Source organism: Lactuca serriola, chromosome 6 (genome assembly GCF_051521515.1).
Source record: "Lactuca serriola cultivar US96UC23 chromosome 6, Lser_US96UC23_V15, whole genome shotgun sequence".
Classification (NCBI taxonomy): Eukaryota; Viridiplantae; Streptophyta; class Magnoliopsida; order Asterales; family Asteraceae; genus Lactuca; species Lactuca serriola.
The window spans coordinates 160032400-160104488 of NC_136413.1; the positions used below are offsets into that span (position 1 = coordinate 160032400).

At 39.6% G+C, this 72089-nt stretch overlaps 1 protein-coding gene across 1 annotated transcript; it reads left to right on the forward strand.

Moving 5' to 3' along the window:
- Window positions 1-28278: 28278 nt before the first annotated feature.
- On the forward strand, window positions 28279-29070 carry LOC145060324 (uncharacterized). The gene has a single exon (XM_079008013.1). The coding sequence runs from the start codon at window positions 28279-28281 to the stop codon at window positions 29068-29070; it is 792 nt and encodes a 263-aa protein (XP_078864139.1).
- The last annotated feature ends 43019 nt before the right edge of the window (window positions 29071-72089 follow it).

The following is a 72089-nucleotide window of genomic DNA, read 5'->3' on the forward strand; positions in this document are numbered from 1 at the left end:
ACCTTATGACACTTAGATTTTATGGTGTATGTGTTCCTATCCATGTGAATTTTGCATACCATAATCGCAAGACAAGGTTAGTGACAAATCCAAACTCATATGGACTGAACTTGTTCAATCTTAATTTCTTCCCACCTGGCAGCTCAATGGCCTATCATTGTTTCCAAGTTGTTATGAAAACAACTGAGCACTCATAGAACTCACATGCATAGTCATCTTTAACTGGAATGAGCATAGAAACAAGAATATGTCAACACGATATGTTACAAACCTCGAGTCGTGTGCTAGTGATTAATAATAGGTTTTATTCTTGATTAGTTCTCGAAACTTTTTCAAGATCTTTAAGACTCCCACTGTCCTCTTGACATATAAGATTTTCTTGTCATGAACCATTCCTTGACAAAACAAATATTCAAGAGTTAGTGCAGATTCTTATCTAGATAAACACTTCACATAATTGGTCTTAGTTGGTCTTTGTCCTTACCAAGACATCACAAATTACCAATTTCAAATGTACAAGAGCAAAAACATTTTACTCAACATTTGATTAGTGTTTTAAACCTTTTTAAGATTATGTCACTCAAGGTATAATCTTGGAGTATGACTCCAAGACTTGTTTTGGAACGAAGTATGACTCATCTTCTTGATTTAACCATTTCAATATTTCACGATTCCTCTTCTTAGCCATACAAATCCACTAAGATATCCTTAGAGGATCAATTGTTATATGGTTTTCCATAATCATTAAGATGATCATAAAACACGATACTAAAGTACTCTCCTATCTTTTCAGATTGGAAAAACTTTTATCTTTCTGCCTAATTTGATTCTTCTTATTCGCTTTGCTATACATTGAAACTTTTCCAATGATTCAGAATTACACTTACTCTTGTAAGTATAACAATAATTACTAAACTTTTAGTAAATCATGACGAATTGTCTTATCGATCTTTGTGGTGGACCTGACCAACGCACAACCAAGTGTACCCGATCCCCTAGTCCTTCACTTGACTCACATATACATGTGAACAAGGAATTAGTCTTAATTTCCCAAACACGAAGTTCTCATTCATCACACAATACAAGTTGCATGATTCAAAGTTTTTATCCAACTGAAACTTGGGTGATGAGAATCTTTCCTTATTTTGTAAATTTTGACACTACAACATCCTATGGTGCACATACAACCCTAAATGCTTTGGATCTATGTTTTCTATAATTATACATGCAATATTGTTTCCAAAGCATTAAGCCTACAACTAGCATACAATTGACATAAACAACATAAAAGACTAGTTCGGAGTTTACCTCTTTATGTAGCTTATAGAACTTGTTGTATTTGGCTTTTAAGAACTTAGCACCCCAAGTGTGATGCCTCAAACGGTTCACAACACACCTAGGACAAAGGAGAACTTGAGAGAGATGTTGATAGCTCCAAAATCGGCCCTAATGAACTCCAAGAACTCTAATGTGCTATTTTGGGTGCTAAGGGAGTCCTTTTATAGTGTGGCAAAGTCTAGGGTTACATCCATGCAAACCCCAATGCCCATGACCTTTCATATTACTTAGGCTCCATGGGTTAAACCTCCATGGACTACCATATTGCTTTAGCCCATCCTAAGTAACAATTGGCCCACACTATAAGAATCATTGATTTACCAAATCAATCCCCATATATTTAATTACTCCCTTTTGATCACATAATTAATTCCAAATTAATTGTTGATCAATATTAATTAAATAATATGATTTCATATTAATATATCAGAACTTATAATATAATAATAAATCATAAGTAACCTCTTACTCAAGCATCCATCCTATCAAATTGTCCTGGTGATATGCAACCTGAAATGGACCATGCTACTCTCGGGTCAAGTACATATGAATTATAGTTATGGGCTTAGACACATAATCCAACAAGTACTTGGTGGCAGTGATACATTGAGAGTAACTGGGTATAGTGATGCCAACTTTCAAACGGATAGAGACAACTTCCGTTCTCAATCTGGTTGGGTGTTTACCTTAAATGGAGGAGCGGTTACTTGGAAAAGTTCAAAGCAAGAGATAGTGGTTGATTCTACCTTCGAATCTGAGTACATAGAGGCAAGCGAAACATCAAAGGAGGAAATTTGGTTGAAGAACTTCATCGGAGACCTTGGAGCTGTTCCAACCATCAAGGAGTCAATGTAAATTTTCTGTGATAATGAAGGAGCGGTGGTCTTGACAAAAAAAACCAATAAATCATGACAGATCAAGACATATGCACAAAAATACCATTTCATCATACATAGAGTAGAAGAAGGTCACCTCGTAATGAAGAGGGTATCAACTAAAGAGAATCTTACATATCCACTCACAAAGGGTCTGAGTAGCGCTAAAACACGTTCAACATGCTAGGAGCATTGGTCTGAAAGATGATATTAGTTTTAGTAGTTAAATAGTTAGTTAAAACTTGTAACAAAGTAAATGCAATTGACTTTTGATGATTAAATAATAGAGAATTATTTATGAGTTTGTTTGCTACCTTTTGTCAATTGTTTATTATTGTATTTCATTTTGCATGTTTTACTTCCCGAATAATTCGATTATTCAAACTCCACAATCAATCATACTTTTGGAAATAAATAGTGAATTAAGATTGTCATGAACTAGATTGTAGATTGCCTAAAGAGTTTTAGACATAGCAATTGTATTGTTGCAATGTTCATGAGTACTTTGAAATTGAGATCTAAGTATTGGATTAACTCACGCCCAGAGAATTACTTCATGAAATTTATCACGAGTAATTCTAAGACGATAATATCTTATAATCTTGAAACGGAGATATATGAGTTGTGGTTTACAAGTTAGTTGTGCATTGATGATATGTAAAAGCATCAGTAACTTGATGTTATAAAACGTATTGTTGTGCATGATTTGATGAGTAAATGGTGCAAGCATATAAGTCATAGTTTATTCGTTCCTTTTGTCTTAATGGGAAAAGCGGTATCTTTGCACCCCTCGGTGATTTGGTGTTGACTTATAGTGTCGGGCCCGGCCATGATTAAATTAATGTGTTCGATTAGAAGTTTATGTCATTACAAATCAGAAATCGGGAAACAAAGTATTGGACAATGAGATTGATTATGTTCCATGTCTCATGTTCGAATGATATCTTAAAGAATAGAGGATTATATGATCACTTATCTTAGGACTAGTAACTGACTGGGTCAGAGTTCGACAGCGGCTTTTGGAAGCTATAATTTGTTGATCGATTCAGAAGGCATACTGACAATTATAGTTATTAGACTTATCCAAGTGGTAAATTGTTGGATTAGGTGTCTTAGACCATAACAATAATTGGTATATACTTGAATTGATGGTAGCACAATCCTTTTGGGTTGTCTCAAACTTAGCAATCAGATACGATCACTTTTTAGAGAGAGAAATTTATTATGTGATTAATAAATTTAAATAAATGATTTATTAATATATTACAAGCCTCGGAGCCATGACACGCCATGGCGAAACCATGAAGAGCTTTTTAGAACCTTTCTTCCAACAGATCAACAAGAAGGTATCATTGTTATTTGCTACAATAACAATCAAGGTATGTAATCCTTCACCCTAATTTGGTATTTTTCGAAAATAGTCTAGTATTCTTAGGGTTTCTTTTTGATGTTCTTAGTTATAGGTTATGTAGAGAAAACATAGATCTTCATTAGGGTTACATGCACGCCTAAGAGTTTAAGTTTGTTTGGTTTGCATAAAATTCATCATAACCTTTGTTACAAAAAACATAATGAAAAAAAATTCAGCTCAAACAGAGTTTGTATGTGAAAGTTAGTTAAGTTATTTTTTTATATTTTTCACCGAGTAGCTTACTTTGGATGTAAGTATGACTTCCCGGCCTTCAAATTTGAAGTGTGATATATCTATGGATTACCATTGTTACAAAGAACACAATAAAAATCAACTAAAACCGACTTTACATGAAAAAGTTAAGAAAATTTTTACATTTTCGTAGGTTACCAAGATTTTCTCATGTTAGGTCGATTTTCTCATGTCCATATTAATGAAATCGACATCGTTTTGGAAAAAAAATGGGACAAAAATCGTAGGCAACCTGCGAAATTGTGGCTATTTGGAAAATTTTCTTATTTTAAGCTATTTTTTGAAAAAAAAAAAGAAAAAGGATTAGCTATTATGATATTTTCTTTTTAATAAATTGATATAATTTTCTTTCGTCATTGTTATTTTATCTTTGCTTTGTAAAGAGTAGTTTGGTCAACTGATTTAATTTTCTTCAATCTTTGCCTCGTGAAGGATAATGTTCTTTTCTTTCTTATTTGTTTCCCAAAGGTTAATTTGGATTGATATAATTGTGTGTCATCGTTGTTACTTTGTAGCTGCTGATGCACGGACAAATATATTAATTCAGTTTAAAGTTTGAAAACGATGTTTTTGGGTTTCCTTTTTCTAATTTACTGGCCCACCGTTCATTTCCTTTTTCCCAGTCCACCTACTTGTATCATTTATGTGTGCATTGCCTCTTGTTTCGTCTCATCGCTAAATACCTTCCTGCTGTTTGATGGTTGAATGAAATACTCTTAGGGTTTAGGGTTCTTAGGATTGTTGGAATCTTACAGACTCAGGAAGAATTGGAATCTAATTTATATTTTTTTATGTTTAATTCAATATTGAAAAGATATTGAAAACCATAATAAGATGAAATTTCCATCAACCGGGAAAATATCATTTAATCATAATGAGTAAAGAACTAAATTCTAATTCATAAAGAAAATGCAAAAGATTTATATATATATATATATATATATATATATATATATATATATATATATATATATATATATATATATTAAATTACATATGAAATTTTATTTGCAAAAGACTAAACTACACAAATGTTCCATGTGGTTTGCTTAAAGTTGTCACTTTGGTCTAAAAAGGTTTGGACTAGTATCAGTGGTCCAAAAGTTTGATTTTTTTACGAATTTGGTCCAATTTGCTTTGAATTTTTTTTATAATTACGATTTTGCCCTTATTTATTTTTTATAAATTTATAATTATCATAATTAACAATTAAACAAAAATAAAATAAAAACCTAAACTATACCCCCACATCCTTTTAATCTCCAATCTCTCCCTCTACTATTCACTAAAACCACCGGTGCCACCACTGGAAACAGGTGCTACTATCGGAAATTCGTACCACCACTGTCAGCCGATGTCATCGTCAACGCCACCACCATCGTCTTCGTCGACCACCACCGCCATCACCCACAACTTAAAAGTGTCTCCTTGACACGTGATAAACGAAACCTATAAATCTACTTTCACATATCTATTTTTAGCATGTGTGATATTTTTCTATGATTTCTATGATTTTTCTTTAACATGTCAACTTCAATTCAAAATTTGAAAATACAAAATTCAATCATAATAAAATTTTCGAAATATATTGTAAAGTATTATGTTTATTTTATTTAGCAAATTAATTCGGAGTTACTTACAATCGACAATACATTGGATTTTTTTTTAAAATTATTATTTTTTTCATCTATAATAATTTTAGACATATTAACCATGATTTTCAGAAGTTATAACCTAATTATTGATATTTAGAATGTTTCAAAATTAATCTATTATAAAAAAACTATGTAGTGGCACATCCGCACATGTAGGTAATGACCAGGAAAATGTAAGGCGTAACGTCTAGAAATAAAGTTAAGATATTTTTTACTTAACTTTATTTTATTATCTATATTTATTGATTAATTGACGATAAAGTGGTTGTAGGTGTTTTGACGCGGATAATTGAAGATGGAATATTTTCAACGTACAATTCAAGGTATGTGGTAAATTATGTATATTGCCATTTATTGCTTTAGACCATAATTTCATTAATTACGAGTAAAAACGAATTAGGTCATTTACCAATTCTAACCATCAAAGGACTTCTAGCTAGGGATGAATAGTTTTTTCAAAATCCCGATCCCGTATCGGTACCGAACCATACCGAATTTAAAAATATAGGACGGTATTTGGTCTTCAAAATACATGAAATTCGAGAATCGGTACCTCCGGTACCGGTACTAGTACCAAAAACCGGTACCATTCCCGGTACCGGTATCAATATCGGTGATGTTAATTCGGTTCGGTACTCGGGATTGATTTTTGATCAACTTCGGTTTTCGGGAAATCGGGAACGATACGGGTCAGTACCAGTTCCATCCCACGCTCATCCCTACTTCTAGCCCAGCTGTACCGGATGTTGTCCTTCCTCCTAGAGGTTGAGGGTTCAAGTCTTATTGGAGACATAAGTGGTATTAAGAATAGTTTTAGAAGTAGTGTAGATTTGTCATTCTAAAAAAAGCCATTCTAACCGAAAGTGTAAAAGATGAAAATTAGGCTTCTTGAGTAATATTTTAATGAACAAAGTTATTTTTTTTGGAAATCGCAATATATATATATATATATATATATATATATATATATATATATATATATATATATATATATATATGGGCTTAGGGAATATGTGGCTGTTATGTACCTAATATTAGGTATAAAACCATCAATAACTACATAGTTTTAACAAAATGCAATCAAATCTCTCTATCATCTTTCTTATATTCACTATTAGAGTAGATGATAGGCTTTATACATATTTTTATGGAGTTTTAAATATTTTATTTTACACCACAAACCATGTATAAAAATACATTATCAACTACCTATAAATCTTTATATTCAAATTTAATATAGAAAATTATAGTGAAAGATTAAAATTGTTTGTTAAAAACCCAATAAACTTCTTCTCATAACACATCAAAAAGGACCATGCAAGTATATATATGGTAGGTGTCAAAGAAAGCGATAAAGCCTACTAAAGGTCTAATAAAAACAACACGTTCGAAATATATAGATGCTGGAGATAAATTGTAACACCCGGATTCCCAGGTATGATGTTTTGTTCTTTTATTTTTGGGTGTTGAGGGGAGACTCGGCGAGTTGGCATCTAGACTCGCCGAGTATGGTCGCGGATTTGTACGCAAGTTCACAGCTGGACTCGGCAAGTTCACAGCTGGACTTGGAGAGTCCACGTTGTTTAATGAAACCCTAATTTTCAGGGTTTGAGACCTATTTAAAGGGTCTTAGGGTCGTCATTTGCGGCCACCAACCCCCAGAGAGAAACCCTAAAGAGATCTAGAGCGTTTGTGAGGAAGGAGAGGCCAATCTTGAACTTTTGTGGGTGATTTGCAAGAAGGAAGTGTTCAAGGCAAGAGGAGGCTGAAGGAGGTGCGATTTTGGTGGTTTTTGAGCTCATAGAGATTGTATTGAGGTATTATTCTCAGACCTTCTTCAGTTTTTGGTGCTGATTCTTAGTGTTAGGGTTTTCTAACCCTTTTAGAGGTTGATTAAGTGGTGTATTTGGTCCCTTCTCGAGTTGTGTTCTGGATCTGGACCCAAAGAGGTCCAGAGACCTTAACCCTTGGAGCTTTATGAGTAATTTTGGGAGTCATGAGCTTGGAATGTCATTTTTGGGGCTAAATCACCATTTTGGACCATTTAGATGTTATATGTGTGTCAAGGTCCGAACTTTACGTAATTATCATGCTTGGGGAGGCCAGATTTATGATTGTATGGAACAGATCTGACCTCAGAAGTTGTTTTCAGTTTGTGCATGGCATGAACTCGCCCGAGTCCGAAGAACAGACTCGGCGAGTAGTATGAAGGTTGCCCGTTAATCACTCGGTGAGTGGACTTGTCGAGTTGGGGGAATGACTCGGTGAGTCAGGGAGAGTCAGGGGTCTGAGTTCAAGTTGGAACTCGCCGAGTTGTTCTTGAGACTCGGCGAGTTGAGTCGGGGTGGCCCCGCGATTCATGCCAGGTGGAACTCGTCAAGTCAAGGGGAGTACTCGACTTTCCAAAAGAGGATCTAAGAGAGTCAGTGGACACGTGCAGACTCGCCGAGTCGCCCTAGTGCACTCAACGAGTCGGGTCAAGTTTGACCGTTGACCTTGCTGACTTTTAGGGTTGAGTACAGTTGTATTTATGAGAGTATTACTATATGTGATTAGGCGGAGGCTAGATCACACTTCTTACGAGTCAGATATTTACCGAGACATCGAGGTGAGTCTTCTCACTATACGTTACCTAGAATGGTACTATGTGATGACCAGAGGGTCTTATGTGTTACGTATCAGATTATGTGCTATGTGATATTTGTATGTTGTATGATGATATAGACCGGACCGGAGGGTCCAACGAGCTGTGACCGGACCAGAGGGTCCAACAAGCTACGGGACTGGAGGCTCCCGCTGAGACACATCGACCGGAGGGTCGTATTATAGCCTCGAGTGGCGTATGTGCTATATGTGGTATTTTGGGGAACTCACTAAGCATTTATGCTTACAGTTGTTGTGTTATGTGTTTCAGGTACTAGTGATGAGCGCGGGAAGGTGCCGGCATGATTCGTACACACACGCACTAGAGTTTTTGCTAAGATTCTTGGGAGATGTTTTGTGACAATAACATTTGATACAATGTGTTGACATTATTTTATGAATGAATGAATGTTTTAAAAATGAAAAATTATTTTGGAAATTTACGTTGTTACAAGTTGGTATCAGAACCTTGGTTTGAGGGATTCAGATGCATCTTCGGACGTATCTGAACTCAAACTGAGGATTTGAGGAAAAATCTTGATAATGAAGTAAAACTTTTGAAAAGAGTAAAAAGAGTTTTGAGACAAACAGAGCAGATCCGTGTGTACGATCAGCCAACGCCCGAACGGTGAATCCCCAAAAGTACCCTTACATTATGTGTTATGAGATATGTTATGTTGTGCATGCTAGAGTAGGCTAGGTATACATATTAGGACTAGAGTGACCTGATTTGCGATGCCTTAGCCTAGGAGATTTCTGTTGCTGAGATGCTCTGAGAGTAGATTACTTGTAATCCAAGATCCAAAGAGGAGGACTTGGAGTGAATACTGATGCGGTGTGGTCAGTAGTATTGGGCCCGTACTACTGGAGACACCGGATCAGTGGGCATTCCAAGTAAGAATCTTTTGGACAACAGAGGATAAGTAGGATTGCGTCATCGAGTATGTGTATGCTCGATCGAGTTTCTGATAATTTTTGTTGTATTTCAGAAGCATCATGGTTGGGACTCGACACACACCTGAGAGCAGTGGTGTCAGCGATGAGGAGATCCGTCGATTGATTCATGAGGAGGTTGCTGCTGCCATCCGGGCTGAGATTCCTGAGATGTTTGGGGACATCAAGACCACGTTGATTAAGACTTTTGATGAGCGGTACGCAACATTGACTGAGGCTGTTGCAGCTGCAGCTACTGCTGCTGTTGCTGCTGCCAGACCTCAGGGAGGTGACTCGATGTTGTTCCGGGAGTTCAGCAACACGAAGCCACCAGAGTTCGACGGGAAGCAGGACCCGATTGCCGCTATGAGGTGGATCTCTGACATCGAGGGATGTTTCTATACGTGTTCTTGTCCAGAGCACTTGAGGGTTCGGTTCGCCTTGAACCAGCTCCGCCTGGGAGCGAAGGGTTGGTGGAAGTTCGTGACGGCGAACTTCACTTTAGCTGAGATTTCCGAGGTGACCTGGGAGAGGTTCACCGCTAAGTTCAGAGAGGAGTATGTTCCCCCGATGGAGAGGGAATGGTTGATCCAGGAGTTCTTGACCCTCAAGCAGGGTACCGATTCTGTGGCAGTCATCACCAGGAAGTTTCATGAGAGGGCGATGTTTTGCCCTGAGCAGGTGTCGTTTGAGCAGCCTCATATGAGCCATTATCTGAGTGTGCTGAGGAGAGATATTCGGGAGTTCATGGCGAATTCGACTTACCGGACATTTGCTGAGCTCCAAGCAAATGCCCGGAAGAAGGAGATCGAGTCGGAGACTCAGGACAGGGAGGAGGCCGAGTCTCAGAGGATGGATCGGCGGCCGGCTCAGTCTCAGCCGACAGCCAAGCGGGCTAGACCTGCTGATTCGAGATCTGGGGGCGCGAAGGGCCGCACTTGTGGGAAGTGCGGTAAGAGTCACGAAGGGTCATGCAGGGCTGGGGTGTGCTACAAGTGAGGGAAGGAGGGGCATATCGCGAGGGATTGCCCCAAGGGATTTTCGGTTTGCTTTCATTGCAACCAGACCGGCCATCGGAAGGCCGAGTGCCCGCAGCTTCTTAAGGGATCTGCGCCTGCTGCTAGGGCTACCGAGGTTTGGCCGGTGAAGGCCGAGGCCCCGAAGGCTCGTGGGAGAGCATTTCAGTTGACCATGGAGGAGGTCCGCGCGGCGTCCGATGTTGTGGCTAGTATGTATTCTCTTTTCATCTTTTATTCGAGTTGAGTTTTTATGCTTATATGATGTTATGCATGGGTACTTTTCTTGTGAGTTCTGTGCCTGCGTTGGTATTATTTGACTCAGGTGCGAGTCGGTCGTTTGTTTTCGTAGCATTTAGTCAGCATATTAGTGTCCGTCGAGAGGCGTTGGATCGACCTCTGCGAGTTTCCATAGCTGATGAGCGAGTAGTGTATGCTTTGGATGTGATTCGAGGATGTGTCCTTGAGATCTTCGATGTGGAGTTCCCGATAGATCTGGTTCCGATCGCGATGGGGGACGTGTGTGTTATAGTGGGTATAGATTGGATGAGCCGATATGGAGCTGTGATAGACTGCGAGCATCAATTGGTGACGATTCGAGACCATAGTGGGGGAGTTCTTACGGTGTACGACGAGGGTACACGTATGGGGTCAGCATTTTGTTCGGCCGCCAGAGCGAGACAGAGTCTACAGCAGGGCTGTAGGGGATTTGTGGCATATGTGATGGATGCGAGGGTTGATTCAAAGAGACCGAAGTCGGTTAATAAGGTTCCGATACTGCGTGAGTTCCTGGATGTGTTTCCAGAGGAGTTGTCGGGTGTGCCTCTGGAGAGGCAGGTAGAGGTCGGTATTGAATTGGTTCCGGGAGCTGTGCCTATCGCCAAGGCGCCTTATCGCCTTGTGCCTCCGGAGATGCAGGAGTTATCCTCGCAGCTCCAGGAGCTGCTGGGGAAGGGATTTATTAGGCCGAGCAGTTCGCCATGGGGGGCTCCTATTCTTTTTGTCAAGAAGAAGGATGGTTCGCATCGGACGTGCATTGATTATCGTGAGTTGAATAAGCTAACGGTTAAGAACCGTTACCCTTTGCCAAGGATCGATAATTTGTTCGATCAATTATAGGGAGCATCTTGGTTCTCCAAGATCGATTTGAGGTCTAGTTATCATCACGTGAGGGTGCGGGAGGAGGACGTCCAGAAGACAGCATTCCGGACTCGTTATGGGCATTACGAGTTCATGGTAATGCCTTTCGGACTCACCAACGCACCGGCGGTGTTCATGGATCTCATGAACAGGGTGTGCAGACCGATGTTGGATCGCTCAGTGATCATGCTCATCGACGACAAATTGATGTATTCGAGATCCCGAGAGCAGCATGAGGAGCATTTGAGGGAGATCCTTGGAGTTCTGAGATCGGAGAGGCTTGATGCCAAGTTCTCCAAGTGTAAGTTCTGGCTACGAGAGGTTCAGTTTCTAGGGCACCTCGTTAACCAGAATAGGATATTGGTCGATCCGGCCAAGATCGAGGCGGTCATGAGGTGGGAGGTGCCGAGATCACCCACCGAGATCAGGAGTTTTCCGGGTTTGTCCGGCTATTATTGGAGATTTATTAAGGATTTCTCCAAGATCGCCGTGCCACTCACCAAGTTGACCCGGAAGGGTGTTGCGTTTTCTTGGGATCCGGAGCAGCAGACCTCGTTCGAGACACTTCACCAGAGATTATAAGAAGCCCCAGTGTTAGCCCTTCCGAAAGGGATGGTAGATTTTGTGGTATATTATGATGCATCAATATACGGATTGGGAGCGGTGCTTATGCAGAGGGGGCATGTGATTTCATATGCATCGAGGCAGCTTAAGCCTCATGAGTCAAGATACCCCACTCATGATTTGGAGTTGAGAGCGGTAGTGTTCGCTCTCAAGATCTGGCGACATTATCTGTATGGGGTTTGGTGTATGATATACACGGACCACAAGAGCTTGAAGTATTTGATGGACTAGCCCAACCTGAATATGCGCCAGAGGAGGTGGTTGGACGTGGTCAAGGATTATGATTGTGAGATCCTGTACAACCCGGGCAAGGCTAATGTTGTAGCCGATGCAGTGAGTCGTAGGGCGGAGGGCGCTCCATATCGAGATGTCTGTTTGAGATTGACAGTGATGACCCCGGTGTTGGATGCTATTCGTGGGGCCCAGGCTGAGGCTGTGAAGCCAGAAAGCTAGAAGAGAGAGCGAGTTGTCGGGTTAGTATCGGAATTGGTTACCGATAGCCGGCGGCTTATGACATTTCAGGGTCAGATTTGGGTACCGTCCATGGGTGGCACGCATACCATTTTGATGGAAGAGGCTCATCGATCGAAATTCTCGATCCATCTCGGGGCTACTAAGATGTATTTGGACCTGAAAAAGAATTATTGGTGGCCCTGTATGAAGAGGGATGTCGCATGGTTTGTAGAGAGGTGCTTGACCTGTCGCAGGGTGAAGGCCGAGCACCAGCGTCCACATGGTAAGCTGCAACCATTAGAGATTCCCCGAATGGAAATGGGAACAGATTACCATGGATTTCATCACCAAATTGCCAAGGACTGTGAGGGGTGTCGATGCAATTTGGGTGATTGTGGACAGATTGACGAAGAGTGCTCACTTCCTGGCCATCAGTGAGAGCTCTTCCACGGAGAATTTGGCAGAGACGTACATGAGAGAGTTGGTATCGTGGCATGGAGTGCCGATCTCGATCGTCTCAGATCGAGATGTACGTTTCACTTCCAGATTCTGGAAGAAATTTCATGAGGAATTGGGTATGAAACTGCATTTTAGTACCGCATATCACCCACAGACTGATGGGCAGAGTGAGCGGACGATACAGACGCTCGAGGACATGCTCCGGGCATGTGTGTTGGATTTCGGCGGGAGTTGGGACACGTATTTTCCCTTGGCGGAGTTTTCTTATAACAACAACCATCATTCGAGCATTGGCATGCCGCCCTTTGAGCTGTTCTATGGGAGGAGGTGTCGAACCCCTATTTGTTGGGGAGAAGTAGGGCAGCGTGTGATGGGCAGTACCGAGATTGTGCTTCAGATGACAGAGCAGATCCAGAATGTCAGGCAGAGGTTGTTAACCGCTCAGAGTCGTCAGAAGATTTATGCAGACAGACGCCGGTCCGAGCTCGAGTTTCAGGTCGGCGACTTCGTGCTCCTGAAGGTCTCTCTTTGGAAAGGAGTGATCCGATTCAGGAAGAGGGGCAAGTTGGGGCCCCGATATATTGGTCCTTTCGGGGTGATCGCGAGGGTAGGCAGGGTAGCCTATTGTTTGGAGTTGCCAGCAGAGTTGGGTCAGATTCATGACACTTTCCACGTGTCGCAGTTGCGAAAGGATATAGCTAACGAGTCGGCAATGGTGCCATTAGAAGATATTCAGGTGGATGCGAGCCTGAATTATGCTGAGACACCGGTGGCGATCAGGGATCGGAAGATCAAGATTTTGAGGAACAAGGAAGTGCCACTGGTGTAGGTCCAGTGGCAGCATCGGAAAGGGTCAGAGTTGACTTGGGAACCAGAGCGTGAGATGCGGGAGCAGCATCCGGAGCTGTTTGCAGAGTGAGACTTCGAGGGCGAAGTCTGATTCTAGTGGGGGAGAATTGTAACACCCGGATTCCCAGGTATGATGTTTTGTTCTTTTATTTTTGGGTGTTGGGGGGGGGACTCGGCGAGTTGGCGTCTAGACTCGCCGAGTATGGTCGCGGATTTGTACGCAAGTTCACAGTTGGACTCGGCGAGTTCATGAGTGGACTCGGCGAGTCCACGCTGTTTAATGAAACCCTAATTTCCAAGGTTTGAGACCTATTTAAAGGGTCTTAGGGTCGCCATTTGCGGCCACCAACCCCCAGAGAGAAACCCTAAAGAGATCTAGAGCGTTTTTGAGGAAGGAGAGGCCAATCTTGAACTTTTGTGGGTGTTTTTGCAAGAAGGAAGTGTTCAAGGCAAGAGGAGGCTGAAGGAGGTGCGATTTTGGTGGTTTTTGAGCTCATAGAGATTGTATTGAGGTATTATTCTCGGACCTTCTTCAGTTTTTGGTGCTGATTCTTAGTTTTAGGGTTTTCTATCCTTTTAGAGGTTGATTAAGTGGTGTATTTGGTCCCTTCTTGAGTTGTGTTCTGGATCTGGACCCAAAGAGGTCCAGAGACCTTAACCCTTGGAGCTTTATGAGTCATTTTGGGAGTCATGATCTTGGAATGTCATTTTTGGGGCTAGATCACCATTTTGGACCATTTAGATGTTATATGTGTGTCAAGGTCCGAACTTTACGTGATTATCACGCTTGGGGAGGCCAAATCTATGATTGTATGGAATAGATCTGACCTCAGAAGTTGTTTTGAGTTTGTGCATGGCATGAACTCGCCGAGTCCGAAGAACAGACTCGGCGAGTAGTATGAAGGTTGCCCGTTAATCACTCGGTGAGTGGACTTGTCGAGTTGGGGGAATGACTCGGTGAGTCAGGGAGAGTCAGGGGTCTGAGTTCAAGTTGGAACTCACTGAGTTGTTCTTGAGACTCGGCGATTTGAGTCGGGGTGACCCCGCGATTCATGCCAGGTGAAACTCATCGTGTCAAGGGGAGTACTTGACATGCCAAGAGAGGATCTAAGAGTTAGTGGACACGTGCAGATTCGCCGAGTCGCCCTAGTGCACTTGACGAGTCGGGTTAAGTTTGACCGTTGACCTTGTTGACTTTTAGGGTTGAGTACAATTGTATTTATGAGAGTATTACTTTATGTGATTAGGCGGAAGCTAGATCACACTTCTTCCGAGTCAGATATTTACCAAGACATCGAGATGAGTCTTCTCACTATACGTTACCTAGAGTGGTACTATGCGATGACCAGAGGGTCTTATGTGTTATGTATGAGATTATGTGTTATGTGATATTTGTATGTTGTATGATGATATAGACCGGATCGGAGGGTCCAATGAGCTGTGACCAGACCAGAGGGTCCAACGAGCTACGAGACTGGAGGGTCCCGCTGAGACACATCGACCAGAGGGTCGTATTATAGCCTCAAGTGGCGTATGTGTTGTATTTGGTATTTTGGGGAACTCACTAAGCATTTATGCTTACAGTTGTTGTGTTATGTGTTTCAGGTACTAGTGATGAGCGCGGGAAGGCGCCGGCATGATTCGTACACATACACACTGGAGTTTTTGCTGAGATTCTGGGGAGATGTTTTGTGACAATAACATTTGATACAATGTGTTGACATTATTTTATGAATGAATGAATGTTTTAAAAATGAAAAATTATTTTGGAAATTTACGTTGGTACATAAATTATGAAATTAGGAATAATATGAGCTCAAAAGCAATATGAAGAAGCTAACAAAGAAAAAAATTATGTTTTTTTAATCAAAATGAATTCAATTTTGATGGTTCTATACCTAATATTGCATACATGACAGCCATATGAGGAGTGTATCCACTTAGCCCAATTACACCTGCCACTTATAAATCTATATTTATACCAAAGAAAAGAAACCGACATAACATCATCAACAATCTTCACATGAGAAATGTATATATTGTCGATGTCACACTCCCGAACCAGACGGCGGAAACGTCCGAGGGCTCGCGTGACTTAAATTGAATATCATCACAATGAATATACATGAATCATAACATAAACATCACCATGCATCAATATATTACAACTGACATTGTTCACATCAAGTACATTGTTTTAACATTACAAATCCATAACATAAATTGTTTGCTAGTTTTCAAAAGCACAACACCCTAACATACTTGGTGCTACTCCTAAGCTTACTTGTTACCTGAGAATACAAGTTATTTTGAAAACGGTCAACATATGGAATGTTGGTGAGTTCATAAGCAGGTTTGATATGAAAATGTTTTGTGTAGTTTGTAAGAAAACAACCCAGAAAATCTGATATTTTCTGAAAAGACAATTGTTTATATAAAAGTGTGAAGATCCGTAAATATATGCATGATGATTTCCAAAAATGTATAGTTGAAAAGCTTTGTATTAAAAGTACCAGTGAAAAATGTTAAACTTCCCCGGAAAACCCGATGGTTTCCAATAACAAAATATCATATAACTATTCGAATTGTTATTCCATCACGTGAATGATTTTTATTTGCCTTGATTACTTGATTAGTATTGGATTTATTTATGTAAGTCGTTATAACCATGCATGATAATGACTAGTTCGTCTGTCTTGGCACTCTGGTGAACGCCGGAATTGATCTTAAGATTTTGTCACCCTAGACTGGCCGAGTCTAACTGTAGCGAACAGCTGAGATGTTGGGGAGTCACCCCCGTATAGATCTATACACAAACTCTCGCTCTCCCTCCAGGAGACTTTGATTATAACTACAAACTACGACCGACACACGTTGGTGCCACCCGTTATTACTCACTAAATCCCAACTGAATTTGATTACTTTCAATTATCGACTTGTACTTGTTTACTTGGATTGATGATAGGCCTAATAAACGAGGAGAAGAGGATTACAAGGTCCTACTAATCCCATGTATTATTTATGGCTATTGGGTATACGAAGGACACATTGGGCCATTTCGCATTTGATTTACTTGGACCTTACTAGCATTGCTAATGGGCCACTAAGGCCCAATAGCACTTAAAATCCATTGAGGGTCCCTTAAATATGAAATTGGGTCATATAAGGCCCAATAACTTTTATTATTATCCCTTGGGCCCAAAAATCATGTTAATGGGTCACAAAGGCCCAACAAGCATAATTAGAACTTTCAAGCCCAAAGATTTGAATGTTTACTTGTTTTAGGTATAGTTTAATTGTTGGAAAGTTTGATTGAGTGATTGTTAATTTCGCACCGGAACATGGCCGGTCGGTTATTTTTAACGATGTTTGGAATTATATGTATTATCATCTTTCCATTTTCATGAATTGTAGTTTGGTATTTTTATTCAAACTCAAATATCTTAAAAACAAAATAATTGACTCATAAATCTTGGTTTGAACCCCTTTCAGCCATTCTTTGGTAAAATTGACAATTTTAGTCCTTTATATATAAAAAAAGACATTTTACGCCCTTAAACCATTTTCTTGACACTTTTGACCCAAAGGCTTGTTTAAGTGATGTTTTTAGCTCAAAACTTATTCTTTGGCAGTTTCAGCCCTTCCAGAAAAGTATTTTTTGGTTAAACCCCAAACTTTTTGCAACTTTTACAATTCTGGCCCAAAATCCAAAAAGTTTACATTTTTGATCCTTGTTTGAAAAGAAATCATTTTAAACCCATGAAATAGTTTTGTTTACCTTTTTACCCCCTGTTTTGAGAATTTTATCATTTCGACCCCTTATAATTGTAATTTGTGCATGTTTAGGCTCATTGGGCCGAAAAGCCCAAAATTTGGCCCATTAAGCCATAAATTTCATTTATAACCTTTAAAAGAGTATGATATTCATAAAAACACTTATTTTTACTGTTTTGACTCTTTTAATCCTTGAGAAAACCGTGAATAATAATTTTTCAACCCAACTTTTGTTTGTTTGACAATTTTTGCCCAAAAGTGAATTTTATGTTGCAATAAGTATACGTTAATCTTAGAGGGTAATTTTTCTTGACTTGTCTTAGTCTAATACGTCTTAGATCATGTTTATCTTTCTCTTAAAGCCATAGATCTCGAATTTCTATTCTTTTTGTTACACATTTACCACATAAACACATGAAATCAAACATAGCATACACATACACATAGATCTACACATTTTACTTGTATTCTCCCCCATAAAACATATGAAAACCGAAAATAGAGGGGTATGAACTCACCTTTGCTTGTTGATTTCGATTTTTGAAGAAGAGATGTAAGATTTTGATGTTATTTTCGGCCCTAACAAGCTTTCTTGGGTTGATTTTGATCTTAGAGGTTTCTAAGATGATGATCATGAGTTTATATGAGTTAAGAAGAGATTTTTGATAAAACAAAGAGTGTAGATTATGAATCCAAGCATCAACTTACCTAAGATGATGATTTTTGTGGAATAACCTCCTTGAAAAGCTCTTAATCTCGAAAATTTTGAAGAAGAAGTGAAAGTGTTTTTGAGAGAAAATTTAAGTGATTTTGTGTGTGTTGTTCTTCCTTTGGCCGAGAGTTAAGAAGAAGAAAAGGAGAAGAGAGAGAAGTGAGAGGATGGTTGCATGGAGACATGTGTTGATGCATGGAAGACCAAAATGTAATAAGGAGGTGGCTAACCCACCTTATTTCACTAGTTTCTATTTTTTTTGTTTTGAAATTGGGCCGAGAATTAGAGAAAAGAGAAGAGAGTTTTGGGCCTTTTGTGCTTAAATCCATATTATGGGCCTATTTTGATGATTTTTCGGCCCATTTGGTCTTTGGAGACGGTTCACGACCCAATATAAATCAAAGTATGAGTTTTATGGCCCATTAGGGCTAATTAGGTTTGTTATGGCCTAATAAGGCCCATTAGGGTATTTATTTCATTCTAGGCCCATTATGGCCCGAAATGTTAAAATAAATGAAAGTGGGTCCAATTAGGGCCCATTTAAGGGTCCTAAGCCCAAAATAGTCAAATTGGAAGCTTATTGGTCCATTGGTCCCAATAAGGAAATCCTAGTCCGTAGTGGACTTAAACCGAGATTTCTAGGGTTTCCAATTCGTTGTTGACTATTTGAAGTGTTTGTATAGAGTGTTTGATGGAAAATTTGTTGTTATTGAATAAGCATCATACGTGCTTTCACATTCTTGGTTCACAAATGTTATCATTATTGTTGTTACATGGTATAGAATTCCTAGTTGTGACAGTTGAACACATTCTCATTTCTCGCTTTCCACATACACCATAGAAAGCAGCAAAACATGGTGACTGTTTTGAGCCGTTTCATGGGGCAATTCCCCCAATTTGCAACGAAGTTTAGGAATTCTGAAACACTTACAATTTATCGCATTGGGATGTTATACCACTTGAGGATCCATTCTAGAGCATACGCCCTAACACAAAGTTAGTGATCTATTTGAAAAAATAGGACTTGATATCACCTAAATGCTTTTAAGATTTATCAAACATCATTTTGGGTAAAAATAAAAGAAAAAAGAGAATTCAAGAGAGATTTGTGTGAAATTAAAAGAAAGAGCAAAAAGAATTTGGATTTGTGATGTTGTATGTTTAGTTGGACATTATAGGGAAAATGACACAACGACCCTACTATGTTTTGTGACTCTATGAATTCAGTCTCTAAAGTTATTTTCTTGCCCTCTAAGGGAACAAAGTTAATGTCGACCTGCTTTTGTGGTCACTGCAACATAATATGTCAGGTTACATAAGCCACGTAAGCATGTAGCTTCGCTCTCTATATGATTTGACATTTTTTTAGTTAAAAAAAAGAATAATAAAACTTGGGGCCCATTTCTCTCTCTCTCTCTCTCTCTCCCTCTCTTCTCTAATTTGCTGCAAAGAAACACCACCGGTGGTGGTTGTTTTTCCGATGAGATCAAAGAGGCAACAACTTCTTCTATTTATTCTTTCCCTGTCAATCGAACCATCAAAACACCCCTTGAAATCATTGTGGTGTTGTTGTTGTCCTACCTCCATCTTCTTCAATTTCAAGTGAGAAAACCTCCATCGGACCCACTGTTGGAATCAAAAGAGAAGCAACCTTTGTTGCTTTTGTGTTTCTCTTTCTTCGAACCAGTCAAGCACCGAAGGTGCTCCTCTTTTTCTTCTTGCCTTTGATCGTTCTTTTTCTTCTGATCAGCCAAGGAATTGAAGACCCAAACATTCAATTTACATGCATACCGGTGTATGATGAAATGCTTGAATTAAATATTTTCTTTAACATGTTTGTATTCATTATAAATCAAAATGTTTGTATTCATTATAAATTCATGTATGGAATGAGTAGGTTGATTTCTGTTAAAACAACCACCTCCGGTATGAAGGACCAACATTGAGAGAGGTTTACTTACACACTCGATCAACTCATCTTCTCACCTGAAACACTCTCTTTTCTTCTCTATTTTTTTACTAAGAAAGACATCACATGGGGGTAAGTTTTCTAGTGAACAAAAGAGGCAGCGGCCTCTCCTCTTCTACCTCTCATTTTTGACAAATAAAGCAACCAAAAACCACCTAGATCCCTGATCTTTCTACTTTTCCTCTCTCTCATTGTTTCTGCCCAAAACAAAAAAGAAGAAGGAGCGAGGAGGCTATTGGAGCAACCCCCCGCCCACTTATTGTTGATGCTTGTTTTTATTCCCTCTAACCAACTGCCTCCATCCACTTCGCGTTCCTGATACCAGATCAGAAAAGAAAGCAACAAGGAAGCTGCCGGAGTAGCCCCTCGGCACTAGTCATTGTGGACAGCCTCACATGTTGTCACCTTCGTGTTTCTTTTCTTGTGTGTGTGAGAGAAAGAGAGAGAGAAAGAGATTGTGGGAGAGGGTGGACCCTAATTTAATAAGAAAAGCTCTTATCTATCATTTCATCTAGTGACATAGCAAAGGTGTAACCGATTTACCCCTTCAAAATTTCAAAAGGTACCTTTTAAACCCGACAAAAACAACTTGGTTCCCTTAGAGGGCAAGAAAATAACTTTATTAACTGAATGTGTAAAGTCACAAAAAATAGTAGGGTCATTGCGTCATTTTCCTGACATTATTTTATGCTTATTTTTTTTTAATAATTGTTATCTGTTGCATATACAAAAATTTCGGTTACTGTTTTAGTAAATAGGGATCCTATATATATATATATATATATATATATATATATATATATATATATATATATATATATATATATATATATATATATATTGTTAGTGTAACACCTAGTTTTGGGATGTTTCTAATTTCAGGATAATGGGTCGTAATTTGTTCAATTGAAGGTCTTATGCTTCAATGGAATAGAGTTTAGACCCTATCGGATGTTGATAATGTTAATTAAATGATTAAAGCCCTCGAATTGTGCTTTGAAGCCAAAGGGCAAAATGGGAAAAGTGATATTTTGGACTTCTTGCATGATTTAATGAATTTAGTTCGATATGTTTTAAGTCAAAAGTAATTATATAGAATTTTGGGGCTTTTTATACCTTCACGTGCATATAAAGATCGTCGAAATCGGACTTAGAACAAAGAAGTCATTACTGTTTAAGTTGGATTGAAATGAGTGAAAAATTATCACCACGAGGTGGTGAATAGGTCATCACAAGGTGATGAGCAAGCCACCACGAGGTGGTTGTTGTGCATCCCCAACCCTTGAATTTTAGGTTTTTCATTGTTTTTAAAGGTAAGGTTCCATATTTAAGGGTATTTTCTTACCCTACATCACATATAGAGGTCCTTGGGAGCAACCTTAGCCTCCCTCTTCATGATTTGAGCTCCTCTTCTCTCCTTGAACCTCCTTTAGAGCATATTTTGGGTGTTTTGGTGAAGGAAGCAAGAAAGGTTGTGCTCGGAAGCTTGAAGCTTGTGGATATCTACCTTCATCTATCTTCATGACCTTTGTAAGTCACAAGGTTCCTTGCTTTTTGGTATCTTGTCTTTGGATCTTGAAGTATTATGAATTTTATTCCATAATGATGAATTTTTAGTGAAAGTTGAGAATAAAGTATTCATTTTATTACTCTCTAAGGTCCTAAGAAAATTGTATGTTTCAAATATAGATTTACAAGTTATTTTGATGTCATGCATGGGATTTTGAACTCATTTCTTACCGTTTTAACCTAGTTTTGGAAGGGCATGTATTGGACATGCATGCTCATAAATTTGGGATTTTTATGGACCATTGGGATGCAAAGAATCCGCCTAGAATCTTTGAGTGGATAACTTCAAGGATTTAGGACTTAATAGAGTTTTGGACCTGTTGCGTTGCCACTACGTGGTCAACTGATGACCACAACGTGAAGGGAAATTACATCGCGATCTACTTTGAGCCGGACCATGGCGTGGCCATGGTATTGCCACGACGTGGTGGTCCGTTGAGTTGACTTTGACTGTTGACTTTTGATATGTTTGACTTTTGGTTAAACTTGGGTCGAATCGAGTATTTAACTTAGGGCTAGTTATGGTTTGGCTTTTGGTAGCTAGGGTAATTGTTTCTGTTGTTGAGATTGATGTGGAGCTTCTGTTGTTATGTATATCCTTGCATTGTAGGATGTAAGGGAGTAGTGGTATTATGGTTAGATCAGTAGGATGGTGATTGTCGAATTGAGTGTTGTAGGGGTTTTATGTAGTCATGTAACATAGCCTAAGAACTCTTGATGTAGGCTTTCTTGCATGTTACTTTTTTTTGTTGTGGTCTTAGAGTAGGATCACCTGTTTGACTGTCTATTCTACCTTTGATTACATATAAATATGCATTCAATTGGTGATCTGCCAGTCGTGGCTTAGGGTGCAGTATGACTCTTTTGTATGTTGCAGTGGGTTGTTAGACATGTAGACTAGTATAGATAGTTTCATGTGTTGTTACTTATTTGTTTGGTTGTTTTTTATATATGTCTACATATATTATGGTGAGTTGATGCAGTGCTTCTTTCTACGGTAGGTCAAGATACTCGGGCAAGCCAACGATGTGTTGAAGGCCAGATGCAGACTAGCTTTATGTTGTCGATAAATAGGAGGTGGACCAGTCACGGACTGAAGGCTGATGTGTATATTCGTGTATGTATATTGTGGTGTGTGGTATCTTGTGGGAACTCACTAAGCTTTGACTTACAGTTGTGTGTTAAATGTTTGCAGGCACTCCTAATGATCATGGGAAGGAGAAGGTGTGAATGTACAAACTCATCTGTAGTATTGGTGTTTCACATTTATTATGATCCTCTAATTTTCGTATAATTTTCTTTTGAACAAATGAAACTTCTTGACTTGGGTTTTTATGAAAATGGTGTTTTATCACAACTGAAAATGAAAAAAAATTGTGGGAAATGGGACGTTACAATTAGGTGACATGTATTATGAGTATGTACTTACTTTAGTCAAATGCTAGACTTCTAATACTTTTCCTTCCTTACGCCAGAATCAGTTAAGAACTAAAGTGTTACCTATAAGCATCGGTAGGGATGTCAAAATCCTATTGAGTCACTTATTAAGCTCTTAATATTAAAACTAAAATTTATTATTTAAATGTATTTTTGTGTTCAAACATGAACATAGCCGAAAATAGGGACCAACTAGGAGGTTGGATGCAAAGGTATAGTGTTTCAAAGTTTGTCCTGATTAACATTATTCATGTGAACTCCCTGGTGTAATATTTCTGACCGTAAGAAATAACCCAAGAACCCAAAAACTACTCACATGGACTGCTTGGGATCTCATTCGAATCACGTGAACTAGTCTGATACCCCTTTTTACTATTTTAACATCGTTCTATTCATATTGCACCTAAACTTTCCTATTTATCATCGAAAACCACTTTAAGCACTATAATGGACAAAATAAGTGTCCCAATATTATTTCGTCTTCAATTAAGTCTAATATTAGTAGTTACTTAATTGATAAGTCATTTAGACACTATACGAGCTTTGGAGAAGCAAATGTAACCATATTGAAACTAACTTTGATTATTAAGTTCATTATTAGTTTCTAATTTATTCATATTTATTCTGATTAGCCAATAAGTTCTTAATAAACCTCTAAACCACTTAATAAGCTCTTATATTACTTATTTACCATCTATTGATCAATTTCTTTGAGAAAAAGGAGTTGGAATTGGTGATTATAAAGTTGTTTCAATTCAAACTATATTTCCTTTCCAAACCATTCAAAATCTATCAATCACATATTAACAAACATACACATGATCTGAGGTTTCAACCATGACCTTTTTTATTTATTAACAACTCAAATTAGAAGTTTCCTTCAAAACTTCATGTATCACCATTAAAACCCTAATTCAAAAGTTCAAATGCATAAACTCAAATGGATCAAAATTGTGAGATTTGTGGGGATTATCGATGATTGAATTTGAGATTTGGTTTTAAATCATTAGAATAAAGTTAATTTAATCATTAAAACATAATCATCACAAATTTTCATGTATCTTACATGGATGGAGCTTCAAGCTTCATAAAACCCTTAAATCAAAACTATGTAAGTAAATTTCAATAAATGTGTGAATTCATTTGCTTGATATTAGACCGAAACAACTCATAAGCTCAGAATTAACATTTTATTTCATGAAAGTTGAAATCCAAAACACGAAATCCACCATTATTGTCCATTGAACCTTTCAAAAACATTTAAACTTAATTCCAAGCTATGAATAAGAAGACTAAGATTATATTTGAGATCTATAAGATAAAAGTCACTATGATTATTACCAAAACATTTTTAATATGATAATTGTCGGATTTAGGATTTCACCAAAACCCTAGATCGAAAATGTGTTGGAAAGAGTGTCCATGATCATAACTATTTGTGACATTTCTAATAATAACATGGTCCTTTTATGTTGTCTTTAAGACATATTTGAGCAATTAAAAGACAAAAGGAATTTAGGAGAAATTAGTTTATTAAATTTTCATGATCTGATAAATTAATTAGTAGCTAATTTGTAATTAATTAATAACAGGGTCCTTTTAGGTTGTTTTTTTTTCCTCTCCTCTCTCCTAGTGTTTTGTTGTTTTCCTCATTTGGTGTTCTTGGCTATGATTTCATTAGAGGGATTCTATTTTAGGTTCTTACATCCAATGAAAGGTGGCGAGAACACAATCTCAAGCAACAGTATCTCTAGCTTCTAAAGAGGTATGTTTATTATGCATCTTGTAGTTGCAATAATATAATGAACACGTAGGAATTGTTATATGCTTATGCTGCTTATGAACATGTGTTTATTTGCCTAAAACCATGCAGCAGTATCGGAGCCTTAGTTCATAGTTATTTGTACTACCAATCAAATTTTATTTGTGTAAAATCTTGTTAGTATGTTATGCTTTTCGAAATTAGGGTGTAGAAGGTGAGAAATTATTATTTTCGTTTTCTATGGCTATTTTGATTACCTTTTCCCTAAGCCAGGGTTTAATGGCGATAAGCTTGAACCTTAAATTGGAAACTAGGGTTTACTAGGAAAAGTGTTGTACCCTAATGCAACATTTTAAGAAAAAGGTTGTATCAGCAAATCCTAATGTAGCTGTTTCTAAAAAAGGTTGCATTAGCATACCCTAATGCAATTTTTTTTGGAAAAGTGTTGCATCAGATTCTGATTAGGCAACACTTTTGAAACCCTAATTTGCTTAGCAAGTTTCCTAACATGTTTTAATTATTAACTTTGTCACCTCGCATGTTTAATTTAAATTAATAAACTCGTAAATTTAAATGGTTTAAATATTACCTATATATATATATATATATATATATATATATATATATATATATATATAAAGAGAGAGAGAGAGAGAGAAAGAGAGGTTTCGTTAAGATTCAAAAATAAAATAGAGATCTTGAGATTTAACCTCAGCCACATAATTCACATCTGCCGCTATAATCTTCTGGCGTACTACCACGACGGGTCTGTTATAATCATAAATGATTATGTAGCGGCACCAATTCATTTCACCTCCGCCACCTTACCCACCACCACAACCGTCACCGCCACCATCATCACTTCTGCTACCAACCGTTATAATCATATATGATAACTTAATATGTGAACACACATATATGTATAATAACTTATGATGAGACTTATACATATAAACATGTATAATCATATATGATTATACCTCTTTGCTATATAATCATTAATGATTAGTCATACCCATGTTGCTGCCAATACGCTGGAGCGTTAGACCGACAAATGAGAGATATGTGGCTAAGGTTGAATCCATGGTTGCAAAATTTGGTCTAGGTGGCCGATTAATCGGCTCCTAGACACTTGGCGACCTCCAAACGCCTATGAATAGGTGTTAGAGGGTTAGGCTAGGCGGCCTTGGTCAATATCGGTCAAAACTGGGCCAACTCGGACCAAATCAGTCCAACTCGGACATAATCGGCCCAGTTGACTCTAAAGGACCCACCAGCTCAAGAAGTCAGCTTGCCTAAAACTTAACTGTATTGTTTTTGTATTGAGGATTCCCCTTTATAGAGTATCGTTTCCTTCATAGAATGTTCCCAGCTTCGATGTGGGATACTCACACTTTTACTCTTCCATATATCTCCTTTGCATTACATTCTTCCCCATCAACTCCTCTCCTGCTGCCGTTAGCCATTAGTCATCGAATAAAGATGAGGTCGAAGCGAAAGTACCCGCTTGGTAAACGTGATGACACGATTGACACTGGAGGAAAATGATCAGCAAAGTTGTTTTAGATTGAAGTTTCGACACCCCTGAATCGCAAATGCTTCTTCTTCGATTTGTTTCCCATTATCCTTCCATTGTTACTCCATCAACGGTTAGTTCTTAATTCGTGATCAACCTTCGTTCCTACATCATCGTTTCCTTTCCATCTCTGCTCCATCTTCAAATCAACCATCGTGCTCCATAGCAGGTTAATTCTTATTTCTCGATGTTTGTTCTTCAATCTCGTTGTTTATTCTTCAATCATAAATTCCCTGGAGTTGTAACGTGGTAGTGTATCTGAGTCGATGTTTGTGTTGTAACTGAATTCGTCACAATAGGTGCACACTAGTTGTTTGATATTTTGTCTCAGTGAAATTCGATTCACATTTCATTGTCGACCACAGTTTGTCCAAATTGAATGTCGACCACAGTTCGTCTAATTTGATTTAGTCCATTTTTCCTTGTTTAATTGACTGATTAGTGATTATAGGGAGGGCAAATTGGAAGGAACAGATAACAACTTGTTTAGTTCTCCACTTCAACATGTTTAATTTTGCGATTTGAGTGATGTTATGAAGCAGTATCATCACTGTTAGTATCCAATTCCATGATCACTTTTAGCAAATTGTGAAGCAATATCATCATTGTTTTATTACCATTTTGCAGAAAAGCTATATCATCATTATTTTATTACCAGTATTAGCATACTTGAAAAAGAAGAATTTGTGCATAAACTTAAGTGATCAGATGAAGACAGACATCAAAATACATAATCAACATTCAACACGTACTTCCAAAGTACATGCATAATGTATTGTAGTATAAAAGAATAATGCCTTTGTATGAAATTAAATATCCTTTTCCATTTTTTAGCTCTATTGATCTCTTAAGCATCACATCAGATGTTTATAGCAATGAGTTATGTAAAAAGCTTAAACGGTTTCTTGCAGCATGACCTCCGTCAAGTCCCCAGCCTCATGTCAATCAACTTATTATATAAAAGGGTTTTTTTTTTAAATCATAGTTTCATGTTATAATATTATATTCATTAAATTTTTAATATTTTTTTAATTTATAATGTATATTTAATGTTATATTCTTAGGATTAATGTTATACTTATTAATTTTTTACTAGTTTTTTTAGTAATTAATGGTCCCTGATTAATCTCTGCCTAACCGATTGATCTCTTGACCACAGTCCACCGATTAGCCTACACCGAGCGATTTCTACAACCTTGGTTGAATCTCTAGATCTCTATTTTTATAATCTCAAGTGAACCGTCCCCTATATATATATATATATATATATATATATATATATATATATATATATATATATATATATATATATATATATATATATATATATATATAGGATAAATATGTTGCGTCATGGGCTTTGTTTGAATTAACCGGATTGGGCCTGTCCATCCGTGTTTTGTTAGGGTTATGTAGTATATATAGTGCATGCATGTATGCATTAGATATGCTCTTGATTTTAATTACTTTTTTTATCGTTCTGTAACCCTAAAACACCTCTACAGTCGAATTTCTTCATCGAGCTCTTCTGGGGTGTTGAAGTTTAATCATTCAGCATTGTTTGAGCCATTTATGTGTCTTGTTCTTATTGCTTTATTCACGTTTTAGATCATATCGATCCTACTAGAATTTTAATTCCAACAATTGGTATCAGAGCAGGAGACTGTGTAACAAATACGCATTCCTTCTGTTTGAAGAATACTATAGGGTTTCCGCTTTTATCGAATATATAGGAGCCGTTGTTTTTTTATCGATGGAAATTGGTGTTTTTGATAAAACCCTATTCTCAAGTTTATAGGTTAGACTCTAACAGTTTCAAGGAAGGCTCATCATGTCTCAAGACAACGTACAATCTAATGCCATCAACATCTCCAATTGCATTGGATCCACTACAAGAGTACCCATTCTTTACACGCAAGATTATGAAGTATGGGCGCACCACTTTGAAGATTATGTGGTTGGATCTGATGATAACGGGTATCTCATCTGGGAAGAAATCACGTTGGGTCCGTTTGTTCACTCTGGAACGAATACAACTGTGAAAACCCAAAAGCAGTATAACAAACTGATAGCAGATGAGGATAAGATTGCTCAGGACGAAAAAGATAAACTGATGTGCAATGTCAAGGCGTTAAGAATGACCAGATTCGCTTTACAATCTAACACCTTCCAGTTAGTGAGTTCATGCACTACATCTAAGGAGATATGGGACAGGTTGAAAGAACTGTATTCAACCGACGAGGATCTAGAGCACTCTATTCAAACTCTGCTTCTCTCTGAGTTCGGAGCGTTTGCACAAAAACCTGAAGAAACCTTGCTTCAGATGTTTGATCGCTACAATCATCTGCTCAGCAAGATGACAAAGCATGGTATTGAAAGGAAGGGTATTGAACTGAAATTTACATTCCTGAACAGTTTAAGACCCGAGTGGATGGCAGTTGTCTCAACTGTGAAAGCGGATGAACAATTCAAGGCTTATTCCCTAGTGAAACTTATGGGAACTCTAAAGTCACATGAAAGCACAGTGTCAAAAGAAGCGAAGTTGGTCTCTGGTGTCGACTCACTTGCTCTTGTCTCGAAGAACAAAAATGTGATTGAAGAAGAAGAGGAAGATGACATGTAGGAGTGTGATCTTACGAGTGATGAGTATGCGATGATGGTGATGAATCCAAAGAAGTTTGCTCGGAAGAAATTCCCTGTCAGTAAGAACCGCAACTGGAAAGGAAGCTATAGATCAGAAAAGGTAAAGGAAGGGTCAAAGAATGCATCTCAGAAGGAAGATGAAAAGAAGGAGAGCAAACTGGTGGGTGACTCAGGGTATGATTGCAATTACTGTCATGGCAAGAATCACTTTGCCAAGTATTGCATGTTGAAAACGTTAGCCGAGAGAAGAGAGAGTGAAGATGATGAAGCTTATCATATGAGAAAGCTAGAAGAGATAAAGAAGAAGAAAACTTGTGCTGGTCCTATGAACGCCTTGATTGTTCAAGAAAAGGTGATCGATGATGAATTTGGTAGGGGTTGAAGTGTGGTCCACAGATTCAGAGGATGAAGAGGTGAGAAGGCCGACACACAGTAGAGCTTTTGTGGCGAGACAAGAGGATGAGAAAGTGACTGGAAGATGACTGATGGTGACGGCTGGAGTATCAACCGAGAGTGAGCTTGAGGAACCGAATCTACATGAAGACAAATGTTTTGCATCCAAGCCTGTCAGTGAGAAGATCAACGACTGCGATCGTTTGATCAAAAAGGTACAATCCCTTCTTGAATCTCTTAAAATTCCAGCAATCGATTATAAAAAGGAATTAAATGACCTAAAATTTAGATTTAATAATCTAAGTGGAAGTCTCATGCAAACTCGCTTAACAAATTCTAACCTAACTGACCAAATTAGCAGGTTGTCAACGAAGAGTGAGGAGAGACGAAGATGGATTGAGCTAAAGGAGCAGGAGTTAGTTAGCGCTAGGGATGAAATAATTTATTTGCAACTAGACAATTTAAGATTTTTGAAACAACGTAATTTTTTTGCTTGATTTCTAAATGGTTATACACTAATATCATGCAATTGCATTTAGATTGTGAAATAGGGAAAAAGATTCATAAAATAATCTTGCCCTTCCTTGAGTTCAAGGAGGATGAGGTCATTGTTGAATGTGAATCAATCATGTCCTCGGAAGAAACTTCCATTTCTTATAAAATAGATCTGGACAAAATTGAAACTTTGATTGAATCTAAGGAACATAAATGCATGTTAAAACTACTCTTAGATGAAAACGATAAGTTAAAAAGTAAAACCGAGACCTTAAAATCATTTGACTCATCAAATGCAAAATTGATGACCGAACATAAGATGAATATTGAGAGTACATCTGAGTTCGATGATGAAAGTGAGATGAGTGAGATCTTCGTGGAAGACATAATCGATTGCTCAGAGTTTCTGAAGAGCAAAACCAAGACTGAAAAACCACTTATATCCGAAAACTCGGTTGAATACGCTCGCTTGTCAGATAACAAGTCGAAGAAGGTCAAAGAAAAGGCAGTGGTCTACCAAAAAGTTCAAACGGTACCAAATCAAGTCTATGCTGTTAAAGGAGTAACAGAAAGACAAACAGCTGAACTGAAAATTTTGATAGATCAAGAAAACGCTGGAGGTTGTGATGATTTCTTCTGGTCAGCTCCTATTGATAATGCAGATGAAACTGTTGGCTTGTCAGAGCAAACCTCATGGAGGGTGAAAGGTAGATATGTTCCAGAACCCATTAACAAACCCTCAAGTTTCGCCAAACCAAGCACAAGTGGAACGAAAGAGATACCAGAAGAACCCAAGAAGGAGTCCCATCCAGCCGTGTGTAACAACGTAAATTTTCAAAACAAATTTTCATTTCTTTAAAACATAATTTCATTCAACACAACCCATAAAATCCAATGTAACATGGTCATAATACAAAACATATCAATCCCAAGATCAATCATATCCAAATCCGCCTGTGTGTGTACGAGTCATGTCGACGCCTTCCTACGGTCCTCACTAGTACCTGAAACACATTACACATAAACACTGTAAGCAAGAAGCTTAGTGAGTTCCCCAATATACCACTTACATACATACGCCTTTCCAGGCCATACTCCACACGACCTTCCGGTCCATGTGTCTCATGGGACTTTCGTCCCAACCCGGTAAACTTTCCGGTCCTACCCGTGTCGACCTTACGTTCCGTAACTCCCTGACCTTCCGGTCCACATCATAATGCCTTCCGGCCCATATCAAGCATAACATACATATCACATACATAGCGCATACAAAACAGGCAACTCATAGCATACAATGCATATATCTCATAGCATACCAGACCTTCCGGTCACACATAGGTACCCTTCCAGGTACAGTATAGTGAGAAGACTCACCTCAGATGTCTCGGTAAGTCTCTGACTTGGTAGAAATACGATCTAGCCTCCGCTTAATCACATAAAGTAAATACTCTCATAAATATATCTCTCGGGACTAAACTCAACCCTCTCTTGGCACCCTCAGAAGGGCAAAAGACCATTTTACCCCTCTTTGACTCAAAAGCCACATTGTTGACCAAATCCTAAAAGTCAACAAAGTCAATGGTCAAGCTTTGACCCGACTCGTCGAGTGCACTTTGGCGGCTCGGCGAGTCTACATGTGTCCACTAACTCTTTAGTCTCGCTTGGATCGTCGAGTTCCTCCCCTTGCTCGACGAGTCACACCTGGCATGAATCGCGGGGCCACCCCGACCCAACTCGCCGAGTCTCAAGATCAATTCGGCGAGTTCCGCTTTGAACTCCAGTCCTCTAATCCCCCCTGACTCATTGAGTTATTCCCCCAACTCGGCAAGTCCACTCACTGAGTGATTCACGGGAAACCCTAACCCTACTCGCTGAGTCTGCCCTTGCACTCAGTGAGTTCATGCCATGCACAAACCTAAATGGACTCCTGAGGTTAGATCTGTTCCTTGAATCCATAGATCTGACCTTCCCAAGCCTGATAAACACGTAATGTTCGAACCTTGACACTCATGGGACGTCTAGGAGGTTTCACTTGATGATTTAGCCCCAAGAGTAACATCCTTAGCTCAACACCTCCATATCTCAACATAAAGCAAGCTGAGATAAGCTCTATAGACCACTATGGGTCCAGATCTGAAGTATCAAAGTGAATAGGGCCATATCCTCACAATCTTCTTCCAATAAAGGTCATAAAACTCTACATCTATGGATTCCTTCCACAAAACAGATAAAGGGGCGATATAATACCTCAAAGATGAAGTCTCTTGCTCGAAATCCACAGATGAACAACCTCCTTGGTCTCCTCTAAGCTGGAAACACCTCCTTCTTGCAAGAATCAACCACAAAGATCAAGAAATGGCTCCTATCCTCTCACAAACGCTCTAGCTCCTTTAGGGTTTCTCTCTGGGGTTTGGTAGCCGCAAATGACGACCCTAAGGGCCTTTAAATAGGTCCCAACCCCAGGAAATTAGGGTTTCATTAAACAACATGGACTCGCTGAGTCCACCTCATGAACTCGCCGAGTTCAGCCATGAACCTGGATAAGAATCCGTGACCCTACTCGGCGAGTCTAAGCACCAACTCGCAGAGTCCCCTCACAACCTCCAAAAATAAAAGAATAAAATAATATATCTGGGAATCTGGATGTTACAATTCTCCCCCACTAGAATCATACTTTGTCCTCGAAGTCTTACTCCGCAAACAACTCGGGATGTTGCTCCCGCATCTCCCGCTCTGGTTCCCAAGTCAACTCTGACCCTTTCCGATACTGCCACTGGAACTGCACCAGAGGCACCTCCTTGTTCCTCAGAACCTTGATCTTCTGATCCCTGATCGCCACCGGTCTCTCAACATAGTTCAGGATCACATCCACCTGAATATCCTCTAGTGGCACCACTTCCGACTCGTCGGCTATACACTTTCTTAGCTGCGACACGTGGAAGGTGTCATGAATCTGACCCAACTCCGCAGGTAGCTCCAACCGGTAGGCTACCCTTCCTACTCTCGTGATCACCCTGAAAGGACCAATATATCGTGGCCCCAGCTTGCCCATCTTCCTGAATCGGATCACTCCTTTCCAAGGAGAGACCTTCAGGAGCACGAAGTCGCCGACCATAAATTCGAGCTCGGACCGGCGCCTGTTCGCATAACACTTCTGGCAACTCTGAGCGGTCAACAACCTCTGTCTGACCTGCTGTATTTGCTCTGTCATCTGAAGCACGATCTATGTACTACCCATCACACGCTGCCGTACCTCTCCCTATCAAATGGGGGTCCGACACCTCCTCCCATACAACAGCTCAAAGGGTAGCATACCAATGCTCGAATGATGGTTGTTGTTGTAGGAAAACTCTGCAAAGGGCAAGTACGTGTCCCCACTCCCGCCGAAATCCAACACACAGACTCGGAGCATGTCCTCGAGCGTCTGAATCGTCCGCTCACTCTGCCCATCAGTCTGTGGGTGGTATGCGGTACTAAAACGCAGCCTCGTACCCAATTCCTCATGAAATTTTGTTTCAGAATCTGGAAGTGAAACGCACATCTCGATCTGAGACAATCGAGATCAGCACCCCATGCCGCAATACCACCTCCCTTACGTATATCTCTGCCAACCTCTCCGCAAAAGAGCTCTCACTGATAGCAAGGAAATGAGCGCTCTTCGTCAGCCTGTCCACAATCACCCAAATTGCATCAACACCTCTCGCAGTCATCGGCAATTTGGTGATGAAATCCACAGAAATCTGTTCCCATTTCCACTCGGGAATCTCTAACGGCTGCAGCTTACCATGTGGACATTGGTGCTCGGCCTTAACCCTGCGACAGGTCAGTCATCTCTCTACAAACCATGCGACATCCCTCTTCATACAGGGACCCCAATACTGCCTCTTCAGGTCCAAATACATCTTAGTGGCCCCGGGATGGATCGAGAACTTCGATCGATGAGCCTCTTCCATTAAAATGGTACGCGCCCCGCCCACAAACGGTACCCATACCTGATCCTGAAATGTCATAAGTCCTCGACTATCGGTAAGGAACTCCGATACCTGCCCGATCACCCACTCCCTTTTGCGGTTCTCCGGTCTCACGGCTTCCGCCTGGGCCCCCCGAATGGTGTCCAACACCGGAGTCATCACTGTCAATCTCATACAAACGTCTCGTATTGGGGCGCTCTCCACCCTACGGCTCAAGACATCGGCTACAACATTAGCCTTGCATGGATGGTACAAGATCTCACAATCATAATCCTTTACCACATCTAACCATCTCCTCTGGCGCATATTTAGGCTGGGCTGATCCATCAAGTACTTCAGACTCTTATGGTCAGTGTATATGGTACACCGAACCCCATACAGATAGTGATGCCAGAACTTGAGGGCGAACACCACAGCCCCCAACTCCAGGTCGTGGGTGGGATACCTCGACTCATGAGGCTTTAGTGCCTCGATGCATAAGCTATCACATGCCCCTTCTGCATAAGCACTGCTCCCAACCCGGATATCGATGCATCACAGTACACCACAAAATCCTCCACCCCTTCTGGGAGTTCTAGCACCAGGGCTTCGCACAACTACTGGCGAAGTGTCTCAAATGAGTTCTGCTGCTCCGGACCCCAGGAAAAAGTGACACCCTTCCGGGTCAACTTGGTGAGTGGTACGACAATCTTGGAGAAATCCTTAATAAATCTCCGATAATAGCCAGCCAATCCTAGAAATCTCCTGATCTCGGTGGGCGATCTCAGCACCTCCCACCTCATGACCGCCTCAATCTTGGCCGGATCGACCAATATCCCATTCTAGTTGACGAGATGTCCCAAGAACTAGACCTCTCGTAACCAGAACTCACACTTGGAGAATTTGGCATAAAGCCTCTCCGATCTCAGAACTCTGAGGATCTCCCTCAAATGCTCCTCATGTTGTTCTCTCGACCTCGAATACACCAAAATATCATCAATGAATATGATTACCGACCGATCCAGCATCGGTCTGCACACCCTGTTCATGAGATCCATGAACGCAGCTGGTGCATTGGTGAGCCGAAAAGGCATCACCACGAACTCGTAATGCCCATAACAAGTTCTGAACGCTATCTTCTGGATATCTTCATCCCGAACCCTCATCTGATGATAACTCGACCTCAAGTCTATCTTGGAGAACCAAGACGCCCCACGCAACTGATCGAACATATCATCGATCCTCGGCAACGGATAACGGTTCTTGACCGTCAACTTGTTTAACTCCCGGTAATCAATGCACATCCGGGGTGAACCGTCCTTTTTCTTGACAAAAATAATCGATGCTCCCTAAGGAGAGCTACTTGGTCGAATAAACCCCTTCCCCAACAGCTCTTGTAGCTGCGAGGATAACTCCTGCATCTCTGGCGGCGCGAGACGATAAGGCGCCTTGGCGACAGGTGCTGCTCCCGGAATCAAATCGATACGGAACTCCACTTGCCTCTCGGGAGGCACACCTGGAAATTCCTCGGGAAAAACATCCGGGAACTTGCACACTATCAGAACCTCATCAATCGAACCTGGCCTCCCAGCGGCCAATTGTGTGTCCATCACATAGGCTATGAATCCACTACAGCCCTGTTGCAAACTCTACCTCTCCCTGGCATCCGAGCAAAATGCTGACCCACATCGGGTTCCCTCGCCATACAACGTAAGTACTCCCCCACTAGGGTCTCGTATCGTCACCAACTGACGCTCGCAGTCTATAACAGCTCCGAATCGGCTCAATTAATCCATGCCCACTATAACACACACGCCCCTATCGCAATCGGAACCAGATCTATCGGGAACTCCACACTGAATATCTCAAGAATACATCCTCGAATCACATCCATAGCATACACTGCTCGCTCGTCAGCTATGCAAACTCGCAGAGGTCGAATCAACGCCTCTCGACGGATACTAATGTGCTGACTAAATGCCAAAGAAACAAATGACCGACTCGCAACCGATTCAAATAACACCAAAGCAGGTACAGAACTCACAAGAAAAGTACCTATGCATAACATCATATAAGCACAATATCTCAATAAAAAGATAATACAGAATACATACCAGCCACAACATCGGGCGCTGTGCAGACCTCCTCCGTAGTCAACTAGAAAGCTCTCCCATGAGCCTTCGGAGCCTCGGCCTTCACTGGTCAAACCTCGGTAACCCTAGCAGCATTTGCAGATCCCTGACGCAACTGTTGACACTCGGCCTTCCGATGGCTAGTCTGGTTGCAATGAAAGCAAACCATAAATCCCTTGGGGCAATCCTTGGCGATATGCCCCACCTTGCCACATTTGTAGCAAGCACCCGATCGACAGGCCCCCTCATGACCCTTGTCGCACTTTCTGCAAGTGCGGCCCTTCTGGCCTCCAGTTCTCGAATCAGCGGACTTGGTCCGCTTGGCTGCCGGCTGAGACTGAGCTGGCCGCCGATCCATCCTCTGAAACTCGGCCTCCTCCCTGTCCTGAGTCTCTAACTCAATCTCCCTCTTCCGGGCATTTGCCTGGAGCTCAACAAATGTCCGGTACGTCGAGTTCGACACGAACTCTCGAATGTCCCTCCTTAGAATGCCCAAATACCGGACCATTCGTGCCTGCTCAGCACAGAACATCGCCCACTCATGAAACTTCCGGGCGACCACAGTAACCGAGTCATTACCCTTCTTGAGGGTCAAGAACTCCTGAACCAACCGTTCCCTCTCCATCGGGGGAACATACTCGTCTCTGAACATGGCGGTGAACCTCTCCTAGGTCACCGCTGAAATATCTGCAAGAGTGAAGCTCGTCGTCACGAACATCCACCAATCCTTCGCTCCCAAGAGAAGCTGGTTCAAAGCAAACCGTACCCTCAGATGCTCCGGACATGAACACGCATAGAAGCATCCCTCAATATCAGCAATCCATCTCATCGCAGCGATTGGATCCCGCGTCCCATCAAACTCAGGTGGCTTCATGTTTTTGAACTCCCGAAACAACAACGAGTCACCTCCCTAAGGCCTGGCAGCAGCCACAGCTGTTGTAGCTGCAACGGCTGCAGCCTCATTCACCGTGGCGTACCGCTTATCGAAAGTCTCAATTAGTGTGGTCTTGATAGACCCAAACATCTCCGGAATCTCGGCCCTAATCATCGCAGCCACCTCATCATGGATCATATGACGAAGCTCCTCGTCACTCACACCGCTCGCCTCAGGTCTGTGGCGTGTCCCAACCATGATGTCTTTGAAATATAACACAACGATATCAATGACTCATTCGAGCATGCTCGCACTCGATAACTAAACCCTACTTGTTCCTTAGTATCCAAAGGATTCTTACTTAGAGTGCGCACTGCTCCGGTGTCTTCGATAGTACGGGCCCTTATACTACTGCCTACACCGCATCAATATTCACCCTAAGTCCTCCTCCTTGGATCCCAGATCACAAGTACTCTATATCTCACTAGCATAGGCTACCCTTCGGTAGACCTCTTATCATCCCCTCACTGCTACCTACTCACTCTCAATTATCACATAGCAGCACAATCCTTTGTAGGCTAAGGCATCACAGAATCAGGCCACTCTAGTCCTAACATGAATACCTAGCCAGCTCTAGCATGCATAATATAACATATCATCTCTCATAACAGATAAGGTAAGGGCATTTTGGGGGTTCACCGTTCGGGCGCTGGCTGACCGTACACACTACTCCGCTCTGGTTGTCTCAAAATCTCTTGCTTTTTAGAAAAAATAGTTTTTATCGTTTGAAAATTTTCTCAAATCCTCAGTTTGAGTTCAGTTACGCCCGAAGGTGCATCCGAATCCCTCAAACCAAGGCTCTGATACCAACTTGTAACAACGTAAATTTTCAAAACAATTTTTCATTTCTTTATAACATAATTTCATTCAAGACAACCCATAAAATCCAATGTAACATGGTCATAATACAAAACATATCAATCCCAAGACCAATCATATCCAAATCCGCCTGTGTGTGTGTGTGTACGAGTCATGTCGGCGCCTTCCAAGGGTCCTCACTAGTACCTGAAACACATTACACATAAACACTGTAAGCAAGAAGCTTAGTGAGTTCCCCAATATACCACTTACATACATACGCCTTTCCAGGCCATACTCCACACGAACTTTCGGTCCATGTGTCTCATGGGACTTCCTTCCCAACCCGGTAAACCTTCCGGTCCTACCCATGTAGACCTTTCGGTCCATAACTCCCCGACCTTCCGGTCCACATCATAATGCCTTCCGGCCCATATCAAGCATAACATACAGATCACATACATAGCGCATACGAAACAGGCAACTCATAGCATACAATGCATATATCTCATAGCATACCAGACCTTTCGGTCACACATAGGTACCCTTCCAGGTACAGTATAGTGAGAAGACTCACCTTAGTTGTCTCGGTAAATCTCTAACTCAGTAGAAATACGATCTAGCCTCCGCCTAATCACATAAAGTAAATACTCTCATAAATATATCTCTTGGGACTAAACTCAACCATCTCTTGGCACCCTCAGAAGGGCAAAAGGCCATTTTACCCCTCTTTGACTCAAAAGCCACATTGTTGACCAAATCCTAAAAGTGAACAAAGTCAACGGTCAAGCTTTGACCCAACTCATCGAGTGCACTTGGGCGGCTCGGCGAGTTTACACGTGTCCAATAACTCTTTAGTCTCGCTTGGCACGTCGAGTTCCTCCCCTTGCTCGACGAGTCACACCTGGCATGAATCGTAGGGCCACCCCGACCAACTCGCCGAGTCTCAAGATCAACTCAGCGAGTTCCGCTTTGAACTCCAGTCCTCTAATCCCCCCTGACTCACTGAATAATTCCTCCAACTCGGAAAATCCACTCACTGAGTGATTCACGGGAAACCCTAACCCTACTAGCCGAGTTTGCCCTTGCACTCGGCGAGTTCATGCCATGCACAAACCCAAATGCCCTCCTATGGTCAGATCTATTCCTTGAATCCATAGATCTGACCTTCGCAAGCCTGATAAACATGTAAAGTTCGAATCTTGACACTCATGGGACGTCTAGGAGGCTTCACTTGATGATTTAGCCCCAAGAGTAACATCCTTAGCTCAACACCTCCATATCTCAACATAAAGCAAGCTGAGATAAGCTCTATAGACCACTATGGGTCCATATCTGAAGTATCAAAGTGAATAGGGCCATATCCTCACAATCTTCTTCCAATAAAGGTCATAAAACTCTACATCTATGGATTCCTTCCACAAAACAGATAAAGGGGCGATATAATACCTCAAAGATGAAGTCTCTTGCTCGAAATCCATAGATGCACAACCTCCTTGGTCTCCTCTAAGCTGGAAACACCTCCTTCTTGCAAGAATCAACCACAAAGATCAAGAAATGGCTCCTATCCTCTCACAAACGCTCTACCTACTTTAGGGTTTCTCTCTGGGGTTTGGTAGCCGCAAATGACGTCCCTAAGGGCCTTTAAATAGGTCCCAAACCCAGGAAACTAGGGTTTCATTAAACAGCGGGGACTCGCCGAGTCCAGCCATGAACCCGGATAAGAATCTACGACCCTACTTGGCAAGTCTAAGTACCAACTCGCTGAGTCCCCTCACAACCTCCAAAAATAAAAGTATAAAATAATATACCTGGGAATCCGGATCTTACACCGTGACTCATAAGGGAAATCCAAATCCAAAGCCAAAGCCAAAACCAAGCTTCAATATCCATAAATCTCAAAAATAACTGGCCGATCAAAAGCGCCAAAAAATCAAAGGTACATGAAAAACTTGAGTGAGAGAAAACAGTTTTGGAAGTCTCCAAATCCTGACTTTGTCCAAATCAAGAAGGATGCTCAAGCTGGTAGTCAATCATACCAGGCAAACAGTCAGTTGAACTGAAAGCCAAATTCCGGTCCAAATTCCTTTCACTCTAAGAACCGAACCTCAACTTTCGGTCCTCAAAATACCAAAGTTCATAACCAACATCCTAATTTTGATCCTAACTTCAGATCCCAGAGCCGAACCTCCAGTATCGGTTCAAAACTCAAGGATCAGAGTCGAACTTCCAGTCTCGGTTCAAAACCCAAGGATGAGAGCCGAAAATCCTATTTCGGTCATTCTCGCCAAACACACAAGAAACAATCCTTGAAAGATGTTAAAGGAAAAGGAAAGCTTGACTCTGAGACAGATAACACTAATACGAAAAAGTCAGCTGAACCTAGGAATCCTAAGAAAATTCCCGCTAACAAAACACCATCTAATACACCTCAATTTAAACAAGATAAAAATAAAATAAAGGTGTACACCATCAAAAGCAAAGATGAAACCACTTTAGTTAAAATTACATATTTGGTTGATCTTCTTGTTGTTATTCCCTTTTCTGTGAAAAACTTACCAGGGCCCAAGATACTTTGGGTTCCTAAATCTGCTTAAAATTGCAGGTGTTAAGTGACGAGCAGTTCGACGACGAATGGTATGTTGACAGTGGCTGCTCACGTCACATGACAGGAAGGAAGGAAGAGCTGAGGGAGTTTCGGTCCCTAAAAGATGGTGGATGTGTGAAGTATGGAAACGACTCATTTGGAACAATAAAAGGATATGGTATGATAACAAATGGGGAATTCTCAATTTGAAAAGTTGCGTACATGGAAGGTTTGCAGCACAACCTCATCAGTGTTTCGCAACTAGTGGTTGGAATTGGACTGAAAGTGTCGTTTGATGATAATGGATCAGAAATCATTGAGAAGAACACGAAGAAAGTTCTGTTGAAGTCTCAACGCAAGGGAGAGATGTATCCTCTCATTCTCAACCCCATCAAGGGCAAACCTATGATATGTCTACTGGCTAAAGCAAAATCTGATGAAAGCTGGTTATGGCATAGACGACTCTCGCATCTAAACTTCAATGACATCAACAAACTGGTGTTGGGTGATCATGTTTGAGGTCTTCCTCCTCTGAAATTCAATAAGGAGCACCTTTGTGCAGCATGTGAGATGGGCAAGCAGAGCCGAAAGAGTCATCCCACGCGCATCAATACAAAAATCATTGAACCTCTTGAGCTTCTGCATATTGACTTGTGTGGACCTTCGGTTATCGAAAGAATCGGTGGTAGTAAGTTCATACTTGTTATTGTAGATGATTTTTCTCGCTTCAACTGGATTTTCTTTCTTAAACAGAAATCTAAAGCAACTCCCAAGTTGAAAGCATTCATCAAGCAGGTCGAGGTGCAACTACAAAAGACTATAAGGAACATTCGAAGCGATAATGGGCTTGAGTTTAAAAATAAGGAGTTTGAAGACTACTTGGATGAAAGAGGAGTAACTCACAACTTCTCCGCTCCTTACACTCCACAGCAAAACGGAATCTTTGAAAGGCGAAGCTGATCTCTATGTGAAGCTGCCTGCACGATGCTATCTTTCTCTTCACTTCCTCTGTATTTCTGCGATAATGCCATCGCATGTGCTTGCTACACTCAGAACCAATCCCTTCTCAACAAGAGATTCACCTTAACCCCATACGATATCCTAAACAATCGAAAGCCCAACATAAAATTTTTCCATGTGTTTGGTTCCAGATGTTTCATTTTTAACTCCAAGGAGAACCGAAACAAGTTTGACGTCAAAGCAGATGAAGGGATATTTCTTGGGTATTCACTGACCTCAAAGGAATATAGGGTTCTAACCAAACGATCCAAGCACCTCGAAGAAACCTACTATGTTACCTTTGATGACAATTATGTTAAGAAAATTCAATCAACTGACAGAAGTACACTAGAAATCTTCCCTGAAACTAGTCTAGTCTCAGCTCCAATTTCCAACTTGTTTGAAGAAAACACAAGGTTATTTGATGAACCAGAAAAGGCCATTAATTCGGAGGAGAATGCAGCGGACAAAAAAGTTGATCATCTGAAGAAAATCATCGATGAAGTTGTACATGCTGCTGAAACCGATCCTCTTATAGCAGCCGAGAGTCAACCCTCTGTTTCCAACACAGTAGAACTGCTGTCGAGGGAACACATCCAACTCCAACTAATAAAGCTCAATTCGAGGGGAAGCATCCAGCAGCAGGGGAAAATCCATCTCCAACCGAGGGGGAGCATCCCACTCTAACTGAGGGAGAAATACCTGAACCTGGCGTTGGATATACTTCGCCATTTGAGGGGGAGAATAACAATACAAATGACAAAGATGATGAATCAGAACTCGAAGAAGTGGTCAATGCAGAATTGGATCCAACTTATGATCCGAATTATCCTCCCCTGATTAAATGGACAAGGGATCACACCAAAACACAGATCATTGGTGAATCATCTAAAAGAATTCTTACTCGTTCTCAAATGAAAGCGAAGCAGACTGCATTATTTTCTCAAGTCGAATTTTTCATGTTTAATTCGTTTGTCTCCAAAATCGAACCAAAGACGGTCCATACTGCACTTGATCATGCCGATTTGGTACAGGCAATGCAAGACGAACTGCATGAGTTCGAAAGAAATCGTGTTTGGAGATTGATTCCCACTCCTAAGGATGCTTCTGTGGTCAGATTAAAATGGGTATTCAGGAACAAGCTGGATAAAGAGGGCAACGTCATTCAGAACAAGGCTCGGCTAGTGGTAAAGGGATACTGCCAAGAAGAGAGAATGGACTATGAAGAGACGTTCGCTCCAGTAGCTAGATTGGAATCAGTGAGAATATTTCTTGCCTATGCTGCTCATAAAAACTTCGAAGTCTTTCAAATGGAGATGTGAAGTGTGCCTTCTTAAATGGAGAACTGGAAGAAACTGTGTACGTAGAGCAGCCACCTGGGTTTGTAAATGAAAACTATCCTGATTATTGCTATGTTCTATACAAAGCGGTGTATGGTCTAAAGCAAGCACCGAGAGCATGGTATGAAACCTTAACTCGTTTCCTTAAACTGTCTAAGTTTAAACAAGGTTCGGTTGACCCAACCTTCTTTCGTAAGAAAGAGGGCGAACATTTGATTATTGTTCAAATCTATGTCGATGACGTCATCTTCGGCTCTACGGATCCTAGCCTAACAGCTAAATTCAGGAAGTTGATGGAGACTAAATTTGAAATGAGCGCAATGGGTTCGATTAACGTTTTTCTTGGAGTGAACATTAGACAGGGACCAGAAGGTATATTCATAAATCCGGAGGCTTACCCCAAGAACTTGCTAACAAAATTTGGAATGAAGGGAGATTCAAAAGTGAAGGTTCCTATGGCGTTTGGCACTAAATTGATGCCATCTCTGGATAAACCGGCTGTAGACATGACACTCTATCGTCAAATGATAGGATCTCTCATGTATTTGACGGCTAGTAGACCAGATATAATGTACTCAGTCGTCTATTGTGCCAGATTTCAAGCTAATCCAAGAGAACCTCATATGATAGCTGTGAAGAACATCTTTCGCTATTTAAAGCGAACCTCATCTCTCGGTCTCTAGTATCCAGCGAATTCCGATATCTTTATTCAAGCATTTCCAGACGCAGGTCTTGGTGGATGCGGATTGAACCGAAAGAGCACAACGGGAGGATGCCAATTCCTTGATGGAAAGCTTGTTAGTTGGCAATCAAAGAAGCAGACATGTGTGTCACTTTCAACAGCCGAGGCTGAATACATTGCAGCTGCATCCTGTACATCGCAAGTGGTATGGATACAAAGTCAGCTCAGAGATTATGGTTTAAGTTTGAAAAAGATTCCGCTTTACTGTGATTCTGAAAGTGCGATAAGGATATGTCATAATCCAGTGCAGCACTCCAAGACCAAACACATTGCACTGAGATACCACTTCATCAAAGACCATGTTGAAGATGGAAATGTGGAAGTTCACTTTGTTCGATCATCAGATCAGCTTGCCGATATTTTCACTAAGGCGTTGCCTGAAATGAGTTTTAATAGAATACTACATGGCTTAGGTGTGATCGAAGCAGAGTTCGTATCAAAACACCTTTCGTCTACGTAAAAGGTTAGCTAAGTGTAATAGAACGTGGCTCGGTCTATTTTGGTTTCATGAAAATTAAGGAACCGAAATGAACCGAATGCTCGGTCTATTTCGGCTCCATAATTTTAGGGAACCGATATAAGCCGAACACTCGGTCTATTTCAGCTCCGTAATTTTAGGGAACCGATATAAGCCGACCGCTCGGTCTATTTCGGCTCCATACTTTTAAGGAACCGATATTAGTTGAACGCTCGATCTATCTCACTTTAAAATCTCTAAAGGTTTGTTTTGGTTGTATAATTTGTTCACAATTTTTTTTTCTTTTTCTTATTTATTTCAATTTTTTTTAGGTTTTTCTGTCAACAAAAACACAAAAATATTTTTTTTCTTCTTTTGAATTTTATTAAGTTTTGTTTATTTATTTTAACAAATACACACAAAAAAAATTCTTTTGAGTTTTATTAAGCTTTTTTAAATAAATATTCCAAAAAAAATTTGCTTTTCGTGTGGTTTCTTAATTTTTTTTAGGTCTCTAAGACATAGAAAGTCCGTGCTCTTAAAACAAGGGAAGGTATGAAATTTCTCATTATACAACTAGGCCTTTATGATTCGATCTATACCTATCGTTTCTACCCAATCAAGCCAAATTCTCTCACGTCACGAGCTACCTTAATCTTCTCAAAGTAGTTGAGAGTTTACTGCTTTGTCAATCTTTAACAGGAGAGGTACTTTCGGTTCTTTAACCACCTAATCAATATTTTTCATCTACTTTCGGTTCACAACGTAACCCTTGAGACTCTCGGTTTTTACCACTGAGGTTTATGGTTACCCAAAATCTATGTTGATGATCTTAGCTGCGTATACCACGTGCTGAGTGAGACCCACAATACAATACCAATAAGGAATTAATAGTGAATTTGAATATTCAAGATTTAACTTGTTACCGGTTGAAATCTCTTTTTCATTTTTATGCGAGATCTTGATGAAATTGTCTAACACCAAGGCGTTTCTTCCCAGAAGGTCCAGTTTTGTTTTATTTTTGAGATTTCAATTTCTAACCACTTATACACATATCTCACCTACTTGTTCAACAGACCACATCGGTCTCACAAGTACTTTGCCTGACCTTCGGTCTTTCATTAAGTATCGAGGTTCGGTTGGAGATAAGCAACCTTTAGAGCCGATAGTTGAAAAGAAGCCTTTCGATGTTTATTAACAGACAGTCGATCGTAATTTTTCGCGGAACCATGCAAGCACTTCAAGTCTCTCTTGACTTTGAAGGAATAGATTCGTGCCCGGAATCAACTGCTTTATGTCGGTTTAAGACATCACTCACATCTTATATACGTTTGATTTATTTCTTTATCTTTGTCACTCTTGCACGAAATTCTTTTTTTGTAATTTTCCAAAATACTAATAATCGTTTTCAAGTGCATTTTGATTGACCTATGTGTTGTGCAAGCAGAAAATTCAGTTGACGAGGCATTGTGTGGATGAGAATTTGAACCCATTTTACAGATAAGGATGGAAATGGGCGTGTGAATTTGAAACGACTCCTAGCCACACGCGTGATGACGTTTATCTGGGGAAACCAAGCTGTCAAATCCCGCTTTTTCAGGCGAATGTTCAGAGATCATGTAATCATAACAGAAGATTCTTTATCTCTCATGGCAATGGTATATAAAGGGTTTCTCACACCCATTGTCCTTTCTTACCTTCTTCACCATCTCTCGAATATAACAGGCGATTCTCAATTGTTCATCTTCTTTATTCAACAATGGCGAATTCATCTTCTCACCATGACCAATCTGCTTCATCTTCCCTACTAGTGATCAAACCCAACCAGAACTTGATCATTAAACTGACTCTGTTTATGTACGACTACTACATGTTCCAGGTTGTTGAATGCCTTAAGTATTCTCCACTGGTTTTGGCACTATCTCAGGTGGAATATGTTCTGATGTCTCTGTTATTGGAGGTTTACTCTAGTGCTTCATATGACAAGAACAAGGATAGGATTTACTTTCAAATCTTTAATCGCAAGACTTCAATTTCAAAAGTTCGATTCTGTTCATTGTTAGGGATTGCAGTCGATGCCTCTGTAATCTCTCCTGATTTTATTATGACAACTCACCTCTTTTCCATGTTCTGTGAGATGGGCTATACTGAGGTTCTTGTTTCTTTTACGAAGTTCAAGAAGTCGTGTCTACCACCATAATGGAATGGGTTATTAACTCTACTTCACAAGGGTTTGGGTGAAAGGGTAGCACAGTCAGATGGTTCCAACAAGTGCTTCATGATCATTCTGTATGGTCTTTACAATAGCCTCAATCTAGACTATGGGTCATTGATTTGGTCTCAACTGGTGCAAAGCCTCAATTCTTCGAACAATCATTCATAGATTTCTTGTTGGTGATTCTGGACGATTGTTACGAAAAGAGCCATCTCTTCACTTAACATTCCGATGATGAAGGATGTTTTGTTATCCTCTGTGACCACTTTTCACACCAAGAAGGTGATTATCGCTAATGCATCCAGATACACTCATATTGGCTCCATCCCTGAGACAATGTCTCGCTGGGTTCCACTAAACAGCAATGTTATAGAAGCTTATCGCAAACTCAGTCCTACTGGTCCTCGCCAAATAATCCCTGAGATGAAGGCAACTTTGGAAGCCGTGGAAAAACCTTCTAAACGTGGTAAAAAGAAGGAAGAAAAGCCTGCTAATCCAGGAGTGGGTGTGTCTTCAAAAGTTGACAAATCAACGAAGGGTGATAAGGAGGGATCCAAGAAGCGGAACTCAGAGAAAGGGGGATCTTCGGCTCATCCTAAGAAAATTAAGAGGATGGTAAGAAGGTCTACATCGGCTGATGAGGAAGAAAGAGTTCATCTTGAGGACTCACCGAGAGGAGACACATCTCCTAGATCTCCAACTCCAACTGATGACCTCCATACCAAGGTACCTACTCTACCTGATGACCTCGCATGTTTAAAAACATTGTCAGTCTTACCACAACTATGTTCACCCACTCCGATGCTATAAGAAAGGTTTAAGGAGGTTTCTTTGATTCCTGATAAGGTCATTTTTTAAAAGCTAAATGCTTACCACCCTCACCGCCTTTTTACATTTTGAGTGGAGCTAACGAAAGGGTATGATAAGATAATGTTTAAGTTAAAAGTATTAACTTAAAATAATAAAAACATAATCCTGTTTTGAACCTAAGTAAACATGAATCTTATGCAACCCATAAAAAACACATGTTTTCTTTATTATTTTTTATAGAGCCTGTGCGGTGCAACACATCAATCTGAGGGTATAGTTGAAAACAAAGTGGTATTCGCGATACTAAAGTGTATCTTGAGCCAGGAATCACGTGGTTTTTGCATGGTTGATCCACCATCTAAACAATGATCCACGACATCCTTATCATGAACTAAGATGAGCATAATCGATATTAACTTGTCATTGACGTAATTAATGAATCTTAAAGATCTTGGAACTTCATAGTGATTAAGATTGGAGAATAGTGTTGCCTACCCAAATAGCTTTGTGGTGTGATTATGGAATCCTTCTTCACATCATGGAGTGAAATATGGATTTTAGCCTTATTTAAATAATATTGATGAATTGAGTAATTATTTTTTAAGGATTAATAAAACAAACCACAATGAAACTTAATATTGAATAATGTTTATAAATTTATCCATTCAAAGTTGCTGTTATAAAACATCTGAAAGGATAAGATGATATGACTGATCAATCTTGTCTAAATTCGTAGCTTGAGAATAGTTATGGTGAACGAAAAGAAAGATCATGCCTTAGATAAATCTCTTCATGACGTTCCTCCAACTACTGTGTTTAAACTGTAGAAAGAAACAATTACCAAGTGTACATTGTATACTGACATTTTGAAGTAGAATGAAATTTTACTAAGTTAGGAGTTGACTATGATTATCATAATCAACTAGTTGACATGTACATATAATCAATCCACTCTAATTCTCATATGAAAAACTTTTGAAATATCTATAAGGGAGTTGCATGTCATGTTGAGGGTCTTTTAAAACTAACATGGTCAATCATAGAAACTCTAAATCCTCCTATATCCGCTATCAAGAATGGAAGTGTCGAGAAGAAGAGAGCCAATTGCCTATGGGTAAATTAAAAGTCAATTATAATTGGTATACCTAATTACAAACCCAAACTCCAAGGACAAACAGGAAGGCTTATTCTAAGACATAATCTGGTAGGCTATTAGTCTCCATAACAAGAAAATGACCAAGAAAGCATACGTGCCCAACATATCTAAAAGAGCTAAAAAGCTAAATACCAAAGAGTATGTCACAGTCAGATAAATGAATTCATAATACCATTAGCATATAACTTCTGATCATTGAGTATTTTACTTAGGATAAAGTACTGGCACTTTCAAGAATATGTAATGACTAAAAGGAAGTAAGAAGACTGAAACATGTGGAGAAGATAATCTGGTCATGGATACAGATCCCTTGCTACTATTCATAGGATCAAACGATAACTCGTCCTCCCTAAATGCTTTGTCTATGGTGCCACACCCTCGGCCAACAATGAAAACGCTGAGGCGCGTGACGTAGCATTGGATCACTGTTACATCATACAATGAATAGTGCTAAAATCATAAAACAAAATACACGATTTTATTTACTTAAAGTAGTGTTTACATAGTTCATGCTCAAAAGGTACAAGACAAGACAATTTTAGCAAAAAGTTAATCTTAAAACATAACCTTTGCCTGAACAGACAAGCAAGTATAAAACAAAAAATGTGATTGATTCCATAACTATTCAATATGTGCATATCCAACTCTTAGGTTCCTGAGAATACATGTATTTTAAAATACGTCAACAATAATATTGTTGAGTTCCACGTGTTTTGACTCTGCATGCTTTTATAACCAAAAGTGTATTTAAAAGTTTAATTTCATGAAATATACGTACTTACCTTACTTATATAGAAAAACATGCTTGTGACTTTATACAAGTCTGCTTGTTTATAATTATTTATTTATAAAAACATAAGTTTATTCATAAAAAAATGGTTCATGTGCTTTGTATATTTACAAGTATTTGTTTTACTTATAATATATACCGAAGCTTACTTCATTTCCAACGTTCTATATATGTACGTGTTCATCTTATCGACTACTACAACTTTCATGTTAATCATTTTAGCCAAAAAAAAATCAATATATTTTCACCTTCTTTTTTATAAACAAATGTTTATATTTATTAATTTTTATAAGTGAAAATGGGTGTTACAATTTATTGGTTTATATTAAAATAAAAAAACGTTGAAGTTGGTTATGTTTACTAGATTTTGCTAAAAACTAAAAAACATATTTTCGAATAAAAAACCAAGATTTTTACTAAAATAAAAAAACATATTTTCACATAAAAACCCAAGATATTTACAAAAATAAGTTTTGACCAAATATTCGTTTTCAAATTATATAGGTGCACAAATAAAAATAATTTTTCATCCTATGTGAAAATATTTTTTTCATCCTATATGGAAAATAATATTTAACATGTTATTCATTTTCGAATTATATAGGTGCACAAACAAAAATATGTTTTTTATGTGAAAAAATGTTTTTTTAAAAAAGGTTTTGTATGTGAGAATATGTTTTTTTTGTATAAAGGACATACTTTCACATAAAAAAACATTTTATGTGAAAAACCTTTTGGACAAAATTTATACAAAAAAAAAAAAAAAAAAAAAAAAAAAAAAAAAAAAAAAAAAACATAATTTTTACATATAAAAACTTTTTTTTAACAAAAATCTTTTGTAAATAAAAGGTTTTGACGTAATACTTAATGTTTGTAAGGATGTGTATGAAATTTTCCCAAAATTTATAGACTTAATTGAATATATATGAGATCAAATGTAAAGATTGATTTTTTTTCCAAAGGTTAGTTTGCTTTCATCAATGTGTGTTTCCCAAATGACATTTTGGTAAATTGGTATAATTTTGTTCGGTCTTCGTTTTATAAAGGGGTGATTGTTTTTCTTTGGTTTTTGTGCTCTAAAAGTTAATTTTATAAAGTGATATTAGTTGTGAAACTTGTATATTATACGGGTTGATTAAAACAAAATGTTAAGTACGAATGATTAAATAGAAATTTTATTTGAATTTGAAATTGAAATAAGTGAAAATTATGAGAAAAAAACATGCAAAAAATAAATTAATTAAAATTATGTGTTAAGTGTACTAAACGAGTTAATTATAACAAAATGTTAAACATAAAGGTTTAAACTGTAAATTTATTTGAAATTGAATTTAAAATTTAAAATTCAAAATTAATAGTCATTATGGTAAGTTTAATTTATGGAAACTAAATTAATGATAACTTGAAGCAATGACAAGCGGAAAATAAATATATATCTCAAAATTATGACAAAATTACATGTGTCTAATTTTATGAGAGAATGACATGTGACAAAGTCATTTTCATTTTTTAGGGTAGATAAGTTTGCTTTTCTTTTCTTCCGTCGTTTTCTATTAGATTTCTTAAAGGGTAGTTTGGTAAAATGATATAATTTTCTTTAATCTTTAAATTGTGAATGATAGTTTTCTTTTCTTTCATTTTCTGTTTCCCAAAGGTCAAGTTGTCGATTGATACAAATTCTCTTCCATCTTTGTAGCTAATGAGGACAAATAAACATATATATCATAATATAATAATGAGTAAATTACACGAATGGTCCCTATGGTTTAGGGTAATTTGCGTGTTTGGTCCCTAACTTATTTTTTTAACTCGGAAGGTCCCTACTGTTTGTTTTTGTTACGCGTTTGGTCCCTATCTTAGCTAAAAAGACTATTTTGCCCTTGATTTTCTAATTTATTTAGATAAACACACTCCCAACCCCACCACCTTCACCTTACCTTACCTACCCCACCATTTTTTCCTATTTAAATAATAGTATTTTTAGGTAAGATAGGGACCAAGCGCGTAACAAAAACAAACAGCAGGGACCAAACACGTAATAAAGCAAACAATAGGGACCTTCCGAGTTAAAAAAATAAGTTAGGAACCAAACGTGCAAATTACCCCAAACCATAGGGACCATTCGTGTAATTTACTCTATAATAATTTAGTACTTTAAGAAGAAGAAGTTGAAAGTGATGTTTTTCGCGTTCCACCTTTGTTGAAAAGATGAAAGTGATGTCTTTTGCATTTGACGTTCTAAGGTTAAATATGAAGTACTCTCTTTCTCTCTCTTTAGGATTAAAAGTTGAGTGTGATGTTTTTCGGCAAACAAAGATTGGCTCTCTATAAATAAATTTTGGAAGTAAACATCCCTAGAGCATTGGCCATTGCTTTTTCAAAAACTTCACCCCCCACCTCAACATAGTGATCATGCCTTCAGCCACTAATAATCCAGTTTACAAGGAAGAAGTTGTAGTCATGGAGATAGACAAAGAACCACCCACAGAAGTCAACCACAGAACATTCAGTTTAACCATAACATTTTTGTTGAAATTCATCTGCTACATGTTTAGTCTACTGGAACGTTTTGGTCGCCTCTGGACATACTATTACCCACGAATATTTGGGGAAATAATGCTCCCATCCCCACTTAAGTTTATTATCTTTGGCTTAGCTGCTTTTGCAGAAATGAAGTCGCAAGGTTCTGAATTTCCTTTCAAAAGCCACCCTCGATCAATGCATGTTGCAGTTACCAGTCTACTCTTTTATGGGTTGGCTTCAGCAGCCGAACACTTCATTTATGTCACACATCTTGGTCCAGCTGCAGTTTATGGCATGGTTGCTCACTCGGGAAGGATTGGTTCTTTGTGCATTTTGGTGGCATCTGTCGCATCTTTGTTCTATCTTTGATATTTTCATTTCTCTCACTTGGTCTAAAACTGCAGTATATATACCTACGTATTGGGAGTATGATTCCTAAGATAGATTTCAACTACTGTTTACCCATGTAACATCTCATCCTATATATGTTTTTTGATATGAACCATGAGCTTCTTATAAGCACATGGTGTTAGTTGTTTGGAGGTTATTTGGACCAATGTACTCTTTTGGGTAATAAGACATTAATTATATGATTTTGGACACTGCCTCATGACCTGGCTCGTGGGTTATATATGTGGTCATGAGATTACAATTACCTTCCACCATAGTTTTAGTTGTTTTAAAGTTATTTAGACAAATATGATATTAAGGCTTCGATGTTAAACATTAAGTATATGAGACTTTGTTTGATTTGGGACATTGACTTACGGGTTGACTTATGGATTATGGCCATTAAGAAGTTGAGTAGTGGAGTTAGTAACATCCCACGTTGACTTTGTTTTTTATTGTGAACTAACTACTTCCCACCGGCACCACCCATTAAGTTGATTTGGAGCTTATATGGGCTTTGGTCGTGGAGTCATGGTAAATGATCCACCAAATAATTCAAGTGGTGTTACAACTTAGTGATCGTATTATAACTTTTTTTAACGTATATTAAAAAGATATACAAATTCACTGAGAATAAAAAATAAATTAGATTTTATAATTGTTCATTAGAGCATCTCAGGGGATTTTTCTATAACTTATTATTATTAGCTTTTTTTTATTGACGGTTTATTACCATTCATGTTGTGGAGTATATAACTGATTTGTTTTCGTTTTTTACCCACTCAATATTAACATATATTAAACTTAACATATATATTTAGTGACAAATATACTTTAAGGCCATCAAGTATGTTTTACCTGATTTTATTCAAAAAGTCTGTCATATTAGCTTCGATACATCCTTACTAAACTTAGAAAGTGTTCACCCTTGCACATCATATATATATATATATATATATATATATATATATATATATATATATATATATATATATATATATATATATATATATATATATATAGAGAGAGAGAGAGAGAGAGAGAGAGATAGGTTCTGTTAAATATCAAAATAAAATATAGATCTTGAGATTCAATCACAACCACATAATTCACATTTGTCACTCTAACGCTTCAGGGGTTTGGAGCACCTAAAAGGGGGGTTGGAGCACGTGGGAGTTATATGGATCAACAAAGGAACTTGTTGCACCAAATGATGAAGTGTTGGGCCAAGAAGGATGTTGTTGCGCCAAGGGCACTCCTTCTTGCGCCAAGCATATCCCTCTTGCGCCATGAAGAAGCCTTGTTGTGCCAAGTAGGTTCTTGTTGCACCAAGCATGTCCTTGTTGCGCGAAGATGGTCCTTGTTGAGCCAAGGTGATGATGTTGCTCCAACCTAGAAGCTCTTGCACCACACTTGAAGCATGTTGCGCCATCCTTGCACATGTTGCACCATCATGGTGCAAGATGGCCATTTTTGGTTCCTTGATGAGCCATGGTATCCCTGATGAGCCAAGTATGCTATGAAGTCCTCTATGATGCTCAAGATCGTTCAAGGATGCTCAGAAGTTAGTATTGCTCAAGTATTACACCATGTTGTGCCACCATAATGGATGTTGGACCATTAGTGTTCATGATGTGCCACTTGTACATCATGATGCTCCACTATGGAACATGTGGTCCATTATGTGTGTTGTTGATGCTCATGGGTTGTAAGACATGTAAGAATGTTCCAGAAGATGTTGCATGGCGAAATATGATTAGTTGGCACCATTCGTGAGCCAATGGGCTTTGCCCATTAGTGTTTTAGGTCTGATCCCTCAAGTATAAATAGGTATGCATGCAGAGCCATTTGTGGTGTATTGTCTCTTGTATCCTTAGTGAGTAGGACGAATCTCTGGTAAATTATACTTGTAACCTCTGTTTGAGAACTCTTAAATAAAGAATACTCCCCTATTTCCTGTAGACGTAGGTCACCGTTACCAAACCACATAGATATTGTGTCTTTGTGTGTTTACAGTTTTACTTGTTATCTGCATTACTTCCTAACAAGGGTCATCAGAACTTGGCAAGTGGCATCAGATTTGTTCTAAGTTTTGACAAGTATCATCTGTTTTCCTTAACACTCCTTAATCCCTCAGCAGACACATATATCAATATCCAGATAACTTTATACCGCTACCTGTGATACAAAGAAGTTGAGTGGGTCAAGATGGGAAACCTGGTGAGTACATAGGGTTTTTGACCCACAATAATATAATTTGAGTTATATATTGTTCATTAAGAAAATAACCCAAATTACACATTCCTGTTATTCTCATTTCTTGGTCCTAATTGATAATCTCAAAGAATATATCCTAGAGGATCTCTAAGTGAATAATATTGCTTTGGGGATTCCTTAGCAATATGTGCTAATAAGAAAATCATGGGGGTAAATAGAGTATCTACTTAAATAATTCATTCTCATACCTATAGTTCGTAATCCTCTCCGTATGAGATTCCTTAACATCTACAAGTCAAGGACTTGCCCATGTAGAGTTCAGTAATACCTACAGGTCATAGGCTTGCATGTATACAAATTGTTATGGCGTACAGGTCATAGACCTGCCTGCACAAAGATTTATTATCATCTACAGGTTGTAAACCTACTCGTGTATGATGCTGACACCTACAGGTAGTAAATCTGCCCGTGCATGGCTTATGAGCATCTATAGGTTGCAAGCATGTCCATGTTCAACCTGACTTGTCTAGAGTAGTATGTGTTAATGTATCAATACCCTACTAGGCAACTACATTGCTAGTCCGGTAGCACTATAAAGGTTACAACCTCTCATTATTATTTCCATTCCTCTTTACCCTTTGCTACCAAATATATTATAAGTACGAAAATACATATATGGTAAATCATGTAAAAATCATCTTATTTCATCTAACAAAGAACATTTTTGCACATAAGCACATATAACATCCAATTATCTAAATACTTCATATATATGTGTAAGATGAAAGCAACTATAAACTCACCTAATAAAAAGGGGTGACTGACGATTTCGACAATGCTTTGCTTCATACTTTGAAAATACCAAGACATATAAAGTACCAAGCGTTAGTATAGTTTTGTAATCCTTGTGACTATAATAATTATAGTCTAGATTACTCACTAATCTCATTGTTTACATCAAGATTCATCAAGTAAGGATCAACCAGGTAGGACAGTTGGGAGGCAGGATCATTTCGGCGTATAGCCTTTATGAAATCCAAAAACCAAGCCAACATGACCATCCTAGACACCTCTCCCATAAATAGATCAATTATGCTGGCAGGACTCCGACTTGACAGCTACTAGATGTCGTGCTCCTAGTGATCTTGGAACTAGCCAAAATACCCTAAATAATAAGGAAAATTCAGACTGAAGTTGAGAGAATTCAAGTGAGAAAGAACCGGAGGTGTGGGAAGAAGAATGAACAAATGCTGCTATTTATAGGTTGGATCCATCACTTGCGCGCCATGCACATGGTCGACGTGCTTGGCCTAGTGCGGTGCCACGTGTCACGTCGTCGTTATCCCACCTTTCATCCTTCTAGAATGTGACACGTGTCACATTCCTCTGGAGCCACGTGTCAAGATTTTATTGAGCCATGTCGACGTGTCTCTCGAAGAGTTTGGCTGCCCTACATCACCATGTGTCGCCTTCGGAGAGTTCCACATCATCACAAGCGTCGCACACATGATTTTCCAGATTTACATAATGGCATAATTTCTTCATACGAACTCCGTTTTTTACATTCTTTATATCCCCGGAAAGCTATCTATGATTTATACAACATTTCTTTAGACCTCAATAGCTAATTCTCAATCTATCAAAATTTTATATTTTGGATAGGTTTAAGCTGTTAAAGATCGTTGCAGAAAGCATAACTCTTATACACAAGCTCCATTGTCGATGTTCTCTATACTGATGGACTCCTATTAATGAGATCTTAAAGTCTCATTTAGACTATTTCGGCTAACAATCGACCGATTATAATTTTGATTTTTGTTCTCGTACTACTGCGCTGAAACTTCGAAAAATCATAACTTTCTCTTGCAAAATCAGATTTGGACGTTATCTATAAGCACGTTCTTGGTTTAATAACTACTACAACTTTCATTTATATCCCTTAATCTAAAAAGGTAATTTATCAAAAATCCACTTCTTTACAATACGCAGAGTTGTGCCGGTTTAATTGTGAAACTTCGAAGAAGCATAACTTCTTAATACGAAGTGAGATTTCAGCGTTCTTTATATGTACGGAATCCCTATCACATATACAATAAATTTGGTTAAGACTAATTATCCTAAATAATATGCTATTAAAAATTCATTTATAATGTTTATTATATCTAAATTGACTAGCCGAAATCTACAGGTGTTACAGTATAAGTAACAATTAGTAATCAATGACCTTCTAGATGTCCCTAAAAAATAAGTTGCTTATCATAACTCGATCCTAATATGGATACATGTCAAAGTAATAGATTAAGGGTGCAGAGTGAGTTGATCACATAATCAACCCATATAGGTAATAAGGACAAGTTGCCAATCCAAATCCCAAAGTCAAGCTCCTAAATGAGTTTTAAATTTTAATAAAATAAGTTCCCAAATTGGGGTAAAATCATGTTTTAGTCACTTGATAGCCAAAAATCTCACAATATAAGAAGAGGTATATAAATATAGAAATCCAATGCAATGATGAAACTAGTTCTAATCCCAATTAATCTCAATAGGCCCCTCACATAGAGTCAAATATCATCTTAAGTTTCATCTTTAACAGGGAAAGTGTTCCCATCATCTTAAGTGGGGAAAATGCTTATGTCACTGTAATCATCCTAATTATTAGGGAAAGTTTTGCCATCATCTTAAGCCTCATAATAAATAGGTAAACTATTACCATCATATTAAGGCGTATAATAAATAAGGAAAGTGTTCCCGTCATCTTAAGTTTTTTTAAACATATCATAAGTCAACCCACCCCTAGTATGTATGTGTATATTCATGTTAAAAGGCATCTTAAATCACTAAGTATAATCCCAATAATTCCAAACATTTTGTGAAACAATTTTCATAATGCACAAAGCTTACATATAATAATATTTTATCATAATAGAATATTCTAAAGATAAATTGCACTAAAAATATGGAAAACATAGTATGGACATGTATCTATGGGTAATAACGCACATTAGTGTTTAAGAGTACTTCACTTCACTCCTACTATTTGAGTATACACTTAATAATCACATATAATAAACAATTATATTGTTTATTAACACTAAAAATCTTCCCAAAGCATCCATTCTTGTCTTATTTATATTATTCCAATTATTTCCTACCATTTAAAAAGTACTAAGGAAGAAAAACAAAATAATTTATCATCAACTCCCCATATAGCATCGTGGGACTCTAATCAGTGTCCCACATAGTGTCTTGGGACTTTCACCCGAATATAGAAGAACCTTATATACTAGAAAAGTTTGGAAGCTCGACGTCTTATGAATCTGATCAACATCATAGGACTTTGGTACGAGTAGTTTTTGCTCATAGGCAATCCAAACACACTCTGTTCAATCTCAAACATTTCCAAATAATTTCCAATGATCTTAATTGATTATATGATGCTTATTGACATGTTTCAACTTCATTTTAACATCGTATAATATGATTATTAATTTTCAATTTAGGAAATCATAAGCATAGGAGCTTCAGTCCAAGAATGACAACCTCATATAAAGTTTATACTCTAAAATAATATCATACTTTTCAATAATCACCAAAATTCTACTTAGGTACTTGATTCTGATCAAAATATGCCCACACTTAAAGGCCATAAAATCTAAGGGTTCAGCATTTTAACCCTCCAACTCCTCTAGAACACCTATAATGAAACTTTAGCTTCCATTGAAGTGTTTGGCGCTTATCCTCTCTCCTAAATCCATTTTGGTACTCTTATAATGGTCATTTGGTGCTCTCTTTTGGTGGTTTTGTGCTCTAGATGGAAGGAGAACACAAAAGATTGATACTTGAAGTTATGCATCTAAAGTATCCAGCCTCCATTCATGTATGACCCGACTCGTCGAGTCCACTTGTTTCCTCAGAAGTCTCAAGAAAGTACAGCTCAACTCGTTGAGTTGACCCCCAACTTGCCGAGTTATCGCACAATCAAACTCATCGGGACAAACCCTCACCGACTCGTCGAGTCAGGCCATGGACTCGGCGAGGCCCTTCGATCAGATTCCTCATTCATACTATTTAAGGAAGATCTATCACTCCAAACACTAGATCTACCATTCTAAGGGTCGATTGTCACGTAAAGCTGCAAGCTTTACGTTCAAACATGGCATATAAGGCTCATAATGCCAATATATGCTCCAAAAAGGCATCAAAACACAATAACTCTTTAACTGACTGAATAAAGCTTGAGCCTTTGGACCCTTTGGACCTCACAAGGTCCAGATCCGAAGTCTAGACCTAGATAGGGACTCCATGTACTCATATCTCAACAAAAAGATGATAGAAATCCCTAATCATCAAAACATGAGATCTGATCACTACAAGGAGAAACGTGGGAACTTTTTACATTCTCTAAAAGCTCTTGGATGAAATAACACTGATCTACTGGCCCCCTTGTTCCTTGATGACTCATTCCCTCTTCTTCAAAAGAGATGTACCACAAGACCCCAAAATTAGCTCCTTTCACACTCTCTAGCTCCAAAAGGACGTTAGGCTTTACTCTTAGTGAAGGTGAGCAGCAAATGAGGCTATAAGTTCCCTTATATAGGCCCTAACCCCGGGAAATTAGGGTTTCTCTGCTCAGCACCTACTCGGCGAGTCAGCTCTCTAACTCGTCGAGTCCACTCATTAATTCCACATGGCCAACCAGACCCGACTCGGCGAGTTGGACCCACAACTCATCGAGTCACTCCTTAAATCTCAAAGATAAACACACATTAATGCATCTGAAAGTCCGGATGCTACAACTCCGGTTTTCAATTGTAAGAGTCTGGGATGATTGCAGAGCACACACCATATGTTTCTATATTCCATGAATTACTCTGATTTGATGATGTTTTGCTTAATCGTGATTATTTTGGTCTTATGGGAAAGATTTGTAATAATGATTTATTAATCTAAAAAAATATATGGCGTGATTTTCAGGTCGTTACACCATTTGTGAGTTTTGAGCCTTTGGAGTGTTTTATGTTCACTTTTTGTCACAACTGAAAATTTTGAGCCATGTAATCTATACATTCAAGTTAATGGGAATCAAAAACTTCAATCAAATACAACATGCTAGAACTACAAATAGTCATCAAACAATTGGAGACCCTAAAAGTCCTTGTTAAGTCCATTTTGGATTAGGACTCCCTTATTGGATCCAAACGGACCAATAAGCTTCCAATTAGATTATCATGGGCTTAGAACCCTAATTGGGCTCTAATTGGACCCACACTTATTTATTTTAACATTTTAGGTCATGTTGGGCCTAGAATGAAATGGATTAAGAGCCTTGATACATGAATAACCTAAAACTAGTTCAAGAAAAACATAAAAATCCTACTACATTCTTTTAAGCATAAAACACACTCTAACAAACTCTAATTTTGGGCTTAAGGGAAAAAGCCCAAATTTTTCTTTTCCCTTTCAAAAATCTCGGCCCAAAGGCCCAAATCCAAGAAGATAAGGAAGAGTTGACTTAAGTGTGCCACCTCATTATTGTCCATAGGATCTCCATGCAAGATATTTCCTTTTCCCATGCAAGTATCACTTCAAAAATCATCTCACTCCTTCCTCTCTCTCACTCTCGGCCATACACCCACACACACACACATAAAAATCTCTCAAATCCTCTCTAGATCACTCAAGAACAACTCTCCCTCTCCACTCAAAAATCTCGAGTTCTAGGAAGCATTCAAGAGGAAATCTCCACAAAATTCTTCATCTAAGGTAAGATTATGCATAGATCTATGGTTTAAATTCTTTTGTTATCAAAATCCTTTCCTAATCTATGCAAAAATCGTGATCTTGCATCCTAGAACCATCTCAAAACTCGAGATCTTCATCAAAGGGAGCTAAGGCCAAAAACACTTCATTTTCCTTCCATTTTTCCTTGCAAAACCGAATCAACACCCCAAGGTGAGCTTCATACCCCCTATTTTCTGTTTTTATGAGTTTTGTGGGGGGGAATACAAGTGAAAGTGTAGATCTATATGTGTTTGTATGCCTTGTATGATTTCCATGCTTATATGTATGCTTTTATGTGTTTTAATGTTGGATCTAGCCATAAAACCCCTCAAAACCGAGATATAACTTATGTTTTATGATCTTAGCTTCAAATATATTTCTACACACAAAGTGTTTCAAGAAAAATGGCTAAGTGGTTTAGTAATAATTTTCTTTGGGTTAAAAACACAAGTTTTGGGCCTAAAATGTGAAAAATACAAAATTAAGGGCCCAAATTGACATTTCACAGATTCTGATGGATGAAGTGTGCCAAAACAGTTTCCATAGAACTATTTCTGGAATTATACTCAATTAGAGGATTAAAAACATAAATTTCAAGCTTAATGGGCTAAAAATGAAAATTTCGGCCCAATGAGGCCCATTATGCGAATGTTTCTGTTTTGGAGGGCCAAAACTGTAATTTTCTGTAAAACAGTGGACTATAAGTGTCCCAAATCCTTTTCAAAGGTTTAAAATGCTTTTTAAATTTAAAAAGGACCAAAGTTGCAAAAAATTTCCAATTTGGGCCAAAATTGTCAAAATTGCGAAAAGAAGGGTTAAAACCGAGAAAACTGCATTTTCAGGGACTTAAACTGTTTTCTATGAAAAATATGCTGAAAAATATTAATTTCAATAATTTTTGGTGTTAAAATGTCAAGAAAAATAGTTTAAGGACCAAACCGGGAAGTATTTAATAAAAGGGTTGGAAATGTAAATTTTACAAACAATGAGGGGCTGAAAAACAGAAATATTTCAAGGCTAATTCAATATGTACAATTTGATCAAATAATGGCACCGCGACTATCGACGAAATACAACTCATTACAATACCAAAAGTCGTTGTTAAACGAATTGGCTCGGTCTCGAGCCAATAGAAATCTACAACTACTAACTCTACGACACTACGATTCATACAAGAAACGTTTGGTAATACATATACATACGAGTGTGCACAGACGTCTACGCACCATCTTCGGGCCCCAAAAGTGTAAAATCTTGCTTGTTGGGCCTAGCTAGCCCAATGACCTGATCTTAAGGCCCGAAGACGCATATTTTTCTACGAGGTGTTGAGTTTCACCGACTTGGCACAACGTAGGGTGACTTTCAATGGCTTGTATACCACTGGTCCCCAAGGGTCCTTGGTATTGCTAGAAGAGTCTGCATATTTTACGAGGCGGGTCGGGGACCCCTCGCACGCATATTATCCCCAACCGATTAATGGAGTTATCGAGGCCTTCGTGTCCTCTTACTCTTCGGATGCGGGACGACACCTAGTCCGGGCGATTGGATAACGCGATTAGTACTGACGACGCCTTCGGGAATCGTTAGTATAACTATAAACTGGGCGTTTGTGTAACGCGGGTTTGTAGTAAATAATCCTGCTCGAGAACCTTCCAACGTCGCCTGGGACCGACACTTCTATCTTCGTAATGGTTTCAACGCAACTTAATGGATTCCAAAGGAACTAGGGGAACATCGGGTTTTCCTAGGGTTTTTATTACATACATATTTGAAATGCATACATCTTCAATGGACATTTTTTTTTTTCACAAGTATAGAAACAAACAAGCATACTTATGGATCTTCACAAACGTTTTCAAAAGCTTATCTTTTCAGAAAATATCGGATTTTCTGGTGGTTTTTCAAACAAGACAAACATTCGATTTCAAACACTACTTATGAACTCACCAACATTTTATATGTTGACGTTTTTTTTAAAATACTTGTATTCTCAGGGAACCAGTGAATCAAGGGAAACTATAATCAGTGACGGTTGCAGTTTATTTTTGTATGAATGGAACAAATTAATTTTTGGGAATGTAATGTTTTAAACAATGTATGACATGTAAACACTACTGGTTGTACTATGTTAATGAATGGTGACGAATGTTGTTATGTTTCATATATATTCAATGTTATGGTATGCAATTGAGTCACGACAGCCCCCGGACGTTTCCGACGTCTGGTTCGGGGGTGTGACAGGTTGGTATCAGAGCTTTGTTTATAGTGAACTAGCATGTCGAGCCATACATTGATATGCAACTATAAACCAAAAAGAAGGACTAACATAACTCTGAACAAAACAAGTAAATAAAATACACTTGCTTGCATTAGGAATAAGGACCTAACGCTGAATCAAACACAATAATGCTGGTATCTCGGTTCATTCGAGACTGTTCTTAGGGATACCAAGGACTGAATGTAGCCTGATCAACTACATTCTTTCCAAGGTACAACTAACACACGTCTTGATGAGATCGGGATAGCCAGGGAACCTAAAACTATACCCTTTATCACCCAAACAGAGAATGTTTGCTTAGTCTATGTAATAGTCATAGTACCCTAGGAATAATGTAGCATAATTACGTACTCGCGCAGACAGCATGGCTGGCTTTCATCACCCTGGAGACCCCTACTTCCCTAATCAGGGAAACAACGGGTGGCTAGAGGAGGAGGAGGAGCCTGAGGAAGAGCCTGAAGAAGAACCTGAGGAGGACCCTGAAGAGGAATCTGACGGGGAACCGGAGGCAGAAGTCGAGGGCGAGCCTGCCGAACCCGAAGAAGACGAAGAACCTTTCGGAGAGGAGCTCGATGACAGCGAAGGGGGTGATTCGGACGCAGAGTCCGAGGTCATCGATCCCCCTTACCCGATCAGGGTGCCTGCTTATCGTGTGGGACCCACTGGACCTACCCCTCCTTGGGGCATTGATCTTTGGAGATGGAGCAGACATCAGGGACAGCGACCCCCATTTGGCATGTCACGTGAGTTCTTTGACTTGAGGGACGGAGGACCGGCCGACCGAGCCCTAACGGTCATGGTGAGACGATTACGGGACACCGGCGACCTTGCTCAGGACACTGCTGATCAAGTACGCCAGCTGTGGACTAGGGTCGAGCGTGCGGAACAGGAGACGCGTGACGTCCTCCGGGAGTTTCACATGAGGCAGGTAAGGAGGGAATCTCGACTCCAGGATGCAGAACGCTTGGTGGCTCGTCTTCAGGGAGCATCCACATCTTCGGCACCACCTCCTGACGCAGCTCATCGCGGTTAGGGATAGACTTATCATAGTAGGATATTAGGAACTATGTTATGTACTCCGGCTCTATGTTTAAGTGACTACACTACTCATGGAGCCGTTATGCTGTCGGATTAGTGTTACATATGTATGCTCCTACGAGCAAATTTTCTTGTACTAAATGCAGATAATATTAATAAACTTTTGTGTGTTTTGTTATGATATTACCAGTTGTTATGTGTTGAGATATTATGATTGTATGCCCGATAGTAGTAATGTTTAGGTTCGCACCATACACCTAGTTAGTAGGATCACAACCTCACAGAAACCACATACACTCAACATCTTTCCGTTTCATGACAGAAAGATGCCTCGCCCAGCTACTCGCGGAAATCCCGAACCAATCCCGCCCGAAGTTGACTCCACTGCTTTCCAGGCAGCCGTGTCTGCTGCGGTCACAGCAGCTATGGCACAACTTCACCGAGGAAACAATGGAGGAGGCAATGGTCAAGGCTCCGGAAGTTCGAACAACGGGACGAACCAAGGACTCACTAAAACGTGCACCTACAAGGATTTTGCGAACGCCAAACCCCGAACTTTCAACGGCACTGGAGGAGTGATCGCGCTGAAACGATGGATCGAGAAGGTAGAGTCGGTATTCGAGATATGCGAGTGCCCCGAGCAGATGAAAGTGAAGTTCGCGGCCTGCACTTTTGTGGATCAAGCACTCACTTGGTGGAATGGTCACATAGAAGCTATGACACTCCCTGTCGCCAACTCTATTCCCTGGGCAGAAATGAAAGAGATGTTGACGGCTGAGTACTGCCCCCGAGGCGAAATGCAGAAGATGGAGCAGGAACTATGGAATCTCACGGTGCAGAATGGGAACATCGATGCTTACATATCGAGATTCAGCGAACTATCTCTGTTGTGCCCGGGTATGATCACATCAGAGGGAAAGAAGATCGAACGATTCATCTGGGGATTGACATCCCCCATTCAAGGGAATGTGATAGTTGCAAACCCTGAAACGTTTGACAGTGCAAAGAGATTGGCAAAGAGACTATATGATCATAACAACAAAAAGGGCGAAAAACCAGTGGAGACTGAGAAGAAGAAGGAGGGTGATGGTAAGAAAGGATGGAACCACAAGAGAAAGGGACGTCAGGGCCCCGAGACCTCTAAAAAGCAGCAAACAGTGGCAGTTAACGCTGTTACTGCGCCGGTTCCAGTCACCTCACATGCTCCAGCCTCAGCTGCTTCAAATGCTTCAAGACCCTATTCCGGTAATGCTCCCAAGTGCAATAAGTGCAGTTTCCATCACCATGGAGAATGTAAGGAGTTCCATTGCACCAGTTGCAACCGAAAGGGACACACTGCAAGGTTCTGCAGGACTTATCCTTCTCAGAACCAGAGTCAGGGAAACAACCAGAACAACAACAACAACCACCGCAATACCAACAACATCAATGCCGGAGGCAACAACGCAGGGCCTAGCCACACCTGTTTCGGGTGTGGAAGGACGGGGCATTTCCGTCGAGATTTCCCTAACAACAACAACTCAGGAAACAGAGGAGCAGGAAGAATGCTGACTATGGGTCAGAGTGATGCAGTTCAGGACCCCGCAGTTGTGACCGGTACGTTCCTCCTAAACCACACTTATGCATGCATCTTATTTGATACCGGAGCGGAGCGAAGTTTCGTAAGCGAGAAGTTTAAACATTTACTAAAACAACAACCCCAGAAGCTAAATGAAACCTATACGGTGGAAATGGCCAATGGGAAGACCGAATCCACTAGGGAAATCTACATCGGATGTACCCTAACCCTAAATCAACACGTCTTACGAATAGATCTGATGCCAGTATCAATTAGGAGTTTCGATGTGATTATCGGCATGGATTGGTTAAGCCCCCACCATGCTGAGATTATGTGCCACGAGAAGGCCGTTCGCCTTCGTCTCCCGAATCACGAAACCTTAGTAATCTACGGAGACAAACCTAGCACGAATCTTCGTCTTATCTCGTGCATCAAAGCACAAAAACATCTGCGAAAGAACAATTTGGCGTTCTTGGCTCACATAGTGGACAAGACCAAAGAAGAAACTAACATCCAAGACATTCCAGTAGCGTGTGAATTTCCGGACGTGTTTCCTGAAGATCTTCCAGGAGTACCCCAGAGAGACAGGTTGAGTTCCGAATCGACCTCGTTCCAGGAGCAACCCCTCTTGCTAAATCACCATATCGATTGGCTCCTGCTGAAATGCAGGAATTGTCCAGCCAACTCAGTGAGCTTCTGGACAAGGGATTTATCCGACCTAGCTACTCGCCATGGGGAGCTCCGGTGCTCTTCGTCAAAAAGAAGGATGGATCTTTCAGAATGTGCATCGATTACAGAGAGTTAAACAAACTCACTGTCAAAAACCGCTACCCACTCCCACGAATCGATGATCTATTCGACCAGCTCCAAGGAGCTAGCTATTTTTCTAAGATAGATTTACGGTCTGGATATCACCAACTCAAAGTCCGAGAAGAAGATATTCCTAAAACCGCTTTTCGAACCCACTACGAACATTATGAATTCGTCGTAATGCCCTTCGGTCTAACAAATGCACCCGCCGCATTTATGGACCTAATGAATCGAATATGTCGACCGTTCCTGGACAACTTCGTCATTGTGTTTATCGACGACATCCTCGTTTATTCTCGAAGCAAAGAGGAGCATGGCCAACATCTCCGACAAGTCCTAGAGACGCTGCGATCGGAAAAACTTTACGCCAAACTCTCCAAGTGTGATTTCTGGCTTCGGAGTGTGAATTTGCTAGGCCACGTGGTTAGCCAAGACGGAATTCATGTGGACCCCTCTAAGGTCAAGGCTGTGGAGGGATGGGCAACTCCGACTACGCCCACAGAAATTCGTCAGTTCTTAGGCCTAGCATGTTACTATAGGAGATTCATCCAAAACTTCTCTAAGATCGCCAAGCCGCTTACCTTGCTTACGCAAAAGGGCGTGCCATTCAAGTGGACAGACCGACAAGAGATTGCGTTTCAAACCCTGAAGCAAGCTCTTTGTAGCGCTCCTGTACTATCTCTACCTGAAGGAATAGAAGATTTTGTAGTCTACTGTGACGCGTCGAATCAAGGCCTAGGTTGCGTTCTCATGCAACGTGGAAGAGTGATAGCATATGCGTCCCGCCAACTAAAGACGCATGAGGCAAATTATACGACCCATGACTTAGAACTGGGAGCTGTGGTTTTTGCTCTAAAAATTTGGAGGCACTACCTGTACGGTACAAAGTGCACCATCTTCACGGACCACAAGAGCCTCCAGCACATCTTGAATCAGAAGGAGCTGAACATGAGACAATGAAGATGGGTGGAATTGTTAAACGACTACGAATGCGAGATCAAGTACCATCCAGGCAAGGCCAACGTAGTAGCCGATGCCTTAAGTCGGAAGGAGTACTCTAATCGCCGTACGAAAACGCACTCGATAACCATTCAGTCTCATTTGGCCACTCAAATTGCATCAGTCCAGGCAGAGGCTATGAAAGTGGAAAATAGAACTAGTGAAGCATTACGCGGAATGGAGAAGAACCTGGAAGTCAAAGAGAATGGGGTATACTACTTCATGAACCGTATTTGGGTCCCAAAAGTCGGAGGGTTTAGGGAGACCGTTATGAAGGAAGCCCACAAGACACGATACTCCATTCATCCCGGTTCGGACAAGATGTATTTGGACATCAAGCAACACTATTGGTGGCCTAACATGAAGGCGGAAATCGCTACTTATGTTGGTAAGTGCCTTACGTGCGCCAAAGTAAAAGTGGAGTACCAGAAACCTTCCGGATTGTTACAGCAACCGGCAATTCCCGAGTGGAAATGGGAAGGGATTTCTATGGATTTCGTGACCAAGATGCCCAAGACGTCGAACGGATTAGACACCATATGGGTAATAATCGACCGACTGACGAAATCTGCCCATTTCCTGCCAATCAAAGAGTCCTACAAGATGGAGAGATTGACGCGGTTGTACCTACGAGAGATCGTAAGACTCCATGGAGTGCCAAAATCTATCATCTCGGATAGGGACAGTAGATTCACGTCGCGGTTTTGGCAATCACTCCACAAGGCAATGGGGACTCATCTCGATATGAGCACCGCGTATCACCCACAAACGGACGGTCAGAGCGAACGAACCATCCAGACGCTCGAGGACATGCTTCGTGCATGTGTGATAGACTTTGGAAAGTCTTGGGATACCCACCTGCTGTTGATCGAATTCTCATATAACAATAGTTATCATTCGAGCATCAAGGTGGCCCCTTTCGAAGCACTGTACGGGCGTAAATGTAGATCACCGTTATGTTGGGCTGAAGTAGGTGACACCCAGCTAGCAAGAACGCATATGTCGGATAGGGCAATAACAGGACCGGAAATCATTCGCGAGACCACAGAAAAGATTGTCCAGATCAAAGCTCGATTACAAGCATCGCGTGACCGACAAAAGAGCTACGCCGACAAACGACAAAAGCCCTTGGAATTCCAGGTCGGTGATCGAGTATTGTTGAAAGTCTCACCCTGGAAAGGGGTTATACGTTTCGGAAAACGGGGAAAGCTAAACCCACGGTACATTGGACCTTTCGAGATCGTCGCCCGAATAGGTCCGGTAGCATACAGACTACAACTACCCGCGGAGCTAAACGATGTACACCCCGTGTTTCATGTCTCTAATCTGAAGAAGTGTCTATCAGATGAAACCCTTGTCATTCCTCTTGACGAAATCGAAATTAATGAGAATCTCCTGTTCGTCGAAGAACCAATCGAAATCATGGACAGGGAGGTGAAGCGTACTAAGCAGAGTCGCATCCCGATCGTGAAGGTACGGTGGAACGCAAAGCGTGGGCCAGAATTCACCTGGGAACGCGAGGATCAAATGAGACAAAAGTACCCTCACCTATTCTAGCATTCTCAAATCTAGCTTTCAAACAGAATTTCGGGACGAAATTCCCTCTAACGGGGGGATGATGTCACAACTGAAAATTTTGAGCCATGTAATCTATACATTCAAGTTAATGGGAATCAAAAACTTCAATCAAATACAACATGCTAGAACTACAAATAGTCATCAAACAATTGGAGACCCTAAAAGTCCTTGTTAAGTCCATTTTGGATTAGGACTCCCTTATTGGATCCAAACGGACCAATAAGCTTCCAATTAGATTATCATGGGCTTAGAACCCTAATTGGGCTCTAATTGGACCCACACTTATTTATTTTAACATTTTAGGTCATGTTGGGCCTAGAATGAAATGGATTAAGAGCCTTGATACATGAATAACCTAAAACTAGTTCAAGAAAAACATAAAAATCCTACTACATTCTTTTAAGCATAAAACACACTCTAACAAACTCTAATTTTGGGCTTAAGGGAAAAAGCCCAAATTTTTCTTTTCCCTTTCAAAAATCTCGGCCCAAAGGCCCAAATCCAAGAAGATAAGGAAGAGTTGACTTAAGTGTGCCACCTCATTATTGTCCATAGGATCTCCATGCAAGATATTTCCTTTTCCCATGCAAGTATCACTTCAAAAATCATCTCACTCCTTCCTCTCTCTCACTCTCGGCCATACACCCACACACACACACATAAAAATCTCTCAAATCCTCTCTAGATCACTCAAGAACAACTCTCCCTCTCCACTCAAAAATCTCGAGTTCTAGGAAGCATTCAAGAGGAAATCTCCACAAAATTCTTCATCTAAGGTAAGATTATGCATAGATCTATGGTTTAAATTCTTTTGTTATCAAAATCCTTTCCTAATCTATGCAAAAATCGTGATCTTGCATCCTAGAACCATCTCAAAACTCGAGATCTTCATCAAAGGGAGCTAAGGCCAAAAACACTTCATTTTCCTTCCATTTTTCCTTGCAAAACCGAATCAACACCCCAAGGTGAGCTTCATACCCCCTATTTTCTGTTTTTATGAGTTTTGTGGGGGGGAATACAAGTGAAAGTGTAGATCTATATGTGTTTGTATGCCTTGTATGATTTCCATGCTTATATGTATGCTTTTATGTGTTTTAATGTTGGATCTAGCCATAAAACCCCTCAAAACCGAGATATAACTTATGTTTTATGATCTTAGCTTCAAATATATTTCTACACACAAAGTGTTTCAAGAAAAATGGCTAAGTGGTTTAGTAATAATTTTCTTTGGGTTAAAAACACAAGTTTTGGGCCTAAAATGTGAAAAATACAAAATTAAGGGCCCAAATTGACATTTCACAGATTCTGATGGATGAAGTGTGCCAAAACAGTTTCCATAGAACTATTTCTGGAATTATACTCAATTAGAGGATTAAAAACATAAATTTCAAGCTTAATGGGCTAAAAATGAAAATTTCGGCCCAATGAGGCCCATTATGCGAATGTTTCTGTTTTGGAGGGCCAAAACTGTAATTTTCTGTAAAACAGTGGACTATAAGTGTCCCAAATCCTTTTCAAAGGTTTAAAATGCTTTTTAAATTTAAAAAGGACCAAAGTTGCAAAAAATTTCCAATTTGGGCCAAAATTGTCAAAATTGCGAAAAGAAGGGTTAAAACCGAGAAAACTGCATTTTCAGGGACTTAAACTGTTTTCTATGAAAAATATGCTGAAAAATATTAATTTCAATAATTTTTGGTGTTAAAATGTCAAGAAAAATAGTTTAAGGACCAAACCGGGAAGTATTTAATAAAAGGGTTGGAAATGTAAATTTTACAAACAATGAGGGGCTGAAAAACAGAAATATTTCAAGGCTAATTCAATATGTACAATTTGATCAAATAATGGCACCGCGACTATCGACGAAATACAACTCATTACAATACCAAAAGTCGTTGTTAAACGAATTGGCTCGGTCTCGAGCCAATAGAAATCTACAACTACTAACTCTACGACACTACGATTCATACAAGAAACGTTTGGTAATACATATACATACGAGTGTGCACAGACGTCTACGCACCATCTTCGGGCCCCAAAAGTGTAAAATCTTGCTTGTTGGGCCTAGCTAGCCCAATGACCTGATCTTAAGGCCCGAAGACGCATATTTTTCTACGAGGTGTTGAGTTTCACCGACTTGGCACAACGTAGGGTGACTTTCAATGGCTTGTATACCACTGGTCCCCAAGGGTCCTTGGTATTGCTAGAAGAGTCTGCATATTTTACGAGGCGGGTCGGGGACCCCTCGCACGCATATTATCCCCAACCGATTAATGGAGTTATCGAGGCCTTCGTGTCCTCTTACTCTTCGGATGCGGGACGACACCTAGTCCGGGCGATTGGATAACGCGATTAGTACTGACGACGCCTTCGGGAATCGTTAGTATAACTATAAACTGGGCGTTTGTGTAACGCGGGTTTGTAGTAAATAATCCTGCTCGAGAACCTTCCAACGTCGCCTGGGACCGACACTTCTATCTTCGTAATGGTTTCAACGCAACTTAATGGATTCCAAAGGAACTAGGGGAACATCGGGTTTTCCTAGGGTTTTTATTACATACAGATTTGAAATGCATACATCTTCAATGGACATTTTTTTTTCACAAGTATAGAAACAAACAAGCATACTTATGGATCTTCACAAACGTTTTCAAAAGCTTATATTTTCAGAAAATATCGGATTTTCTGGTGGTTTTTCAAACAAGACAAACATTCGATTTCAAACACTACTTATGAACTCACCAACATTTTATATGTTGACGTTTTTTTTAAAATACTTGTATTCTCAGGGAACCAGTGAATCAAGGGAAACTATAATCAGTGACGGTTGCAGTTTATTTTTGTATGAATGGAACAAATTAATTTTTGGGAATGTAATGTTTTAAACAATGTATGACATGTAAACACTACTGGTTGTACTATGTTAATGAATGGTGACGAATGTTGTTATGTTTCATATATATTCAATGTTATGGTATGCAATTGAGTCACGACAGCCCCCGGACGTTTCCGCCGTCTGGTTCGGGGGTGTGACACTTTTCAAGAAAGAAGAGCATTATGGAACCACATAGGAGCTCAAATCAGTGTATATCTACGATTTACATCCACTCATCCATCTCCAAATGGTACAAAGTGTTTACGTTGATGTTTTTTATGTTAGATCTTGTTATGCTTAAGAATTTCATGCTTTTCCCCCCATAACCTTGGTTCTTATGAGTATGAGCTACTCCAAACCATTTGTGTATCATTTCCAGACGTTCTTAGGGTTGTTAAGTCATAAAAATGAGAGATTGGTCACTCTCGTCCATCCACGCATGTGTTCTTGAGCAAAAGATGACTTTAAGGACCTAGGTTTTGGATTTGTGCTCCTTGTGGCCATGTAAATGGATAAAGTCAGAGACTTTATCCATCAAGCCATTCATAAGATATAGATCTAAAAATAGGAAGAGTTGATTGTCTGTTTTAAGGACTTCATAATTAAGATAGATCATCAGGTGTCTACGTGGGGCGTAAATTATGTTACATTGAGTGTAGCCCTGATTTCATCCATATTTACCATCTTAAGCTCTACATTGGGCATAGAGCTGCTATGCTAAGTGTAGGTCAGCTGGAGTTGACCATTGACTTTTGATCGTTGACCGTAGACTTTGACCAAGTTTGACTTTGAGTCAAACTGAGGATTTTGGGTGGTATATCGAGACTTGAACCTTGTTTTTTGTATAGGTGACTTGTAGAGCTGATTGTTGGATATGTGATAAGTTTGGCTATCTTCTAGACTACGAGGTGAGTTCTCTTACTATACTCATGGGTCAAATGCACCAATATCGACCTACTAGATTGTGTTATGTATCATTGTGTATAGGATGTTGTTATGTTATAGTGCTCTATTAGATTGTTGACCTGTATGATTTCATGTACTTGCTGGTTTTTGTTATCTATTGCATATGTTGACATAGTGCGGTTGGGTCGAGGCGGTATGACTTTGTGTTGTAGGCTAAAAAACCTGGGCCAATCCAGTCGTGAGACTGTGGG

Coding starts and splice junctions, on each gene's coding strand:
- LOC145060324 (XM_079008013.1), top strand. CDS start 28,279: ATGTCTCAAGACAACGTACAATCTAATGCCATCAACATCTCCAATTGC.